Source organism: Papaver somniferum, chromosome 8 (assembly GCF_003573695.1).
Source record: "Papaver somniferum cultivar HN1 chromosome 8, ASM357369v1, whole genome shotgun sequence".
Classification (NCBI taxonomy): Eukaryota; Viridiplantae; Streptophyta; class Magnoliopsida; order Ranunculales; family Papaveraceae; genus Papaver; species Papaver somniferum.
This window is the reverse complement of record NC_039365.1, coordinates 98,140,385-98,212,473: the sequence shown is the minus strand read 5'-3', so window position 1 is coordinate 98,212,473 and position 72,089 is coordinate 98,140,385. Positions and strand designations below refer to the sequence as shown.

At 36.4% G+C, this 72,089-nt stretch overlaps 4 protein-coding genes across 12 annotated transcripts; 1 reads left to right on the top strand and 3 right to left on the bottom strand.

Moving 5' to 3' along the window:
• Positions 1–14,851: 14,851 nt before the first annotated feature.
• LOC113302226 (50S ribosomal protein L21, mitochondrial-like) lies at positions 14,852–18,584 on the bottom strand. The gene is made up of 6 exons (XM_026551107.1): positions 18,460–18,584; positions 16,907–17,458; positions 16,736–16,816; positions 15,967–16,068; positions 15,324–15,398; positions 14,852–15,233 (listed from the first exon to the last, which is right to left on the bottom strand). Exons 2-6 carry the CDS (start codon positions 17,396–17,398, stop codon positions 15,162–15,164), a joined length of 822 nt encoding a protein of 273 aa, XP_026406892.1. The 5' UTR covers positions 17,399–17,458; positions 18,460–18,584; the 3' UTR covers positions 14,852–15,161.
• Positions 18,585–33,520: 14,936 nt separating this feature from the next.
• Positions 33,521–34,069, bottom strand: LOC113305827. Its single transcript, XM_026554824.1, has one exon. The coding sequence runs from the start codon at positions 34,067–34,069 to the stop codon at positions 33,521–33,523; it is 549 nt and encodes a 182-aa protein (XP_026410609.1).
• Positions 34,070–36,676: 2,607 nt separating this feature from the next.
• On the bottom strand, positions 36,677–52,297 carry LOC113302225 (serine/threonine-protein kinase EDR1-like). Of its 9 annotated transcripts, none has more exons than XM_026551097.1 (19): positions 52,139–52,296; positions 51,668–51,702; positions 50,906–50,967; positions 50,270–50,660; positions 49,768–49,965; positions 47,969–48,160; positions 47,615–47,874; positions 45,509–45,634; positions 45,266–45,355; positions 42,830–42,928; positions 41,687–41,773; positions 40,882–40,999; positions 39,765–40,062; positions 38,680–38,803; positions 38,574–38,593; positions 38,157–38,313; positions 37,356–37,644; positions 37,050–37,122; positions 36,677–36,958 (listed from the first exon to the last, which is right to left on the bottom strand). In XM_026551097.1, the coding sequence occupies exons 4-19, from the start codon at positions 50,510–50,512 to the stop codon at positions 36,876–36,878; spliced, it is 2,457 nt and encodes an 818-aa protein (XP_026406882.1). In that variant the 5' UTR covers positions 50,513–50,660; positions 50,906–50,967; positions 51,668–51,702; positions 52,139–52,296; the 3' UTR covers positions 36,677–36,875. The 9 variants fall into 9 exon arrangements, with proteins under 9 accessions (XP_026406882.1, XP_026406888.1, XP_026406886.1 ...); XM_026551103.1 differs by having other exon boundaries at positions 36,679–36,958; positions 45,509–45,631; XM_026551101.1 differs by having other exon boundaries at positions 36,679–36,958; positions 51,675–51,702.
• Positions 52,298–64,329: 12,032 nt separating this feature from the next.
• LOC113305826 (neurofilament medium polypeptide-like) lies at positions 64,330–65,147 on the top strand. Its single transcript, XM_026554823.1, has 3 exons — positions 64,330–64,344; positions 64,441–64,533; positions 64,632–65,147. Exons 1-3 carry the CDS (start codon positions 64,330–64,332, stop codon positions 65,145–65,147), a joined length of 624 nt encoding a protein of 207 aa, XP_026410608.1.
• The last annotated feature ends 6,942 nt before the right edge of the window (positions 65,148–72,089 follow it).

Genomic DNA, 72,089 nt, shown 5'->3' with positions numbered 1-72,089 from the left:
TGGTTCTTCAACATTACTCGAAATATTCATCACTTCCAAGTACTCCAGTGATTTTGAATGTGTTCAACTCAGCATCATAGTTGTTGAAGATCCGTAGCCATAACAATGAGAAAACAGAAGCTCTCAATCATTGTTATATAGTGTCATAGTATTATTACACAACATCAAAGTCCAATTGTATCACAACTTTGACAACAATACTATGGTGATATGTATCACTCCCCCTTAGTCAATAATTCATCTCATATGAAAACCACTCCCCCTTACATAATGATCCGTAAACCATATGTATTTATAGTGTGAAATACACATTAATTCTCCCCCTTTTTGTCAATAAAAATTGGCAAAGGTACAAAAACTAGTGGGATCCTAATGAAATTTCCATAGAGATACTTCATGACCAAAAGAGAATATATCAACTTTGTTTAGATGCAATCATATAGCCGAAACTAAATGCATTCATTAAGAAGTTAATAAAGATACAAGAGAACTCCTACAATATTCCACAGACGCACTCTCCACAAAGATTTTGTAATTAAGCACAAGTTCAAATAAGAACTCTCCCCCATAAAATGTCATTCCCGAAAGAACAACAAGAACGACCTTACTTTCATAAGAAAAGGGGAACCGATCCTAGTAAGAGTTGTAGTACATCACAAAGGGGAACCGATCCTATTGACATGTGCAACACGTTTTTAGGCTAAGGGGAACCGATCCTATGGACGTGCATCACATTCAAGTTACATACCATAAATATGTGGGAACTAATCCTAGTACCTAGTCAACCGAATTTTGGAAAGCCTGTGTGACTATGCACGGTACTCACATAGAGGTAGAACCGAAACTTGTTTTGGAAACCGAATTTGTGCTTTAATGAATATCTTGAGAATATTTCCGGTTTTGGAAATTCCTTGGTGTTCAAACTTCCTAGTCTATAAATACTTGAAGTTTGCATTTCTAGCAAACTAATCCTTCGTAACAGCAAGCTACCTTTTATTGTGTTATTGGTGAAGCCGCCTATTCGGCGAGGAAAGTAACCTAATTACGCGAAATCTCTTACGGGCGCTCAGTTTAAAGTCTTCTTTGGGATTAAGAAGCTCTATTAGTACCGTTGGTGGGAAACTAGATACTTGCGGTTTATCTTTTGTTTTCATTGATTTGATTGACTAATGGTGGTTTAACTTGGATTGCACCTAGTTTTTTTATGCTTGAGGATCTTCTCTTCTGATATTAGATTCACTCAAACTATTTCAGAGTTTCGATAGGGATCTTTAGACTGTTGTTAGTTCTAAAGACAATCTTGTGATAATCCATTGTTAACATACTCCGTTCTGTGCGTGATTGATCACAAGAGATTCAAGTGATTGTGTGCAGGTGTTTATTGAAGATTTGAAGATGAAAAAGATATTGAAGATTTCTGATTTGCGGATTCATAATCTTTGGTGTGCACAATACTTGTTTTGGTAAAAAGAGGATCCAATTAATAATAGGTTATATCCTTGTGATAGAATTGGATTGATTAATTGAGTAGATCAGCATCAACACAATTCTTTGGATTAAGAGTGTTGATCGCAAAATCTTAACGATTACTTTGGTAATTGAACATAAGATAGATCTAAGGACCCGACGAAGAAGTTTATGTAAAGATAAACAGAAGAGCCTTTGTCCGACTTATATCACTTGGTTGAAGAGAGTTGATACCAAACAGATTTGTTGTTCCTTTACTGTTTGGAATATGAACCGAAGAGATTGTTCCAAGTACGTGACTTATTTATAAGTTAGAGGCGTGGGAATAAAGACGGAACTAGGTGAACTATAGGTTTAGTTGCTTGGTCTCAACTATACGAAGTTAGGTGTAATTTTGTGTAACGGCTGAATCCTGAGAGTATTCAATTCTGGACAAGGTCCCGGGATTTTTTTTGCATTTGTTGTTTTCCTCGTCAACAAAATATTGATGTGTCATTTACTTTTATTTCCGCAATGATAATTGTCTTTATTATAATTTAAAGTAAATTACACAAACGTTAATTCCTATTTACTTGATAAGTGAATCCTATTGTGTTTGGTTAAGTCCGAACCTTTTTATCAAGTAAACATACTTCGTTGTTGTATTGTCTCGATCTCGTATCCATAGACGATCACACAAAGTGTGAACCGATTAGTTGCATTGTCTCGACTCAGTCCATAAACAATCACTTTCAGAGAAATGACTTATATGTAGGAAAAGTTTTAGATTGAGGTATAATTGGGTACCCTTGTCTTTTCAATTGTTATCAGAGCAGGCAAACACGAAAAGATCTAACAATCTGTGTTTGATGCGATCCAACCTATAAGACATGAGTCAAAGTAGAGTTAAGCGAGAGCGAAAACTTAAGAAAGACTCAGTTAAAGTATCGCAAGACGTGAAATTTTTCATTTTAAGAAATGTTTAAAAGGGGCTTCCTCTTCAAGTTCTACTTGCTCTTCCGAGAATAAGTCTGAATGTTATCAAGACGAGATTAAGTTAAGTCATGTATTCGTAATCAATGATTCATACTCCGAAAGAAATCTTCTTGATGACGAGAAAAATATTGATTCATCGAAAATAGAAACATTTCATCGAAACGAATTAAGCGAAAAATTTCTCTCATGTTCAACTGAACTAATTCTTGCATTAGAAAGAGAAAGAAAGCATCTAGACGATATAAATTGTCTGCAAGCTATGATTGATCAACTCGTCATTGGTCTTGACTCCTTAAAGTCTGAATTTGTTTCTCTAAAAAGAGAAGCTTCATTAGAGATTCATTCACTGAAAGAAAAGCGTAACAATTGCCTTGAGGAAGCAAAGAAAACTGATTCTAAATATATACAGAATCTTGAGGAAAAAGCAAGTGCTAGTCTTTCTCGAGCGGAACTTTTAGAGAAAGATCGTGAAGCTACTCTTGAAAAAGTACATTTGTTGGAAGACAAACTTGCTGATTATGGTGCAAGGATTAACTCTCAACAAAAGAGTTTTGAAGAAAAAAAAGGTGAATATCTCTCCCGAGAAAAACACCTTGAGGATGATCTAGCTAGTGCTCTTGATAAAATCAAGATGTTGGAAGAAGAAAATTTGGACCTTAAAAAGTTCAATGCTAGATCAACCAATTTAACCTCAATGTTAGAAGCAAGTAGAAATCATCGTGATACACGAGGATTGGTCTATAAGAGAATAGATGCTTCAAATATTAGCAAAGAGGTAAAATTCGCTAAAGCTACAAATTCTTCTAAACCAGAAGCTTCCACCGATGTAAAAGATGCTCGTATTTCTTGTAAAGAAGTAAAACCAGTCAAGCCTAAGAATTTTCTTCAACCGGCAGCAATCAAAGAGAGCACTTCTGATAATGTCAAGAAACCAACAATGTTGAACAAAGAGAAGAAGAAGAAGAATAAGAAGAAGAATCGTCGAGCTCCAATACAAGAGGATCCACAAAAAGGTAACATTAAAATCCAGGTATGTTACTAAGCATTGTTGTTATTGTGGTAATAAAGGGCATGTGGAATGGGGACGCAAGATTTGTAATATAAAAGATACACTTTCTTTGTATCAAACGAATTGGCTAAGATTGCTCCCCAAAGGAACTCAGATCGGTATTGTCCTAAGTTTAGGAACAAAAATTATTATAATGACAGTTCAAATTTTACATATCACTCGACAAAGTCGTTTCATAAAAGACCCAATTATAGAAAGAGAGATGACTTTTTAAATGCAAAAACAAGATCTGATGTTCCAAATTGGAAAAAGGGTGTTTCGCAAATATTCAAAAGGACAATGATCCTAATGGTATAAGGGAGAATGCTGCTCCTGCGAAACCCAACTCTAAATGGGTCCCTAAGTCCTCTATACCCAAGAAGGGACCAAAATTTAGTCACAAGAATGACTCTCAGCTGTTAACTGTTGGTGACAATAATTACAAGAGTTTTCTTGAAAGACTAAAGAAAGACATCATGTCTGAAATCTCTTGTACTAGTGAACGTTGTGATAATGACACTCTTCATCACAAGTCAAAGAAGAAAAACAAGAGATGGATCAAGAGAAAACAAACCAAGCAAGAGGTCAAGAATGATGATTCTTTCTTAGTCACTCGTAACGAAAAAGACAAGGATCAACTCAACACAACCTAGTTGTGTTGAAATGTGCATGCTCACCTTTGTGCTCAATCTTATGAAGGGTGAAGAAGCACGTGAAACAGAGCACATGATCTCTCGGTTATTATATGACTAATTAACATCTTTTGGGAGATTTATTTTCTTCTATACTCATACTTTATTTATCTATATTTGAGGTTTTGATATAAACGGTGATTTTGAGTTTATGATGTTGATATCTACTGATCATATATGTGTATCTCTTGTTTTTACGGTTAGAACGAGCCAAAAATCACCGAATTTGGGCATCGCATGCAAAAGTTATGTCAAAAACAGTTTAGTGTTGTGATCCGTCACAAGTAACTCTTGGGAACCGATCCTAGTGATAGGTGCAATCTAGGGTACCGATCCTAATGATAGGTGCATATGAAGGAGAGTAAAGCTGTTTTTCCCATAACTTCTTCGTCTGAACTCGGAATAATCTCATTCTTTTTGCGTTGATTTCGAAATTCAATTCCCTACAAGTTAGAGGTAATTGCAATACTTGATTCTTTGTTGAAAATTTATGGTGTATTGCATTTGAGTTTATGGGATGTCTGATTTCGCTTTTCTAATCTTGATATTCGATCTCATATGTTATGAACCCTTATGGTTTGGGTGACTTTTTGTTTAGCAGGATTAAGTTCTAGCCCATGTTGGCAGGCTTTACCAAAGAATCATGAGGGGTTCTGGTAGAACCAGTATGTGAAAAAGTCACAATATGTTGAATCGGTTTTGGTTTAGCATAAAAGCATATGTGTTTCAACGGTTTTCAACTTGTGCTTGCAATTGTTAAAACCGATTTTCAACCTTTCTCTGGTAAAGGTTGGTTGTTGTTATTCTTTTGTTTTTCCATAAGGATGACAACATAATAATATTTCGATATCAATTCTCCCTGGACGAAGACGCAAACTTATTGGAGAAGTGGATGCGAAATTTGAGGTAACAATGTTGTTAGTTAATTGTTTTCCTGTTTAAGAAAAGCATGAGTTTATTTCATATATATTTATTGCTTTTACTTAAAAAAAAATCGGTACAATTGATGTTTATTCCATTATGTGTGTGTGTGTGATTCAATTGGTTCCGGTTAAGAAAAACTATTGTTATCTTGCTTTATTGTGTGGTATCAATTGTTTAGGCTTACAAAATTTCAGTGCAATTGTGGTGTTATAATGTCTATGTTGTTTCAATTGCTTCCGGTTGAGGTGAATAATTATGCAAGTTGATTTATTTGGTTTGTAGGAATTGTTTATGGCTTAACGAAATAAAAGGTTTACGGGATGAGTTGTTTAGTCCAATTCGATTCCGGATAAGAGAAACTAAGTTAATTCTGATCTTAGTTAGACTTTTCGAAGTGAGGTTTCGGTTATTTAAGTCTAATTGAATGCCTTAACAAGAAATGCTAGTTAACTAACCTAGTATTTGACTTGTTGAAAATTGAAAGGTCTAAGTTTATGGATAATTAGAACCTGATGAGAAAAATAGAGTTATCTTTATTTTGGTCTTATCGAATAAGCGATTGTTTTTGTACAATCGGTTTAGCAAAGGGACTAAGGTGCTTAGTTGATTTTTGGTTTGCTAAACTAAAATGGAAAAATTATTTTGGACAATTGTTTCCTTGGTAACATATCAAAATAAAACTACGTGTAGTTTCGGTTTTGATATTGGTTATCAGAACATGGTGTGTGGAACCCTCGTGCCTGACTCTACAGGTTGCAAGTCTATTTTGAGATTTGTAAGATTCTTTTCGTGTTCTCCTTTATTTTTTTCGTTTATTTGTCATTTTATGACAAAAAGGGGGAGAAATATATGGAGTAAACAAGTGATATTGGCATTGATTTTATATTGATTGGTATCGCGAAGGAAAAGAACATTGGTGCTTTAACGTTTAATCTAAACAAAAGAGTGAAAGCACAGACTAAGGGGGAGTAACATATCATATTAAGTGGTATAACAAAGACGTGCGAATTGAATATATACCTATCTTCCTTAGGGGGAGTATTAGCTTTGTTATTATAATGTCAACGACGACATTTTTGAGGATTGAATGTATGCAGTTTAATGTGCCGTTGAATTCGGGAATCAAGGTATGTGTAATGAATTCATGTAATTTGTTTATCCATATGATGTAAGAGTTTTGTCAATAAAATTGACAAAGGGGGAGATTGTTAGAGCATAGCTCGGTTGAACCTACCAAGCGTTGGTATGTCAAGTTTGGATGTCATATTTTAGTGAATCAAAACTCATGTTAAGAGTCGCTTAATTATGTATTAGAGTCAACTTCGTATAGGTTAGCTTGAAAGTATTAGGATATGAGACATTACAAGTATTGCGAAGACTTGAAGATGTGAAGAAGCAAGGAGATACAACGACAACAATCATCCTTCCACTTGCGGTTAGTGATATTTGACTTGAACTGTTTCATTCCCTAACGGATCTTTCAAGTCGTGCATATTGAAAACAAAAATGCGAAGCATGCTTGAACTCTAGATAGACATAGTATTAAGGAATACAATACGAGGTTTATTGCTTAACCATTAAACTTTGTATATAAGACATCGCCATAATCATTTGAATGTTATTGTGATTATGTATGGGTATGACGTGAGGATTTCATCCTAGGGAACAATGTTTTCATGTGTTCTAAGGAAGTAAATTCATGAACTTGGTTTGTGAATCGAAAAGGAAATCACCAGGTGTTATTGGTTTTGTTATTCATTGCTCATCTTATGAACAACCAATATGCGTGATTAATAGAACCACTCATGACTTTTTTGTGTTCTTGGTAAAACTATTCACAAAGGCCTGACTTATATATTGGTATGACTTTTATTAGTAAAACCGATCTTAAGTAATCATCTGAGATGGTATGATCGGGTTTGTGATTTTATGTCTAACCAAAACGGGGAAAAGGGGAACCGATCCTAGTAAGAGTTGTAGTACATCACAAAGGGGAACCGATCCTTGTATGAGGTGCAGCGGGTTTATAGCAGAAAGGAGAACCGATCCTATAAACATGTGCAACACGTTTTTAGGCAAAGGGGAACCGATCCTATGGACGTGCATCACATTCAAGTTACATACCATAAATATGTGGGAACTAATCCTAGTACCTAGTCAACCGAATTTTGGAAAGCCAGTGTGACTATGCACAATACTCACATGGAGGTAGAACCGAAACTTGTTTTGGTAGAACCGTTAAACCCATGATTTATGATTGAATGTTATTTGATCAATCGCATAGTTCTTGAAAGTCAGATGAACTAATTCTAAACTTGTTTGGAAGTGTGGAAAATCGGTTTCAAGGTTGTAAGTATGAAAGAGAACTTACAAAGTTAGGATGTCGACATATTTTGAACACGTGTTTTGAATGTTTATTATTTAATTGTTCAAAGTTATTCCTTAATATCTAAGGGAAGAGAATCCCAGGATCGAAACATAAATAAGTTAAGAATCTTTTAATTAAGGTTATTAGTAATTAGGAAAATAAGAATTAGTAATGTGCATTTACTAATTAAAAATTTTCTTAGAGATTTCGATCATTATTTTTGGACAGGGCATTTACAGGAATTATGGAAACCGAATTTGTGATTTAATGAATATCTTGAGAATATTTTCGATTTTGGAAATTCCTTGGTGTCCAAACTTCCTAGTCTATAAATACTTGAAGTTTGAATTTCTAGCAAACTAATCCTTCGTAACAGCAAACTACCTCTTGTTATGCTACTGGTGAAGCCACCTATTCGGAGAGGAGAGTAACCTAATTAGGATAAATCTCTTACGGCCGCTCAGTTTAAAGTCTTCTTTGGGATTGAGAAGATCTATTAGTACCGTTGGTGGGAAACTAGATAATTGTGGTTTATCTTTTTGTTTTCATTGATTTGATTGACTAACGGTGGTTGAACTTTGAATGCACCTGGTTTTTTTATGCTTGAGGATCTTCTCTTCTGATATAAGATTCACTCAAACTAGTTCAGAGTTTCGACAGGGATCTTTAGACTGTTGTTAGTTCTAAAGACGATCTTGTGATAATCCATTGTTAACATACTCCATTCTGTGCGTGATTGATCACAAGAGATTCAAGTGATTGTGTGCAGGTGCTTATTGAATATCTAAGAAGATTTGAAGACGAAGAAGATATTGAATATTTCTGATTTGTGGGTTCATAATCTTTGGTGTGCACAATACTTGTTTTGGTACAAAGAGGATCCAATTAATAATCGTTTTATCCTTGTGATAGAATTGGATTGATTAATTGAGTAGATCGGTATCAACACAATTCTTTGGATTAAGAGTGTTGATCGCAAATCTTAACGATTACTTTGGTAATTGAACATAAGATAGATCTAAGGACCTGACGAAGGAGTTTATGTAAAGATAAACAGAAGATCCTCCGACTCATATCACTTGGTTGAAGAGAGTTGATACCAAACAGATTTGTTGTTCCTTTACTGTTTGGAATACGAACCAAAGGAATTGTTCCAAGTAGTGCCTTATTTATAAGTTGGAGGCGTGGGAATAAAGACGGAACTAGGTGAACTATAAGTTTAGTTGCTTGGTATCAACTATACGAAGTTAGGTGTAATTTTGTGTAGCGGCTTGATCCTGAGAGTATCCAATTTTGGACAAGGTCCCGGGGATTTTCTGCATTTGCGTTTTTCCTCGTCAACAAAATTTTGATGTGTCATTTACTTTTATTTTCCGCAATTATAATTGTCTTTATTATAATTTAAAGTAAATTACACAAACGTTAATTCCTATTTACTTGATAAGTGAAACCTATTGTGTTTGGTTAAGTCCGAAACTTTTTATCAAGTAAACATACTTCGTTGTTGTATTGTCTCGATCTCGTATCCATAGACGATCACACGAAGTGTGAACCGGTTAGTTGCATTGTCTCGACTCAGTCAATAGAGAAAGGACTTATAGATATGAAAATGTTTAGATTGAGGTATATTTGGGTACCCTCGTCTTTTCACACATAGTTCTTGAAGTCAGATGAACCAATTCTAAACTTGTTTGGAAGTGTGGCAAATCGGTTTCAAGGTTGTAAGTATGAAAGAGGACTTACAAAGTAAGGATGTCGACATACTTTGAACATGTGTTGTAATGTTTATCTTTTATTGTTCAAAGTTATTCCTTAATAGCTAAAGGAAGAAAATTCCAGGATCGAAAGATAAATAAGTTAAGAATCTTTTATTTAATGTTTTTAATTTTATTTTAGGAAATTAAGAATTAGTAATGTGCATTTACTAGTTGAAGATTTTCCAAAGAGATTTTCGGTCAATATTTTGGACAGAGCATTTCCAGGAATTATGAAAACCGAATTTTGAATATATTCCATATCTTGAGAATATTTTCGGTTTTGGAAATTCCTTGATGTACACCTACCTTGTCTATAAATACTTAAAGTTTGCATTTCTAGCAAACTAATCCTTCGTGACAACAAATTTCCTCGGTTGTGTTGTTACTGGTGTAGCCGCCTATTCGGAGAGGAGAGTAACCTAATTAGGCGAAATTTCTTACGGCCGCTCAGTTTAAAGTCTTCTTTTGGATTGAGAAGCTCTATTAGTATCGTTGGTAGGAAACTAGATAATTGTGGTTTATCTTGTGTTTTCGATTGATTTGATTGACTCAAACTAGTTTGTTTATGTTTGAGAATATTCTCTTCTGATATAAGATTCACTCAAACTAGATCGAAGTTTCGACAAGGATATTTAGACTGTTTTTAGTTCTAAAGACGATCTTGTGATAATCCATTGTTAACAGACTCCGTTATGTGCGTGATTGATCACAAGAGATTCAAGATGTTGTGTGCAGGTGTTTATTGAAGATCTAAGAAGATTTGAAGACAAAGAAGATATTGAAGATTTCTGATTTGGAGTTCATAATCTTTGGTGTGCACAATACTTGTTTCGGTATAATAGGATCAAACTATAATCGGTTTATCCTTGTGGTAGATTGGATTGGTTAATTGTGTAGATCGGCATCAATACAATTCTTTGCGATTAAAAGTATTCATTGCAAAATCTTAACAATTACCTTTGGTAGTTGAACATAAGATAGATCTAAGTACCTGACGAAGGAGTTTATTTGAGATAAACAGAAGAGCATTTGTCGAACTCACATCACTTGGTTGAAGAGAGTTGATACCAAACAGATTCGTTGTTCCTTTACTGTTTGGAATATGAACCAAAGGAATTGTTCTAAGTACGTGACTTATTCATAAGTTGGAGGCGTGGGAATACAGACGGAACTAGATGAACTATAGGTTTACTTGCTTGGTCTCAACTATACGAAGTTGGTTTAATTTTGTGTAGTGGCTTAATCCCGAGAGTATTCAATTCTGTACAAGGTCCCGGGTTTTTCTGCATTTGCAGTTTCCTCGTTAACAAATCTTGCTATGTCATTTACTTTTATTTTCCGCAATTATAATTGTTTGTTATTATAATTTAAAGTAAATTACACAAATGTTAATTCCTATTTTACTTGATAGTAATCCTATTGTGTTTGGTTAAGTCCGAACCTCTTATCAAGTAAACATACTTCGTTGTTGTATTGTCTCGATCTTGTATCCATAGACAATCACACTAAGTGTGAACCGATTAGTTGTATTGTCTCGACTCATTCCATAGACAATCACTTTCGGAGAAAGGACTTATAGGTAGAAAAAGTTTTAGCTTGAGGTATATTTAGGTACCCTCGCCTTTTCAATTGGTATCAGAGCAGGCAAACACGAAAAGGTCTAACAATATGTGTTTGGTGCGATCCAACCTATAAGAATTGAATCTAATGAATGATTCAGTTAACGTAAAGCAAGACATCAAGAGTTTTGAATTACCACTTGATGATGGCATCTACGATTCAATATCTGAAGAAAATCATCTCTAGAGATTCTACGAGACAAGTTAATCTTGTTAATAATGTAGAAACCAATGACGACTGCAAAATACGTCTGCAAGAAGGTTAGATGAAATTTCCGATGATGATGACTCAGATTTTGAACAAGAACTAGAAGAGGATATCTCAGAATACTCTAAACTGCTGGAACCTTTGAAAAATGGAAATCTGAGAACTTCGGATTTTCTTGGTTTTATGACTCCTCTTTGTCGTGAGAACAAGAAACTGAGGAGGGTTTTTCAAGGATGTTATATGGGTTACCGCATGAGTGATTATCTTCTTAAAGATCGTACCGACGAGCTAAATTCTAAGAAATTAGAATGTTAAAATCTTCGAAGATATCTCTTTTTGTCGAAAAAGAAACTTGCTGAATCTGAAGCAAGGGTTAATTCTCAACCAAAGAGTTTTGAAGAGAAAGAAGGTGTATATCTCTCACGAGAAAAACATCTTAAGGCTGATCTAGCTGGTGCTCTTGATAAAATCAAGACATTGGAAGAAGAAATTTTGGACCTTAAAAAGTTCAATGTCAGCTCAAACAATTTAACCTCAATGTTAGAAGCAAGTAGAAATCATCGTGATACACGAGGATTGGGCTATAAGGGAATAGATGCTTCAAATATTAACAAAGAGGTAAAATTTGTTAAAGCTACTAATTCTTCTTATTTATGGGTGAAAACTGTTTCTGCTGGTTTTGGTAAATTTGGGTGTGTGGATGAGAAACGAGTTTAAACCTAAAACAAATGCACTGCATGGGAGTACTTTAGATTTGAGAGATCAATCTGTACAATCCTGGCCTAAACCAAGAAATGGTCGTTCCAGTCTTGATTCGGTCATAAAGTGAAGGAGAAGGGTTGGTCTTAGGAGGGAAACGAAGAAGGTTTTGAGACCAGAATGGTTAATTCTGAAGGTGTGGTTATTTTATGACTTGTATTAGAATTTGGAACTGGCTTGCGGAATGAAAGCTATCAGTTCTTTGGTATTTTTTGGATATTGTGTTGTTGTTCTCACCAAAACTTGTTGTTTGATGGGAAATAGGTAAAACCTATTTATACAAGCCATAATTGAACGCACCCTGGTCTGGTAGGAAGTGGGAGTGGCTGAGTGATGGAGAAATGGGGTGATAGGTAACTACCGGAACCACGTCTCCACTATGAGGAGGACAGGTTTTTTTACACCCACTACTTCTTGCCGCCACTAACTTCCCTGTTTCCTGACACTTTCTTATGATGGACGTGTTGCACGCCGCACGGCGTAAACCGCCAGACCAATACCATGATGAGTATCCCCCAGTTTGTGACATGTTTGATGTCTCGAATGTTTTCGTGGAAAACATGTAGCAGATTGTTACGTGTGGAAAGTCAAAGTCAAGAGACTTGTCATAAGAGAATAACATGTGGCGCTATTTAGGCTTGTCTTGGTTGGTCGCCTAAGACTTGCCACAGGCCTGTCAATTCTGTGGCGAATTTGGACGGCCGAGATTGTAACTCATGAGAAATGGTGGCCATTGATTACTGCCACATTCCGTTTGGCGCCTGATAATGGCACAATGGCGTACTTAGCGCATGCCGGTGACACGGTGGTGCAAGTACCGCCTGACGTAGCCATGACCGCTAGATTTTGGCATATTAGTGTTAGACCCAAATATGGCTTGGAAACACTAGTTCTAATCACCACGTCAATCTCAATGCTCTGGGTAACATGGTTTGGCTTGGTTGGGGTAGTAACTTCGCCTAAATTAGGGTTTGGCATGCCGAAACCCTAATTAATGCGCGTGGCATGAGGCTGCGGCATGGTAACGCTTTTTGTGCAAATGACGCCATAGTCACGCCTAAGGAACTATGGTCATAGTCACGCCAAAGGAACTATGGTCATAGTCACGCCAAAGGAACTATGGTAAGACCATAGTGTGGAAACGACCACAGGAGCAAGGGTTGCTACGAGTGGCTATGATATGGCGCCATTCTTAGGGTTTCCTGGGTCCGCATGGCTCGTGGCATGTTGTGGGTCCGCAGTGGCATGATTTGTTGCCACGACTGGAAATTAGAGTTTTGACCATCACCACTAAGACAAGTTCGTGTTTTTTTATTAGGTTATCCCAATTGAAGTCCGTCATGGCGTTGGCCACAAACGGAAGGTGGGTTAGCACGTAGGCGCGCTGTTTACGGCACGTTGGCTCATTCAGTATGCTACTGCGGCAAAATGGTACGTTTGGCATGTTTGGCATGTTGCTGCACGTTTGGCATGTCGTCCAGCTCATTGGCGCAACATGGCACGTTTGACATGTTGGCGCGGTTTTTGGAAAGCCAATGGCTTTGTGACCATTTGGCGCGGTTTACCTCATTTGGAAAATTGAATACAATGGGGATTGTTGGAAAATTGAATACAATTTTTGTATACATATGAATGTAAAATCCTTGGTCTAGTACCAGTTTGGATTTGGATGCTGGGTTGTATAAAATAGTTTGGTCTTAATCTTAATTTGGCATGTCAGTTAAGTCAGTTTCAGTTTCCCGTTTGAAACTAAACGAAACCTAAAACCAAATAACGTGAAAGGAATTCAAAAGACGCAACCCTTGGAAAAAATCCTTCTAGCATCATAATTCTTCGTTGAAGAGGTATTTAAAGCATCATGACTCTTTACTGAGAGGTACTAATAATGTCTATAAATGCCTGCATTAGAAAACTAATAATCACCATATTGAATTCACTAGAAATCACTGATTAAGTTTGTGTCAATATGCTAGTGAATTTCTTGGCCATAAGTCGCTGCTGAAATCCTGTTTGGGACCCCCTCCTCTCATTTTTGCTGTTTTATTTGTCAACTGCTTGTGTAAGTTTTCACCTTCTTATTTTGTATTAGCAAAAACGGTGTCACTAGGTTGAAACTTGCTATTTTGGTAGTTAGTACGCAACACACTAGTCATACAGTATATAGAACAAATTTCCTTTGATGACTATCAACTAATTCATGGAAGATACCATCCATGACAAATAAAGTTGGAACAAGCAGTACTTCCTGAATCCACATAGCTATAGCAAAGGTTGAAAGGTGCAGAAAAGTCATCTAAAAAATAAAATCTGGATGAATGGACTGCTTAACGCTAAAGATGCTAAATTCTCTACCAATATGAACTAATCAGGAGATGAAGTTGACTGCCCCTATTTCATTACTGACACTGCTGAAATTCTACCTGGAGAAGAAGCATCCCATATCCGACAACTCGGGGTACTAGCATTCCGCATAGATATGTGATGCAACACAAGGCTCAAATTGTGTAGAGATTCTTGAAGACTTTTAGAATCATTAGAATTCAACATTAAAGGGTTACTAAGAGGATTATTTATAAGCAATAAGTGACGCAGTTCTATAGAATATTAAAGCTTCAGTAAAAGAGATCCAATGGGAACAGCAGCTACTTAAGCTATTAGTTATGGTTATCTTTCTATTTCTGGAATGAACTACAAAAATGATTAAACTAAAATATATACCCATGCCAATTAGTAAACAACATCATAAACTGCACTATGTATTCACAGGAAAATATGGTATTCTCTAAAAGAAGATTATGTTTGGCTCAAGTATGGAACTATCTTCTGGTCAACAGAGCCAGCAAATACAACCGTGAAAACACTGGTTAGGAGGCTCTAATTTTCAAATAATTAGCTTAAAATTATTTGAGATAACAGAGTTGAAACTTGTAACAAGACCCAGTATTCAAACAGTTACACAGGCATAAATAAATTAGCAAGCCGTATCTCCAACATTAGCAGCATTTGCTCTCATAGTATCAGTACAGTGAAAAGCTAAGCTAAGCCATGCCAAGGTAATGTATTTTTTTATCTGAGTTTTTTTTTGTTTGGGTCAAATACAAAATAGAGAAAGAATGATGATTTAGGCTGCATGGTTTTTAAGCGAAAAATAGAATAAAAAAGATAGTGGCAGTCTCCTTTTAAAATTTACTCCATATATTGCTAACTTATTAATGTTCAGTTATCTCGAACAAACCTATGAAGATGGCTTGACATGCAGAGTTGTTCTTGGCACGGAGTTTCACTCATAAATACAAGCGCCCCCAAAATTGACGAATAAGAGGAACATTGATTATCCATGGGTCCTAGGCAGCAACAGCTTCTTTTTCAGGAATCTCTATTCCTTCAATGTTAGTGATTCTCAACCTAGTCAGCTCCTGAAATCAAAATGGTTTAACAATATTTAAATACAGTACCAAACCATCAGTACCATAATAACAGAAAGGGAATGGGAGATTATAATTTACCTGTCGATGCCCATTGGTTCGACGATAATTCTTCCTTCTCTTTTTCTTGAATATTATTACCTTGGCATCTAAAGCCTGAAATTATTTTCGGACAGAAAGATGATGAACCAAGGAAGAGTTAAAGTACCGACAAATAGAAGGGTTCTAGTTCTACTCTCTATTAGATCCCTCGGCAGGGGAAAAACTGAAAGTTTCAGTTCTTTAAGATATAATTATATGGAGGAAAAAAAGGAGAGGAAAGAAGATAAATTAATATAGCTCTGCCATTCTGTGATTGTCACAAGTCATAAAAAAATTCTATATAAATTATAACAGAGGTGAGGATTGTATTATACCACGTAGGTAATCCACATGACCCTATACGATTCTAAACTTTAAGAGTCATTACTGATCATTAACAGAAGATCGGTTACTCAATTTCCAATCACTAATAAGCAGACAATCATGATTTTATGTAAGCATACAATGGCTGCACAGCAAAGTTCACACTAAAATTGATGAGTACCAACGAAGAACAGATAACACATACCCTGTTTAAATATTTTGCCTAACATTGTTAGCAAGACATACCTCCCACGGTATAAAAAGAAAGTAAACCCGGAAGTCAGAAAGGTTGCATATGAAACAGATCAATAACACTCACATGTTCCTCGACAACAGCATGGACAACTGCTTCTGGCAAAATTGGCCTACCAATGATTGTCTGGCTTTTTGATCCAACCATAAGAACTTTGTTCAAAATTAGCTGCAAAATGAGATTCAAGAAAGCATCCATTATGATTACCTTTTGATTGCTTACCAAACAGGTTGCATCAACGATAAAAACTGTGACCATTAAATAGCAAACCATCGTCCATTTTTCTGTAGCTGAATTAAAGATGTGGTACTCCATGAGGCCGGAGTAAGAGCATCAGAACTAACCCACCTCAACAGCAGTGTGTTTACTATACAAATTACAATACATACATCCACCAACACTTCTGCATGTATCCAATTTAATTTAATTCTTAATCTTTTACTTATCAATATTCAGGTCCACTTTTCTGTAGCTGAATTTAAGATGTGGTACTCCATGAGGCCAGAGTAAGAGCATCAGAACTCACCCACCTCAACAGCAGTGTGTTTACTATACAAATTACAATACATACATCCACCAACACTTCTGCATGTATCCAATTTAGTTTAATTCTTAATCTTTTACTTATCATTCAGGTCCATTTCCTTATGACACAAACTCTATCTTGCAGGCAATATACTTATATGACTGATTCAATGGGTGGTCTTATGTATTTGTATACTATACTTTGAGAGATTAATAATAAACAAGAGCTAGTACCTAACACCTATTTCGAAAAATTCCAGAGAGAGATATGAGAACAAATTAGCACGAAACACCCCAAACGACAATGTACCTTATCATTGACCTCGCAAAACTTCAATTTCTCTGTGTAAATAGTATCCTCATTGCTAACCTTGAACTGATGGGAACCAATCTATCAAAACCAACAAAAAGATAAAACAATCAGGTCAACTTTGAAGAAGAAATAAACATCATCATCTCTACAATTGTAAAGTATAAATACCTGGACAACAGCAAAAACAGGCTCTCGAGGTGTAAAAGGTTTTTCCGTAGGATCAAGGGGACCAATTACTTTGTACCCAATAGCAGCCGCTTCTTGCTCCTTATTCTCTAGTGAATATGTTCTCTTGGGAACACGATTTGATATATCATTACCAGTCTCTTCTTCATCGCTATATTCACTCAGTTCTCCTTCTTCACTTTCATCCTCATCATCATATTCTTCTTCATCTTGTTCTTCACCTCGCTTGCCATGGCTTCCCCTTTCAGATGAGAAATGCCGAGCAGATTCGGATTTGAAGAAGCATAGTGATTCAAATTTTCGACGAAATTGGGGTAGATTAGAGGTGTGAGTTTCAAGTGGGAGACGATGATCGTTTGCAGGAAGGGCGAGCGGAGCAGTGTTATTCACGATGCTATGAAGAGATGGTGCATTTGAGGAAAAGAGATATGGGCAGTGGCGGGTTAAGGGGTTAAGGCATCGTCTACTTGCCATTGTTTTATTTTGTAGAATGTGAGACTTTTTGTCTAGAGAATTCAGTGAAGCATGTTTTTCCTAAATAATAGACAAAGGAAAACAATACAAGTTATGATGAATATTTTTCAATAGCGGAACCAAGCATAAAATGGATGGAGATTAATAGGATCACCTGATTATGAAAGTTAACAAACATATAATGAAGGTAACAAACATGTAATAAACCTACTACAGAAACGTGCTTGGGATGCAAGAAAGTTTGCATTATGCCATTTCTGCAGCTACAGATTTTTGCGAAAAGAAACATATTCGACGTACTTTACAAATGTAACTTGTCCAAGATCCTGATGTTATCAGAAAAAATATACATGAAAACAAGTTTTTCATAACCAAATCAATGTCTAACATTCAAACTTAGATTGAAACTAAAGATTTTTTGATTATATCCAGTTAGACTTCATTTCCAATTATCAACTCAATGACAACAAAAACCCAAACTAAGCATCCAGATCCCAGACACGAACTCTTGGAAAAAGTCACAAAAAACCAAATAATGTGCACTAATAAGCTTAATAAGCAGAGATACAGAGAAGGACAAAAACAAAAACCCTACCAAACTGAACTGAATTGCTAGGAATATGATGCATGATTTGTTTACTTTGTTGCTTACTTCAACCAAGTAGTTGAAGAAAAATTCGAAACACCTATAACTACCCCCTAATTTCACTAAAGCATTTTCCCTATAGCAATTGGTAATATTAAGGTTCGGCCAAATTTCAGTAAAGCATTTTCACAAACACATTGTATACTCATTCGCAAAACAGGTACATGAGGAGCAACAAAAAATCGTCGCAACACAAAACTACAGCAAAAATATGTAACCGTAACAGTTACATATCGAAGTTACAAAAACGAGAAAGAAGTAACTATTGAACAAACAAAAAATCAACTAATCAAACATGAAGCTTTAAATCTATTAGAAACGAAAACGTTAACCACATCCAGGAATTCAAAAATACTTTACTAGAATCATAAACAGAAAAATGCGTAGGTAGAAATTGTAGAATACATTTTCTTACCTTGAAAGAGACGATCGGTGATGGCGAGAGGCGAATGAAGGTTCTAGTCTAGTATTCAGAAAAATGACCCAAGAAAGAAGAAACAAAGGAGTTAAGGAGAAATAGGGGTTTTGGATTTGACCATGAAATAATATGATTGACTGGGGTAAACTTGTAATTAGCCAAAAACTCTAGCATCATGACTCCCCAAGTGAAAAGAGGGTCGGGAAGTCTTAACAAAGTGGCGGATAAAACACTACATGATTAGGGAGAAAGTTCTAACCATTCCTCTAAAAAAGTTCTGACCACGCTTTTAACGGCATGAGGGGCTTTTGATGTGTCCTTCGGGTTGCCAACCGCTGGAATTGGAAATGCATACTGTCGTTCCGGACCGAACTTAGGCAAAACAGTTTGCAAACGGGTATGTAAATTTAGTTCCCGAATTTTAACAGTTAAAACCGTTTGGATACGGGTATGCATATTTGGTTCCCGGACCTGAATCATACTACAACAGTTTGCATATCGGTATGCATACTGTGTAATATCCAGAAAATGGTTAATTGTTATAAACTCCCATTTCAATCATTGAAACATCCTTAGAAGACGGCAATAGCTGTCTAACATAAACTATTAGCTTATAAGTAATTTTCAAGTGATCGAATGATCAATACGAAATATTCCGAGTCTACATCAAATAATTGTCTCACACAAATCATGTAAGATGTTACAAGGCGATTTTCACATTATCATCTTTTGACTCGTAATTTAGTTTGCAACAAATAAATTTTTTCCAACTAGACTTTTCAAGAACAATGATGAACGTAGTTAAAGCGAAAAGCTTTCCAACACATATTTCGAGAAAGATATAAGCGAGTTAAACTCAACTCGAAATATCAAATGTGTATAATGTAAAAGTCTATAAAGCTATACGATTTAGTCTCCATAGGAGGTAGAATAGAATAGACTTCTGAGTGATAAATGAGTTTAAGTCTCCACATACCTTTTGTTGATGAAGTTCCTCCAAGATTCCCCTTAGTAGATCTTCTCTTTCAATCGATAAATGTCATGAAGTCTAAATCTAAAATACACATTCTATCCTAATCCGAGACATAGCTATAAGTAGACTAGAAATCAAGACTTATATTTTTGATCACCTAAACTTGACAAACAAGCTTGAGATAGCAACGCTTGCGAGTTCGACCGAGTAGTGCTCTAACACTAGCAACTGAAAAATCTAATCACGACACTTTCATGTGTCCAAGTTGCAAACTAGAGTCGATTCTCCTTTAACCTAGGTTTTTCCAAAACCATATTAGGTTAATGACTTGAAGACTTCATTTGGGATCTGTGAAGCCAAATCCAACTATTTTCTCTGTGTTTGTGTATTCTTATCTTACTTGTTCTATGGTATTGAGTTTTATCTTCTCTAAGATTTACTCGAGATTTATCTCCGATAGGTAAGATATAAAAGTATTCACAACAGTTTTTCGTCTTAGACTCTTGTGATTTCGTAATAACTTTTTATGTTAATCAGTTGAGTTATTGTGAGGTGATTGATATTTCTAGGCTGCTCTTCGGGAGTATAAGACCAGATTATCAATTGGTCCCTGTTCACCTTGATTTATCAAAATACGGAACAAAAACCGAATAAATAATAGACATATATGTGGGAGACAGATTTGTTTATAAGTCTTCGACTTTGGGTCGTAGCAACTCTTAGTTGTGAGTGAGATCATCTAAGGGAATCAAGTGCGTGGAATCCCGCGTGGTTCTAGAGGCGTAAGGAACGCGACTGTACCTTAATCGGTGAGACTTGGTTAGGGCTCAACTACCTTCCAGTCCGAAGTTAACTTGTAGTAGGCTAGTGTCTGTAGCGGCTTAATACAGTGTGGTGTTCAAAGATGGACTAGGTCCCGAGGTTTTTCTGCATTTGTCGTTTCCTCGTTAACAAAATTTATGGTGTCTGTGTTATTTCTTTTCCGCATTATATTTGTTTATACAATTGAGATATCACAGGTTATGGGTAGTTCAATCAGTTGATAAATCCGACCTTGATTGTTGGATGGAACTTGATTGACACTTGGGTATTGGTCTTTGGTACCGTCCAAGTTATATCTCATATTAGACAGGCTCACAGATTTCTATCTTTTCGATTTGCTGATTGTATTGACAAATAGAGATAAATCTCTCTGATATATTTCTTGATTGAATCTCACTTTTAAGTTGATGCTCTCAGAATTATATTGGAGTTTAACCTATACATATTGTTAAACGAATTATTGGGTGTGGTTGTTAAACCCCCCGTTTTTTCACAAATGCCCTTGTCAATATCTCACCATCAATAACAAAGTAAAAGAATGGCAAAATATGGATGCTAATATCTGCATACATAATTTTAATTTTGATACAAATGCAAGACAGTGAATCCATGTCCAACTTCGTCCTTATCTTTTTAGGCGACAGAAATAACGACGACAAAAAGAACACAAAAGAGTTTCTATTTTTCCAACTCAGATCTGGTCCTTCGGGAACGAATTTGAGTTGCTCTTGGTACTGCATATATTATTAGAAGCTTTTTTTTTTTTTTTTTTTTTTTTGGGGGGGGGGGGAGGGGGGGCTGTTTGTTTGGTTTAAATTTTCTGGTGGTGGGTCGCAATCAAAGTGGCGTATTTCTTTTATTTTCATCATCGGCATGTAGGATGGTGGTGGTGATTAATTTTACATGGTGAAGAAAGGTCATGATTCTTCTTCCTTCTCATGAAGATGTGCAGCTAGGGTTTTCTGGTTTTGTTGGATCCGATCTAGTCTAACCGTTTTTCGGGTCGGGTTGCCGGTTAGCTATCTGGATTGGGTTGAGTTGAGTTTTTCTGTGTTGCTTATGCTTGCCTTCTGTTGCTGATGTTTGCAGCTTTGTCTTTGCTTATGTTGGCTTTCTTAGTGTTACTGTCTTTGACGATTGGACCTTGTTAGTGATAACTTTCGAGACTGTTGTTTGATGTATCGTTCGATCTTTTGTATTGAGTTCATGTGTCGATTGAAGTTTCCCTCATAGGTATGCCCTGGGGATTTCTAATTGTTGTTCGCTAAAGATTCATCGGCACGTTGGTCATTAATACGGTGTCATTTGTCCTGTAAGTCTGTTTGAGGTTTGTACTTGCTCTTTAAAGCCTTTTATCAATGAATCCTCACTTTGTTAAAAAAAAAAAGTTCATGTCCAATAGTATGAGTACTTAAGAATAGGTATGTGACAGACCAAAAAAATTTGCCTAGCGCGCCAGGGCACGCATGCCATAACTTTCCCGGGGCGCAATGATGATGTTATAATCCCGGCCTTAAAGCTAGGAAAATACACGTTTGATTGGCCTTGCAAGCATTCTCGTGGAGCATGATTCATCTAACTTAGATTTCCCACCATTCCAACTTACCCTTATTCTGGAAAGGGTTTAAAGCCTTGAATCTTATGGCCGATGCACCTTACATGCATCATTGGCTTCTTAGTCTTGTCTGGTCATAATACATGCCGTGAACTTACGCATAGGCCGTTTCAGGCCTAATATCCCCTATCCACTTAGCTTAGGCATTGCTGAAAGCATGCACTTGTCTCTCTCGTGCCAAGGGTGAATCAATCAGGCTTATGCTGTAATTTTCTTAGGATCATGAAAGCTCCGCTAACCTGCATATCGATGTAGCTTACATTCTAGACCATGCCCAAAGCGTCATTGGCACATGTCCAAGTCGAACTCCTTAATAGGAAGTATGAGCATTCAAGGAGTGGAATGCAACTTGCCCCATCAAGTTTGGCCATAATCATCTCTTGCATCGAACTGCCGATCCAGATGATATGAGAGGCCAGTGTGCCACAATCATCTCTAAATTAGATGATATGAGCAACAAAGTGCTCGACCAGCAATGCTGCAACTCATTGTGGATGCCTACATACCCTTCCCTACTCTAAGGGGATCAAGCATTGACCGTACTTTATCCACGAAGGGACAGAAACTTAAGCCAACTCGTTTGCAAGGCCGTGTCCAAGCAATAATGGTAATGGCCTAGTCTCTATAGGCCATTCCATCAAAATGCATCCAAGTGATGCATATTTGTTCTGCAACATGGAATAGTGATGTGCATGCTTAATATGATCCATTGGAAAGTCTACGCAGCTATAAATGAGGCCTAAACATCATTTATACTCTTTCCGCTAAGCTATGAAGCTTATATACTTGGTGCATGGTCCGCATATGCACCTTAAACCAACTACCCCTCCAAATATATGTTTTAAAGACATTTTTACAACTTATATTTGGGGAGGAAAATGACTTCACCAAGTCCCAAAGGCCGTGATGGATGCACATTACTACCCTGACCAACTGCGAAGTATGCCTGTGATGGTTGTACATTCAGTTCTGACTCACAGACTAGTTCCAATTTCCAGCCATGATGGTTGAACATTTCCTGAGCCAGGTCCAGTGAAGGGCCGTGATGGATGTATTTCCGGCTTTGGCCCATAGGCCACTCCAATGTCCAGCTGTGATGGTTGTACCTTTCCAAGGAAAGCCTGCTCTGGCCTGTTGCGATATTGGCCATAGGTTAATGACTTGCGTAATGCGTCATTGTGGCGCTACTTTGTTTTAGGCCAGCCACCCAACTGGCCTGAAGCACCTTTGGTGCGAGATTGACTCTTGGACAATACATCTTACAACTTGTACCCTCTTGTTGTGATATTGGCCCTTGACCAATATATCTGTGCAATGCACCTTAATTGGCGCCATATTGGCTCTAGGCCAATGTTCCTCTTAACCCGCAACGGAGCTTGAGATGAAGCTTCATCTCATGCGCCATGCTAAAAACATGGAGTGTTATAATATCCACCCCTTTAAAGAATTTCGACCTGAAATTCAAAACAAAAACTATTGTGGACAGGCTCTTCGATTTGGATTCCCGAGCAAAAGTCCCACACCAAATGCTTAAAAATCAAAAGGTTTCTTCAGTTGATCATGGACGACAATTTTGACCTTCTAAGTAAACTTCTCATAATGCATACTCAAGAATCCAAAAAGAATCCACAACGTTACCAAGAATCTCAATTGGTCAGTTGCCAAAAGGATATCTCAACAAGGTATCCTAGATGGAATCACATACCACTACCCCAGGAATCCCTAAGGTTCACAAGGTTGGTGACAAATATTTGGCACTAGTATAACGCAACATGTGACCTCTTTTTGTAGTATTGTGTGGAACATGATCCAGTTGCCCACCGTCCCTGACGGTTATCCAGGTTACCACTCGTAAGTGGGATGCTAGCCGTCTCGACAATGCACATCGTTGGCCAGTTTCCAACGCGTAGGGGTGATCATTTCCAGTGTCTTCCTACGGTTCTGAACAGTCTTCCGGATACCCAATCGTAAATGGGGTACCACTTAGGCCAGGAAAACTCACAGTACTTAAAAATCTCAAATCTATTCACATAGTAATTGTCATAGCAGTTACAAACTCTTTCCGCGCAAAAGTTGGCTTATTACCCAACTTTAAGGTTTTCATTCAATGAAGACACTCGCTAATGATTCGACTCCGCACACTTGGAACTTGCTCTGATACCAACTGTGACAGACCGGAAAATTTCGCCTAGCGCGCCAGGGCGTGCATTCCATAACTTCCCGATACGCCATGATGATGCTATAATCCGGGCCTTAAAGGTAGGCAACTGCAAGTTCATTTTTCCCTTGCAAGCATGATCTTGGAGCATGATGCAACTAACTTAGATTCCACACCATTCCAATTTACCCTAGTTCTGGAAAGGGTTTAAAGCCTTGAATGATACTTCCAATGTACCTTACATGAATTACTTGCTTCCGAGTCTTGTCCAGGCATATTACTGGCCTAATACTCCCTCTTCACTTAGCTTAGGTATTGCTGAAAGTATGCACTTGTCTTTCTCATGCCAAGAGTGCATCAGTCAGGCTCTTTCCGTACTTTCCTTAGGATTATATATGTGAGCTTCGTTAACTTGCATATCGACTTTCGATACCATGCCCAATGCTCCATTGGCACATGCCTAAGTCTAACTTCGCGATAGGAAGTATGAGCATTCAAGGAATGAAATGCAACTTGACTCATCAAGTTTGAACACAATCATCTCTTGTGTTGAACTCCCGATCCAGATGATATGAGAGGACAGTATGCCGCAATTATCTCTAAATTAGATGATATGAGCGAAAAAGTGATGGACCAACAATGCTGCAATTATGTGGATGCCTACGTACGTTTCCATACTCTAAAGGGATCAATCGTTGACCGTAGTTCATCCAAGAAGGGGTAGAAACTTAATCCAACTCGTTTGCAAGGTCGTGGCCAAGAAATAATGGTAATTGCCTAGTCCGTATAGGCCGTTCAATCAAAAATGCATCCAAGTGATGCATATTTGGTCCGAGACATGGCATCGTGATTTCCATGATTAATATGCTCCATTGGCAAGGATACACAGCTATAAATGAAGTCTGAGCATCATTTATACTCTTTCGGTTAAGCTATAAAGATTACTTGGTGCATGGTCCACATATGCACCTTCAACCAACTACCCATCCCTATATATGTTTTAAAGACATTTATACAACTTATATTAGGGAAGGAAAATGACTTCACCAAGTACCAAGGCCGTGATGGCTGCACATTACTACCTTGGCCAACTGTGAGGTACGGCCATGGTGGTTGTATATTCAATTCTGGCTCACATGACAGCTCCAATGTACAACCATGATGGCTGAACAATTTCTAAGCCAGGTCCAGTGAAGAGCCGTGATGGATGTATTTCCGGATTTGTCCCATAAGCCACTCCAATGTCCAGCAATGATGGTTGTACATTTCCAAGGCCAGCCTACTCTGGCCTGTTTCGATATTGACCATAAGCCAATGACCTGTGTAATGCGTCATTGTGGCGCTACTTTGTTCTAGGCCACCCACCCAACTGGACCGGAGCATCTTTGGTACGAGATTGGCTCTTGGCCAGTACAACTTACAACTTGTACCCTTTTGTTGTGATATTCGACCTTGGCCAATATATCTTTGCAATGCGCCTTACTTGGCGCCATATTGACTCTAGGACAATGTTTCTCTTAACACGCGACGGAGCTTGATATGAAGCTTCATCTCATGCCATGACGCATCTTGGCGCATGAGCCATGCTAAAAACATGAGGTGTTACAAGGTATGTAACTTAGCTCATATATAACACCAAACAGTGATGAGTTTTTCCCCGTGATCCTATAAATAAGAACTATTGACCTCTTAAGGGTTATTTCTCTAGCTTGAGTTTATTGTCTGTTAAGATATATTGAGTTGTTGACGGTCTTTATTTAGCAAGCCAAATTAATCCGAATTCGAAAATATCTACAATTATATTTACATGGGCTTTATTGTTGGACGACATTACTCAAAGTGAGAACTACTACTAGACCCATTTTTCCAAAAGTTTTCACCGTGAAACAAACTGTCGGAAAAACACACGTGAATTTCACTTTTTTTATTACCAAGCCCGTTTTTTCTGAAATTACATTTGATCGTGATTTATTTTTTCCTTTAATTGATATTATACCCTTTTGCTCACAAACACAAACAAAGAGAGGAACATGAAGATAAAAATCTTGGATTAACTTCAAAGGAGCAACTGATTAGTATGTTTGTAAGGAAAAATTAACATTTTTTGATCTCTTGTACTAAAAAGAAGACATAAGAAACAAACAGAAATAATACTTGAAAATGCGAGGGTCTAACAACCACACCCAACAATTCTTTTGGCAACCTGAGAGGACTTACTCCAATATACTTTCTAGAGAATCAACTAGATAGTCAGACTCAATCTATAATAAAGTGTATTAAAGAGTTTAATATCTCTAACTCTTAATTCAATCCGCAATCAGCAAATAGAAATCTGCGAGCCCGATTGAATATAAGAGGAAGTACTTGAACTGTACCAAAAACCAATGTTCAAGTGTCAATCAATGTAAGTTAACAACCCAAGGTTGGATATTCTAATTGATTGATCTTAACGCACAACCTGTGATATTTCAATTATATAACAAAATATAAGGCGGAAAAGAAATAACACAAACACCAGAATTTTGTTAACGAGGAAACCGCAAATGCAGAAAACCCCCGGGACCTAGTCCAGATTGAACACCACATTGTATTAAGTCGCTACAGACACTAGACTACTACCAATTAACTTCGGACTGGACTGTAGTTGAACCCTAATCAACCTCACACTGATTCAAGGTACAGTTGCGCTCCCTACGTCTCTGATCCCAGCAGAATTTTACGCACTTGATTCTCTTAACTGACCTCACATACAACCAAGAGTTGATATGACCCAAAGTCGAAGACTTGGTAAACAAATATGTCTCACACAGAAAAGTCTATAGGATTGAATAAATCTGTCTCCCACAGAAATACCCAAGAGTTTTTGTTTCGTCTTTTGATAAATCAAGGTGAACAGGAACCAATTGATAAACCGGACTTATATTCCCTAAGAACAACGAAACAAGTTATTGTGGAATCACAAACGATGAGACGAAGTTGTTTGTGATTACTTTTCAATCTTGTCTATCGGAGATATAAATCGAGTCAATTATTCAAATTGTGCTCAACACGATAGAAACAGCAAGATCAGATCATGCAACTACAAAGAGAATAGTTGGGTCTGGCTTCACAATCCCAATGAAGTCTTCAAGTCGTTAACCTACAGGGTCTCGAGAAGAAACCTAAGGTTAAAGGAGAATCGACTCTAGTTATGCAACTAGTAGCATACAAGAGGTGTGGGATTAGGTTTCCCGGTTTCTAGAGTTCTCCTTTATATAGTTTTCAAATCAGGTTTTGCAATCCAAGTTACCTTGGTAACAGAGCGTTCAATATTCACCGTTTGATGAAAAACCTGATTCAACCAAGCTAATATCTTTCAACCGTTAGATCGAACTTATCTTGTTACACACAAATGAAATGTACTCTCATTTAGGTTTACGTAACCGTACCTAAACGTGTACACCATGTTGGTTCACAAATAATTAACCGAGGTTAGCCATGTGATTATTCTCATATCAACCTTATTCATCTTAACCATAACTAGTTCAAATGACTCGAATGAAACTAGTTAAAGAGTTGTTCAATTGCTATATTCTCATGGATTTATACAAGAACACAATTGAAGAAAAATCGGTTTGATTCACTCGAATCAATCATGAACATTATATCCACGGTTTGCAAAGATTGCATTCCATATGATTTAAATGTTTAAGTTCATGAACAGAACGACTTGATAAATAACCAGCTTAAGTATGCGTACAGGTATGTGTATTTAAGCAACCGGATTTGAGTTTGTTAAGTTTCCAAACTCAGCAGAAATTTTCGGTTCGAAAATTTCCGCCAATATGCGTACGGGTACGCATACTTAAGGTGACTATTTTAGGAGTTTGTAATTCCCAAATTCAGCAGATATTTTCGGTTCGAAAACTTCTGCCAGTATGCGTACGGGTATGCATACTTATCTTGTCTCCTTCACCAATTTGTTATACACACATATGCATACACTTGGTTCCCGATTTATGGATTTATACACTAATGTGTGAACACACTATATATGCTTATATCCAAAGATGGTTACATCATCAACTCTTTATTTCAATCATTGAAACATTCTTCTATAATGTCAATAGCCGTTTTCACATACTATTAGCATCAAAGCAATTTCCAAGATATTGAAATAACCATTATCAAAATATTCCAAGTCTTACACCAAATGATTGTATCACACAAACCATGTAAGATGTTACTCGGCAATTTTCTCATGATATAAGATGAAATTGGTCGAAGCGGAAGCTTACCAACATATATTTCTAGAAATATGTAAGCGAGATATACTCAGCTCGAAATCTCAAATGTGTATAAAGAAAATTATATCGTAACACGACTTATGTCTCAATATAGGAGATAGAGTAGAAATAGACTTTCCAAGTGATAGATGAGTTTATGTCTCCACATACCTTTTGTCGATGAAGTTCCACAAGCTCTCTTTAGTAGTTCTTCGTCTTCAAGTGATAAGCGTCGTGAAGTCTAAGCTCAACTACACAAACTATGTCCTAGTTCGAGACATCTATAAATAGGCTAGAAATCAAGACTTATAGTTTTGATCATTAACATTGACAAACATGCTTGAGATAGCAACGCATGCGAGTTCGACCGAGCAGTGCTCTAACAAGACTGGCCAGAAAGGATCCTATAATAACAGTACACGAGAAGAGATCTTGCTAGCAGAAACCATATTATTGATTTCATAGTTTAATGAGCGAATGACAAATGTGCCTTGGGATTGAATATGAGATAATTTGTTTTCACTTTGATGTTTCTAAATGAGTATGAGGATTGTGTGTTATAGTCTTTATTAAAGAAATTGGTTGTGTTTTCAGTGATCGGTGGGTACTTAGAATGTACCTATGGAGGAGTAATGTCGAAGCAGAAAGCATAGGTTGCACCTTGCTAGAAAGCTATTTGAGGGATTGCAAGGCAATAATGGATTTCTTCTTCTATGACAAAGGAACCCCCTAGCAAAAGAAAAATGGATGCATAATGGAATATGCAGTCATTTTGTCGACTGCATAACACTGAAGTCCACTTAAAAATGACTGCATAATTTGTTATGCATATGCGAAAGTGCTTGCATAACCTGTTATTCTTTCGAAAAATGGTTACATAATGTTATGCAACCATTTTTTTTGTTAACGCTGAAATAGGAAAATGACTGCATAATATGTTATGCAGCAATAACAATGGATGCGTTACTTGTTATGCACCAGAAAAAATAGATGCATAAGCTATTATGCATCAAAAAAAGATTGTTGCATAATTCATTTATACTAGTTAACACTTAAATCAACAAAAGAAAAATAGTTGCATAACCTATTACTATGCAGCTATAAAAATTACTACATAACCTATTACACAATCGAAAAAATGACTGCATAATTTGTTATTTATTTCTTTTTTGTAGAAATGTTAATTTTTAGATTTATACATGTTTTTAGTGGTGCATAATCAAATTAGTGGATGCATGAGCCAAAGTATGGTTGCACAATGTATTATGCATCTTATATTGTGATTGCATGATGTGTCGCCTTTTTTTTTTTGTTAGAATGTTATTTTTTAAGCATATATATATATCATTTTAGTGGTTGCATAACCTAACTAGTGGATGCATAAACCAAAATATGGTTGCGTAATTTGTTATGCATCATTTGTGGTGTTTGCATAATGTGTTATGCATCCTTTATGGTAGTTGCATAATGGTAATGTATCCAGTTATCGAATTTTTCCCTAAAATGATAATCATCTCCGATTTTTTCGTAAAAAATTCAAATTTGATATTGTTGTTTGTACTCGTTTTGTAGATCTCTTCAAAAGCTTTCCAAACGAGATAAAATTTGTAAAATTCCAAGGCACAGTTTCTTAAATGTGTTATATTCAAGTTTGCATACCAACTATATCACTGGAAAAATAGGACGCATAACAAGTTATGCAAACAGTTTATTGAGAAAATAGAAAATCCGAGATTTCTTTGTTTTATAAGTAGAAATATTAAGGATACTTATGTTTCTCTTTTCATGTTTTTGAGTAATTATGGGTGTCAAAGTAGCTCAAAAATATGTTGAGCCAGACAATAAGAAAAGTATTTTTTTTGGGGGGCTTAGTCTAATTTTCCCTTCCTCAAATTCTTAAGGCTAACTCGTCTGGTCATCGAATTTAACTTTGAACTCCCATTCACGGCAGCTTAAATTGGAAAATAGCTGAATATGGTTTTAGTTGAATCAAATAATATTCTCCCAACGATTTGGCTAAAATAGTGAAGCCACTGGATCACCAAAGGACCAATCTATTTGATGGCTCAGATTTCTCTATAGTTGAGTGAAATAGTGAAAGATTTTCTGCGCCAAGTGGCAGGGCGCTCCAAATTTGATCCAGTTTTAAGTTCAAGCATCTGCTTAATCCATAGCTTAGATGGCTATTTTTGATGACGGTTTTCCAACCTGAATCTTAAAGTTGGATTACCATAAAAATGAGGATTGGAATTGGACAGATGTATGCATGAACCCAAAAGAAATAAAGGCGTAATTTCTACGACTTTCGTTTGTGTAACCAAATTCTCATTCCTGATTATGGTGGAGTACAAAATTCATTGAACGTTGAATTCAAAAGTAAAAATCCTACACCCGTCTACGGCTACAGTTAAATTCACAGCTTGATGAGCGGGGATGTCCAATCTAGTTAGAGATAAAAAGTTGTAGCTAGGCACAAGACCTTTATTTTAGATTTATATGGGACCAAATTATTAGTAATTGACTGAATCATTGGATATAATAAAGAAATTAGCAAGCGCCACTTCTTTAGCAATTGGACCAGATTTCTTTGGTTTGCCTAATAATAGTACCACAAAATCCGGGGGATTTGTCTCTTTTCATTGTTCACCACTTGGTTATTAAGTTATCAATGCCTATTATATTTTGGGATTTTTGATAAAATACCCCTACTTTCACGTTATCCTAAAAAAGTGCCCCTGTTTTTTAGAATTTTGTTAAAATATCCCGTTTTATTCAAAAGGCAAATTTCATCCAGTTAAGTGCTAGGTGGCAGTTATCTTTCCAATTAAAAGTCTTATTTACCCTTGAACTACATCTCCTTGGTGGGAGGGTGATTGATCCGACGATCCTGAAAACGGTGTAACGATCCTGAACCGGGCTCGACGAACCTGAAAGCGTTGTCACAATCATGAACCGGGCTCGATGAACCTAAAAAAATGTTGTAGAAGGCCGTTTTCTTCCAACCAAAAACCCCAAAATATTTGAAATGATGAACCCTTTTTGGGAAATGATGTAACGAACCTGAAACGGTGTAACGATCCTGAACCGGACTCAACGAACCTGAAAATTGATGTATAAAATCATTGTGGCAATAATAAAAAGACAAATATGTAAAGTAAATTAGTCTTAACTAACACTAGATGGAAAAACTACCGTGAGGGTACTTTAACAAATTTTAAAAAAACGGGAGCATTTTTTTGGTGGGTATCCAAAAAACGGGTACTTTATCAAAATTCTCTTATACTTTCTTTCAAAAATAAAAAAAAAAGAAAAATGAAAGAAAACATTCCAAAACTAAGACGAAAAGTCATTTCACCATGAGTCCGACTCGACTTGAATCGGATCGTATGAACCCGTTAGTTTTCAAAACAGCCTTAACCATGGCAATCAATAAAAAAATTTTTTTGTTGAGCCACGTGAATAAACAAACACGGTTTTACACTATGGTAAATTATAACAAAGTCAACAAATCTGGTTATTTAGGGTCTCACTACTATTTTTTTTTAATATAAAATCTCAGGTAGGATAGAGTTAAAAGTTAAAATATTGGATTTAGGCAACATAAAATAGGATAAAGTGAGATAAAAAATAGTAAAATGATATTTGGGAACAAGAACTTGAAGTGAGGGGCTTTGATAGAAATGCCAGCGGTTTTGGTAAAAACGCATGCGGATTTTTGGCCCCGCGCGGCCTTCCATTAAACGCTCGTTTGTTCTTTGACCTCATTCAACAAACCAACAAATTTATAGGTTTGTCGGTCCGTTTTTCATATTTGTTGAGTCCATAGTGGGAGTAAAATGAACAAACTTCAAATTTGTTCGTTCCATCGGAACTGGTAGCTCCTTGGCCGGCACCTTCCCTGAATGGCTTATGGCTCAAAGGCTACATACAGTATGTTAAGTCAAATGCAAGAGTATCGAACCAGACTCTTTTAACTTTGCATTGAAGTGTCTTCGTAATTCGGGGGTCATAGTAGTGGACGATATATATAAGTTGCCCAGACCACATTAAACTAGGTAAAGTAATGACTCGAGAGAATCACGGTTACAGAAGCCTGACAATGTCACAGAAACAAGTCCAGATAGATATTTGGTCAGGCAGTCAGCTTTAGTTGTCATGGTCATTTAGCTCCAAACTTACAAGCTACAACAACTATTTCCTTCAATTATTTGCAGATGGGGATGGAGTACTGGAAGATTATGTAATCCAAAAAGCAAAGACTGTGCACCAGAGGATGGAAGTGGTAGTGGGTCTCTTTCGACTTAATGATAAGATAATAGTATTATTTTTCATTTGGAATCACCTTTTCACGCATAATAATCCATGCTGCTGTTGGTATCATCCAATCATCCGCTCAAAATAAACTACTCCCTCCGTCCCACTATTAAGTGACCTAGTTCAAGTTTGCACAATTTTTAAGGCAAGTAAGGAGAAAAGTATTTTTAAACATTTATTTACAATTATATCCTTATGGATAATAAATAGTGAAATTTTGAAATGGTTTATCTCTCAAACTACACCACGGATGTTCGCAAACTTCGTACCATTGAATAGCATTTTAAAACACCTATGTAACGAATATAAACATGACTATCAAATTATGCATATTTCTTATATTTCTTATAATCAATTAAAGGATAATTTTAGAAATATCTCATTGTTTAGTGATAGAGGTCACTTAATGGTGGGATAAAATCTAAAAGTAAATAGGTCACTTATTAGTGGGATGCAGGGAGTACTATGCAGATAACATATATGGATTATATTCCATTTTCATCCAATGGAAGAAGTGGGTTCAAAGTAGCTTTCACTCAGAAGTCAGATCTTCGATCTTAAAGTAGGGATGAGTCCACACTACATCCAACTTCCATCAACTTCAATGCCCTCCCGCTACAATCATTGACATTTAGATAAAAATGCTCTTCTAAATATCCATAAAATAACTACATGTTTTTCATCCTTTCCGTAAATTAACAGGAGACGATCCAAAGAATAATTTTTAACAGTTATCCTTTTGCTGCAGCAAGCTAGATAATCCAAGAACGGAAAAAATATAAACTAAAATAGTAATCCATATATTGAACCACTTCTTGAATTGTACAGTATAATTTCCCAAACAAAAACAGATTGGTTTTTGTTCAAAATTTGAAGTACAATTATTAGAATCAAGCTGAACCATTTTTATCCTAAAGATCATCTGCGGTTTCCGAAATGCTTGCCAAGTTAGGCCTCCATATGCGGCTTCGATCATGTCTACTTCTTCGATGTCTTTGAGTTGAAGAAATGTTCTTCTCTGACAAAATCTCTGTCAAGTACCGATCAGAAGATATAAGAAGCTTTGAATTCATGGAGCAAGCTAAATTCGGGTGTTTTCCGCTACTACTACTACCTTGTTCTTCTCTCTTAACGATATTGATCTTCTTCTTATTATTGTCTGGCGCGGGTCTGGCTCGAGCTTTACGCGGCAATAACGACATGGGTACTAGAAAATAAATCTTACCACGCTTTAGCTCAGCATCCCGCGACATGATTATAATCTTCTGAACACTACTACCTTCTTCAGATGGCAATGCAGATCTTCTCACCAAATGTTTCGGGTTCAACTTCATAAGATCACCTGCTCGAATTATTTCGCTGAATTCTTCGACTTGCCCGTTTGAGTGAATAACCCGAATTACGTCTAGAGATCCACATGGTAGAATGCAAGATATGCAACATCTTATGCTGTTTTTCATGGTTGCTCGCTTCTCTTCAGGTGTCTCTCCTACTTATCTCTCTCTTTACATAGAAGAAGGATAAGAAGACTTGAAATGATGCAGAGATTGATTGCTTATAGTGCGTGTGTGTGCGAGAGATGGCAGAAGTTAGCTAAGCTCTAGATAAATGACTTCATCTATATTTCTCTATAATATATGAGAGAATGGGTATCAAGAAAAGTTTCATGGCTGCTAATCGGGGGTACCATTTTGATTGGGGCTGTACCAATCCCTTTCCAAAGCATGTTTTGTCTTATTTGCAGCTTGGTACGCCCCCAAACAAAATGGTACCCCATTAGCAGAGTTGAAAAGTTTGATAAGCAGTGAATGCTTTAAGTGTGTACTTTATTTAATTACAACTCAAATCTCTCCTCTATTAAGGCCGAGAAATACATGAAGAGCTAGCTAGGTAGCTAGTCTTTGCTTCAATAATTGAAGTGTGTACTTATTATTATTTTCATTTCTCTATTTAGATGTCATTTTTCATCATTTAGAATTAGAGGGATACCCTACATGCTACCACCCTTTACTTTAATAATGTTGGAGGAGTAGAGATGTATGGGTGACACATGCTACTAATCCATGATATAGTTACAATCAAGTATGGCTCCAAATGTTATTTTTCAAATATTGTAAGGGTTTGTTTTACAAAGAGTTGATTAAAAATAGTATGTTGCTCAAACAAAACCATTTCAATCTGTCTCTCCCTTTTATGTTTAGGTTAATTGTTCATGTGTTCTTGTGATCAATGTATCTAAATATCTTAATATTAATTTTAAGTGGATATGTTTTAGTTCTTTTTATCTAATTTTGATTCCGGGATTAGATTCATATATAAATCTTGAACCTAATTTCATGGGCAAGAACTTGACAAGAGTTGTTACTTTTTGTGCACCACTGCTGCAATCATTCGGCCGTCAAGTGCCGCACCATGTAGTCAAACACCCTTTATTAAATCAAAATGACCAATAAAGAGACGTTTGGATGCGTATTTATGTGGCCGTCATAGTGTATTTATTTCTTATCATCTTTTTCGCTATATTGCTCGGAGAAATTGTGGGATAGAAACGGTCAACTACTTGATTTTTTGAAATGATTTTGAATTCAAGTTAATAGTATCATCACACTATAACTTTATCATTATACTACACTATATTACCCGGAAGGGAATGTTAACTTTATCATTATACTACACTATATTACCGGGAAGGGAATGTTAACTTCATGGAATTTAGTAACCTTGATTGTTTTGTCCGTATCGGCGTTATCAACTTTTTTAGAATTACTTGGGTGTTAGTTATACCTTTTGTTTATCTGAAGACTGAAAAAGCCATGTGGCTCTCTAAAATATCAGCCTTGGCAGCCACCGCGTGTGGAAGTATACTTGATCTAAAAGATCAGCCTTGGCCCCCTTGGGTGCCACAGCGTGTGGAAGTCTACTTGATCACATGTTGTACTTGACGACTGGATTGAGTTATTGCATTAGCTGGTGACATTTGTGTATCCATAATTAGAAGTTGCGGACAAAAGTAGTTGATGAATGTACATGAGTTTAGGGGTACACATTGTTTCCCATGGCTGATAGGTGTGGGGGAGGAGTAATATTTGTTTATTGGGATACAAGATAAGTTAGTTGTATGATGGCTAGAGCAGAAGAGTTGCTCAAATGGTATCCACAATTTCGAAGGGCTCCTCAACTGTGTGATTAATTATAACACTCCCTTTGGGGCTATCAGCTCTACATGGATTCCATACCTGAGAGACTCCATGGTAGATTCGATTCCTTTTTTTGAACCTGAAACATCATAACTTTACCACTCGTCTTGAGTTGGGTCTCGTGGGATATGAGAAAAACCTCTGCTTCACAAATCCCACAACTAACTTTCAAATCCGTGGAGAACCATAAGAAACACTCTTCACTGAATGTAGCTAGGACACTATCCACTGTTTAATTCTTCTTCATTCGACGGCTTGGTCTTCCTAAACCAAAAGGTGTTCTTTAAGAGAAACAACCTCGCATGCAGGGTAAAACGAGACGTACTGTGACATTTTGCAAAAATCAAGATTTTACATCTCGTGTTGTTTTACATCCCTGGAAATCTAACCATAACCCCTAAGAAGTAAAAACGTACGCAGAATATGCAATTGAAGACTCGTACATGTCAATGATAATAACTTAGATCAGAAGAGTCTACATGGGCCCTCTATCATACATAGGTGGGTGCACTATCACAAACTTACAAGACCTAACTAGTGGCTAGAGCATTTTGACGCTAGCTTTAAAGCGTCCTTGTCATTAGTACCCATCTCAAGGAAGAATATTACCGAATGGTAGTCAGATATGACCTTTAAAGGAGTTTGGAGGGTGCGTGACGGCAGCCAGACATGTACACTGATGCTGACTGTGGTTGGTGGACCGTGAACGTAACCAACACTTCAAAAGACCATTATCATTGGAGTTGGCAAAAAAGTCAATAGCCTTGTGAAAATCTGGTTGAAACCCTAAATTGATCACACTATTTATGATCTGTTACCCTGAAATTCTATGTAGTATCAGTAGAAGTCCGTGAGAACCTAAACTCAACCTAGTCAAAAGAAAACCTCTTATTGCTTTCAACATATACCTCAAAGGTTGGGCCATACATTCTGTGTAGCAAGATACAAAAGAAAACTACTATGGAAAACTGGGCTGATAACGATCTGTTTTCAGAATTACATATCTAATTTACAGTAAAAAAAAAAAAAAAAAAAAAACCTTACAACATCAACAACAAAATGCTGGCAATCAGCACAGTGCGTATTCGCAGTCGAGCAAACGAGTTAGAATCTCCTCACAGCTTGGTCGATCGTCTGGCTCAGCCCAACAATCTGCAATGAGGATCATTAGAAAGTGAGATTTCATGTAATCCCCATCCCATTTGTCATGAGAATTTGGCAGCCAATGAAAAACTGAGATTACCTTGAATTAGTTTCCCTAGTGGACCTTCAGGAATCTCCAGCCTTGAACCCTCATTAGCAACTGCATAAACAACCTATAAAGCAGAAAACCATCAAATTAAAATATTGTTTACTTTGATATCCTTCATTCATTTTCTTGCTACAGTTTAAGCTCGTATACATCCAATATGAATATAGACTTGTAATACTTGCATACTTGATCCTTCTTTAAAATCAGAATTTTCGTCATCTCATATTACACTTTCAGAGAAATGGACAACTGTTCCTGAATACAAAAACACAGCGCAAGAACATAAAGATCACTCACCTGCATAGGGGATACACCTTCCCATGGTCGGTTCAGAGTGCAGAGCTCCCACATTATCACACCAAGGCTGAATACATCACACTTCTCCGTGAAGGGTTCATTGCGTATAAGTTCGGGAGCCATCCATTCTGGAGTTCCTGCTGACGAGGTATCTCTCATGGGAGATTCAGCCATCACTCTTGAGAGACCAAAATCACATATCTTGACCATGTAATGCTTATTCACTAGACAATTTGCACTTTTTACATCACGATGAACGATCTTCATTCGGTGTATGCACATCAATCCCCTTAAATGACATACAACAAAGAAAAATCAGATTAATATACACAGGCTTCTGCACATATATGTACTCTATATCCGCAAAGTAGGTCACTTGGGTTAGTAGGAAGCCTTTATGCATGACCTCAAAAACAAAATGAATTACCCAAGTCCCTACTTGCACTGCTACATTTCATATTGAAACCGTGGGCCATGAGGTGAAATTGAGTGTTCCTTCAGCTCTTTCTTCTTTTGTGCCTTCACATTAGCATGTACTATATGCTACTACATTAAGGTCTTTGTTAATCAGATCCCCAGGGAACTCAATGCTCATGGAGGTCTTGGATATTCAATCATTTTAATCTGGGTCATTCCTTAAAGACAACTTATCTTAAACAAAAGAATGTGATTGTCAGTTGGATTTAAGGTGAGCATGAGAACTTTAGAAACGCAAAATGACCCCAAGAAGAAAATTAAAGTAACAAGTAGTTACCAACTGAAAAGTCAAAAAACTAAGGATATCGAAATCTAAGAACACACCTGCAAATATCACGGAGCATTTTTAATCTCCTGCGCAAACTGAGTTTCTTTTTCTGCCCACTCATATGTATTAAATAATACAAGGATCCCATCTCCATGTATTCCGTAACCATTGATAAATGAGGAGGCCTTGTACAGGCTCCAAGGAACAGGATAACTGCAGAAATAGGAAGACACAGTAGCTACACAAGTAAGACCTTGTAATAAGTATTTATCCTTGCAGCATAAAATAGAAAAAAGAAACATGAAACATGATCAAGGAATTGGTTAAATTATTCATAAGAAGTGCTACGTATTTAAAGATAACCATACATTTGAATCATACATAACCCTCGTGAACAGCTTTTACATGTGGTCAAAAGAGATGTATAAAAGGAGAATACGGAAAGAAAGCCACTTTTAAGTGTAGAAAAGTACCATTTGGATGTCTAAGGCGGCTGCGGAAAAGAAGGAAAAGCTATGTCAGAGAAGGAAAAACGGAATACATAATCCCAGATTCATCAAAAGATAAACAAAAAGATACCTTAAGATAGAGATTTCATTGCAGAAGTCTTCCATATTCTCGGCAGTCAAATCTTGCTCTAAAAAAACCTTTATTGCAACATCTGTCCCATTCCAGATTCCGCGAAAAACTTCTCCAAAGAAACCTAAAATCAGATAGGAAAAGTTAGATAGGATTACTAGGAAATATGGTCCTTCAACAAAAACACATGAAGAAAAAATAAGTTATAACCCTTGCACTCCTGAGACATTGCAAATCAGGTACTTAAGCACAGGAGAACATTGAACAGTCATCAGAAATGCGGTGATAGCCCAAGGTCATAATATATGAATCTCGAACTTCCCTACATTATATGTAAGTATTCCCATAGGGATATATTTGTGTACCAAGGAAACTTTGTTTACTAGATTTTGCCATCTCAAACATATGAACACTGGGCCCACCGTTGAGGGGGGGCTTTTGGGTATTTGTACATATTGACAATAGATGCTGAGTGTTTCTCTTATGTGCACTAGTACGTACTTGTCTTCATTCAAACTATATATTTACATTTGAAATGTCTAGCATGCAATTGCAGCATTTTCAAATCTAATGGAACATAAAATAATACTGAAAAGTCGGTCAAATAAAAACAGAACAAGTTAATTATATGTGTGCAAGTCAAGTTCGCATTTGTGGCTTGTTCTATTTTACCGGCTTAGCGTGTGCGACACACGTATCATCCGTATCATTATTGCATATGGATATGACGAGATACAGTATGTGATCTAGAAACTAGTTAGGGCATTATGGCATTGGAATTAAAATAAACATGGTATTTCAGCTCGAAACAATGATTCTCTGAGTTGGAGCTGACAACGGAAAAGAACAGAAGAGAAGGGGCTTTCCTGGAGCTTCTCTTGTTCTGTTTTCAAATCAATACCATTATCTAGATGACAACTAATATACAAGAAAGGGACTCGAGACCAAGATGTCCACTAGAATTAGTTCAATCTTACCGCCTCTAATTGAACTAGTAAAGATCATCCTTTCAGAACAAACATACATGCGAAACGGTATGCAGATTCTAACTGAGTTAGTAATACCCTTCGAAGAACAATGCTTACCTATCCCAACACGAGTTCCAACAGTTAACTCCGAGTAGTCAATATTCCATTCTTGAAAAGGTAACAGAGGCTTGTTAAGAAATGTCGAAGATTCTAGGACTTTGTTCCATGTTGAGATAAACTCATCTCCAACAAAATGCGGACGCGCACTTCTCTCAGAATCATGGCCTCTAAACGCACGAGGAGATGAAGGTAGTGATACTGCCGTTTGTGAACTTGGTTGCTTTCCAGGATGACTATATCTACCAGATATTTCACTTGATATTTTATCACGCTCGTCCAGACTAAAATTTGGTAACTGATACACAAAATAATTTAAGCACCATATGAAGCTGCTCATCATATTAAACTTTAATCAAAATATTTCCTGTTATTAAGAGTTATGCAAAAGATACATAATCCACATCCAATCATATCTCGACTCTAAACTGAGGCAACAAATAAGAAAATTTCTATTTTCAACGTGAAATGTCCAATTGAGTGTATTAAAAGATGTATTTAACAGGAAAGTTTCAGTACAACATCAAGGTATCAACAAGGAAATTCCACCATTCATGGTTTAATCCCTATATTTTTACCATTTTTACCTAGACTTCTGTAGGTGGGATATCAGCGTCATCAGTGAATTTTTACCAGAAAGTTTTCAGGATGTCTTATCTTGATTATAATTGTCCAGGGAGGGAGAGAGAGAGAGAGAGAGAGAGAGAGAGAGAGAGAGAGTTAGTGCATTCTATAGCCTAATATACCAAACGATGAGGTCAAGCTCCAGTATTTAATGTTTCAATCCTACTGTAATCTTAACCTGGGATACAAGGATTTTTCGGTTTTTACATAACAAGGTATGTGTGCTGCAAGTTTTATTCTTTAAAGCTGGTTATAACAAATAGGTGGCAACGGTTGAAGAGCTTTGCATTTGAATTTAACTCCATAACCAATTAAGAAAAACAAAGGAAGGTGGGGTTTTGGTTGATGTCAATTCGTAATATCTTGAAAGAAATAAACCAAAATACAGACATGGAAAAAAAAATCATGCCAATAGAAAGGAAGATCTGATGCTAAAGAGAAGCAAGGGTATGTTTGTAATGCAACCACTGACAACCAGAGTAGATATACGTACATTCTTGTGGAGATCTGGACTATCGAGTTTAGTTGGGGAGTTAGAAACTGATCCGTCATGACCTTGTTGCTTTAACAGTCGGTTTTGCTTCAAGGTTTCATTCATAGCTCGCACAGCCCTGTGTTCATTGGACATGTGATGCGAGCATTAGAAACGATAACAGACGATAATCATCATAGAAAACTAAAAAAGATAACAGACAGTCATCATGAACAAGATATAGATATCCCGTTTCACAGAAAACTGCAGCTAAAAAACAGATCCTAGGAATGTCCGGTATATAATTTCAGTCGTTAGTTATACTTTGACTTTCTCATTGTATAGATAACTTGAAGACGTAATCTATTTAACAACAAGAATGACCACCACCAAATCTGGCAACAATCTGCAACCAGGATAACTTGCATACTAAACTTGAAGAAAATTCCTTTTGACTTTGCCATTACCATAATACAGAATCTAATGATTGTTATCCACTGATCAGCAGTCAAACGGAATTTTTTGATGGTTGTATTAAAATGAGCCTAAATCGGTATGGTAAGTTCTGGCAATTAACTCATTGACCCAGAAAAGCTCCAAAAATACTGAAGCATTTTACCGATTTCTGTGTCAAAAATGATAAACCCTGATAGTGACACATAACCTAGACTGCTTCAAAGGCGGCGTCTTTCTACATTGTTATTGATGGCTTTTTTGGATCCATATACATGCATTCCAGCAGATTTTGTAAAGAGCTTTTTAGTAAAGTAAGTGTTTCACTCTAGCAAAAACTTGGGTAAAAGGTAGCAGACAGATAGAAAGCAACCTTACGATATCATCGCCAATCTCTGGAGTTATGCTGATGCTTCTCCTTCTAATTCTACGAGTCTCTGACGTTGAGGTACCATCTGACCTGCGAAAATTCATAGCACTTTAATTCATACTAAAAAGATAATGTAGATCCATAGGCGTAGAGAAGAGTCTCGCCAAGTTAGAAGTATAATCACGATAAAGAATGTTAACCCTTCCGAAAAATGAAACTAATGCAAAATCTTAAAAAGAGATGGCTGAGGGAAAATACAAGCAGTAACATCACAGATTTCTAATGCAACTGGATGTCATCAAAAAACCAAATACAGATACACATGAGTTTGGAATGTTATCGAGAACTCAGAATATATCCTATACCAGACATCCTTAAAAACTACTGCACTAAATTGGAAAGATTAGTAATTATCCTTTCTTTCAACTCAAAGTCCTGCTAATCTGACATGATGTTTCCATCAGCAATGTAAAAGTGTGGAATAGTAATTAGCAAGAATCTGGTGGGGAAAAGTCTGGCAATATGGTAGGGACGACCATAGGCATGTTGGCAGGTGGAAGTTATCAACCCCAAGTATAAGTAACTCACTAAGAGAGAGCTTTTGCCAAGTCTGAATTACAGTAATGAGCCTAAAACTGACATAACAATAAAAAGTTAAAAATTATATACGACAAAAAATTATATGAAGGATCTGCTGAACTACTTGAGAATCTGGTGAATGTCCATAAATAAAGCAATAACTATATAAAAAGGATGTGGCAAAGAAAGAGGAGACACCACAGTGCCACACAACTTTCATTAACAATCCACACAAGCGGAAAATAAATCTCAATTTCGTAAGGATGGGTTGAACTACTTGATTCTGGTGAAATATCTACATAACAAAAGCAATAACCTTTCACTTGGGAACACAATCGCGTAAGGCTTATCCATGCATTCAAGGCATCAAAAAACTGAACCACAACAGCAAAATGGCTCATTGTATCGTAGAGCTATGTTTTGGAAAAGCTCAGAGAAATTGTTTGGTGAAGTATGAGAAGATCTACATAAAAGGGAAGCACAGAGAATTTTAAAGCAGCAAAAAACCAGAAAACTGTTACACAAACATGACTATATATGAAATGAAATGAGATACTGCAGTAACACCTTGATGGAGTTAAATCATCTGCATATTCTCTAAATGATTGTCTACCACTGCCGCTGAGCATGGAACGTCCACGTCCTCGAAATAAGGGGTGTTCTGGACTGCAAAAGGTGATAGTAATCAGAAAACAAGTACAAGGAAGTTTTACAGTGATTCAATACAAAATACAAATTGAGTAAAAGATGTACATGTTACTGTGGTGCCACTACCTGGGCTAGTGTCTTTACTTTTAACTAATAGTGGGACGGAGAACATTTTTTGACAAAGGTGAGATTGAGTTAATAACTGATAGCGGTCAGATGTGTTTTTAGGTGTACCAATGTTGAATGATAACATAGTATGACCTATTGTACCAAAAACCCCAAACTACATGACATGTCTGCAGAATCAAAAAAAGGCCCAGAAAACATGATTCCTAGTATGAAGCTACATTGTGGAGATTAAATGTTGCCAAATACTGTTATAGCTCGAAGCTTGATTACACCTGAAGTCATCTGTAAGTGAGGGGAGGAATGCAGCTGATTATTTTCACATGATAGAAACCAATGCTAAACTTTGCATTAGATTGTGTTGCTGAAGTTCTAATCCAAGAGGTACGAGCATTGAAACTTATAAAAGAAAAGAGGAGCACAGGGCTATAAAAGGGATAATTTACCATGACTGTCTCATGATAAAGTTGCGGTCCCATAAAGAGCAGAATTGATGACTTGGGAAGAATAAGCTATCTACGAATTTGGAAGACTACATAAAGGCTACAGCAACAAAAAATAAACAATCTACAACTCACTCACATGACCAGAGATGTACAAAATAGCCAACAAAAACATAGGAGCATAGAACTTATACGACATTTCATCTGAGGAAGTAATAAAGCAACACTGAACAAAGAGATATCAGCAAACACTCAAGGAGCACCATAGTAGTATCAGTCAAGGTATTTCGAATTGTTTGTTGACACGGACAAAGTCAGGGAAAACCTCTGAAATGATTTCAATAATTGGGACAACTGATTGGGAAGGCTTGATTTGGAAACTAAGGATGCTAACAAAATGTAAGTAAAACCCGAATGACCAAAGAATGTATAAAGTTGGGCCAACAGTAGTAGGATCAGACTTGAGTGGAGTACGTTTTCCAACAACACAGTAACGTGATGAAGCGAAAATTTGAAACGGAATTAAGGATTGTAAAGACTCGTTTTTTTAAGCGCTCTATCTTCCTCCTAGAAATAATAAAACGTTCACGTGGTACAGGGATTAAGAAAAAGTTAAAGCACTAAAACTAATAGGTACAACGCCCATACTCAAGACATTAGAATGGCATCACCTGTAACAGATCAAATAGATAATTAAGGACCAGAGATGTAAAGACTCGTTTTTAAGGATTGTAAAGACTCGTTTTTTTAAGCGCTCTATCTTCCTCCTAGAAATAATAAAACGTTAACGTGGTACAGGGATAAAGAAAAAGTTAAAGCACTAAAACTAATAGGTACAACGCTCATACTCAAGACATTAGAATGGCATCAACTGTAACAGATCAAATAGATAAGCTAAAGCCTATGATTCAAACCAATATGAGAAATGACAAAGCATTTGCCAAAAAAAAAGAGGCACTTTTCAACGAGGTTGAAATCTCATAATAATATGAATTAAGGACCTCGCATGGTCTGTATCAGGCAAGAGACACAGCTTTTCCTACCTTTGGACCCCTCCTAAGAAGAATGATATCTTCTGGGGAAACCCAAATCATATTGCGGCTACTGGTTAAGTGGGACAGTATCAGGGTGTTATTGGAAGAATCTGATAATTGGTGGAATGCACCAACTAAATGATTAATGCAGCTTAACATATAAAAAAACCAAACCTAACCCACTACAAGAAAAAAAACATAGTTTGATGTACATCCAGTTAACTTCACTCATACGATCACTCTGAGCTTGATATTACTATTTAAGTTATGTAAATTTCTAATGGGGTGTTATCTCTGTGTCAGTATGAGTACCTCAAAGCCCAAATAACTTTGAAGATCTGTTTACAGAACACATTAACACACCTAATGAGAAAGGAACTTATTAATTTTGGTCAAGTTCGGTTTATACTGCTCGTGCGTGCATGATTTAATGCACTACTTCCTAGGGACCACATGGAAATGGTAAGTCCCTTGCAGTGTGAACATTAACATCCCCACCAACATGGCGTTTCCTTAAGAGACTAACCAACATGGCATTTCCTTAAGATACTGAGGAATGTACAGATAATCCAAACAAGCACTGCCCCTACTACTCTGTAACTGCACCTATAAAGTCTAGCAAACCTCTTATCATATAGATATCCAACAGCGCATAGCGCAATACTTAAACTAGTAAGCAAGTTTCAAGGAGATTAGTACAATTTCTATCCCGAATAACATGCCAAGGCAAGTAGACGACGAAAGAGTAAAACCTTGAACTAGCTGTCCGTTGTTCCGCGATTACTTTTCTTCGACTACGACGCCAAATATTGTTTGCGATGTTGGGATCACTATGTGATAAACTGGTGAAATAAAAAAATCAAAAATAATTACATCACAACAACTAAACAGTGTTAGAATTGACAGCGATGCAGGTACTAAGCTGGAAACTCTAATAGCATAATATGCATTGGATACTACTTCTAATAAATTCATTAGAAAATATTTAAACCTACCTTAGCTTTCCCTCACTGGAGGTCGTTCTTCGCAACATTATATTACGTGCTGGAGAACCTGATGCACTAGATGCTTCGAATTTTCGTTGGTATAAGCAATGAAGGGTATCATCTTGCTCGGGACTACTATAAAGGAATAAAGCGATAATCAGAGACGGCAAAAAGATCTAGATGATCAAAATAATTTCCATATAAGTAAGGAAGGCAGAAATTATCCAACATAAAACCAGTATAGCTCTTTCGTTACAGTAAAAATTCCAATTCTCATTTATTTCAAGATTAATGTAGCATAAGATTAATCGGATTCTTTACTATCATATTATGTCGATGCTTTTCTGCCATACAACCATATTTTTATGGCGTCATAATCGAGAAGATACTATAGCAAAAAACTACTCAATATTAGGAAAATTCGCTTTATCTTGGATTTTTTTACCAGTGAAGAAAATCTAAAATTCTCCCAGAGCAGCCTTGATATGGTTACCCTCAAATTGTTATTTCTTCCAGTTGTCCTTGCATCCGACTGTCTTGTATTAAAGAAGCAACATCAACGGTTCTAGTTCTTAGATGTGCTAAAATAAATATTGTTATATCAGTAAGTTGAACCTAACAGCTAAGGACACGAAAACAACGATAGTATAGGGGCTCTAAGACTGATAGCTAAATTAAGGATTTAGTTCTCCATGCGTAAAAACCAATGAGAAAGGAATTACATTTAATCCATGGAGATTCAACATAGAGATAACTAAAACAATCAACAGATTTTGAGAGAGATACTAAGAAAGTAAATAAAAAGGACCAGTTCAGTGCATATTCTCAAGAAACTCCCTATTACTCCCCTTCGCCTAACTATAGCTTCACCACAGTCCTGACTCTAGATCAGAGAAAAGGCCCTATCTTATGAAAGTACTATTCAAAGGAGCAGTTCAGTGCATATTCCAGTTCAGTCCTGACTGTATAGAGAGAGAGACTAAGAAAGGAAATAAAACGGACCAGTTCAGTGCATATTCCCGAGAAACTCCCTACAACTCCCCCTTCCTCTACCTATAGCCTTCACCGCAGTCCTGGCTCGAGATCAGAGAAAACGCCCTATCTTATGAAAGTATTGTTCAACTCAATCTACAGAAATACAACTAAGAAGAGATTCAGCAAAGACGCTAGAGAGTAACAAGATTGTGTCCTTGACACAATTACCATGGCTTGGGATAGATCAGAACTAAAGGATCCTAAAACTGATCTTGAAACCACAATAAATTGGATGAGAAGGGGTGTACTTGAGCTTGACATGTGAAACAACCATAATTTAGTGCTCATTTAGACCTAAGGATTTCATCCAACGGGAGAATCTTCAAAATCAACACGGAAAAGAGGAATTGCAAGCCCTAAATACATACAGTATAATTATCATTTCGGGTTAAAGGTATCGTACTCACCATAAATGACACCAGTCACACAATCTGCTTTAAGGAAATAAAATACCCCTCCACCTTACAACCCGTGCTATTCCAGATTTTCAAAAAAAAAAAAGAATCCTTTTTCTTGTCCAGATGATAAACGATCAACTACTTACAAGCTGGTTTTCCTCTTCAACATGAGCTAATATAGACCAATATTATTTTTACCCATGTCGACAATATCAAAGGTCAAAACCCGGAGAAGTTCTAATAAAAATGCTTTACACGAGTCACTAGAATATACAGTAGAGATTTATATGTTATACACCACCCCTAGAAAGGTGAGAATTACGTTCCTCTAACTTTATGATCATTTTAATACTCTGCAGAATCCCAATTTTAGAGCATTTTTTATTATCCAATCCATCATAAGACATACACCTTCCAACTTATTTCCATGTAACAAAAAGTTGAAAGTAACAGAAAATCACGGCCAAAATACAGCACAAGATGCACAAGGTTACTCAAAAAAGTCAAGAATATGTGAACTCAGATTTTGGAAAAAGCCTTCCAAACATATGTTACCATTACTATATACACCAAGATGCACAAGGTTAGCTAGTTATAAAAGAAAAAACAGTACTTCTGCAACTTAAGGACAGTTAAAAAAGAAACAAGGCTCAAATGTGAAGACGAGCAATTATCAACTTACCCTTCAACATCCGCTCTATCTGAAAATCCATAGAGAGGACTGTTTGGTTCAAGAGGTGAATCACAGGAATCGTTCTCGGCGGAGTCGCTCTCTCCTGCAGCAGATATATGAGACATGAAGACCGCCCTACTCGAATATGGAATTAGTTGACCTGGAAAACGCATAAGATCAACCAGTAGCTCCACAGAATTCAGCACCACAATCACAGACATATGTTTATATGAATCTGTGTGTTCAATTGCACCATCAGTAGGTAAACCCTGAGAAATAGAGAAATGCAAAATCACTGAGAGTAAGAAATATACGAATAACATAAGTTGTTTACCATGGGGAAACAAAAAAGATAAAGCTTACCACCACCAGCCTGCTTTCAAGCCCTACAGTATCTGCAAGAACTTTGAATAGGATAGCTCGTGGTCGGCATAAGCCATTCTTTATCTGTCCTAAAAGCTGCACACCTCGACTCTCCGAAAAATGAGAGTTGTCTTCAAGTGCAGCTTTTGCAGGACTTAGTTCAGAAGCTGGTCGCTTATAGAAGTCAGAAACCTGAACAAGGTAGTTGAGTTATGTAAAAGTGCAGATATGTAAAACAAAGTAAAACTGTAATAGAAGGTACGACTCATTCACTTAACGACAATTTCCGATTAGTTTTCTAAGATATGGAGTCATAGACTTAACAACAACAAGGCGTAAGTTCTCTACATTGAAGGTGGATTACCTGAAAACTATTTCGTTTTTTTTTTTTTTGGTCAACCAGCAAAATTCATGTTTAAAAGATAATACTCCGCTGCTATCAGCGGTGAGCGTAAAACAAGAGATACACAAGAGAGTGACTTACCATACACTTAGAAATCTCATGTAATTACTACAAAAGTCAATGTGCCTATAGATTATGGGGAATTTTATTTAAGAAAAGAAATAAAACATCAACAAACTTAGGTCCTCATTAGATCTTTAAATGGCTAACGAACATTGATAAGAAATATCATTAATGTATATTGAATGATTGATGTTGAGTAAGTCATAGAACTAATTACTGATATACAAGCTCTAGGAAGTTCACTAGTTAATAAAGGTATCTTGAACGTATTGCAATCGAAACTTCCTACAAGATTAATTATTCAATCTAATGGCAAACATCTTGAGGAAAATATGAGACACTGAGAGCAACCCCATCTTATTTGTATCTTTAACAATAAAAGGCTGCTAAGACTTTTTACAGATCTTAAGAAATAATTAAGTTGGTATGCAAAAAAAAACTGCTATTAGGGAAACTTATCCCTGTTATAGTATAGATGACTTCTGTGAAATAATACAATTCAGTGAAAGCAATACGAACCTAATGGAACGTTGCACTAATCCAGAAAGGATCTGAAAAGGCTGACCTATCATCTTAAATCTCTGAGCCAAAATGGGGCAAACCCAGTATTGACAGTTATATTTGTGGTGCCAGTTTAGACATTATTACTAATATAGTAATATATCATTACCTTTTACTTTCCCCCCTTAAGCCAAGTTACGGTATGTATTAGGAGGATAGCAAGTATAAGCTGCCTATAATAGACCTTACATTTAATTACTAGTGGGGCCCATTATTAATCAAGTAATGTTTAATCAAATATTTCATATATATAATATAGTATATGTTCATCTAAGCGCTAAATGGCAAGTGGACACGCCAAAGAAATTGAACTTTTGTGTATATGTAAGGTAGAAATAACATAAACTTAAGTTTAACATCGCTTAAGATTTACAGATTATGCTCCTGCTGTTAGCATTGCCAAAAATGTTGCTTCCAAATTCCAATTATATATCTGAAACCAGTGTATATTATTTACTTTTTTATGTTACTATCAATGTAAACTGGAATGATGTTTATGTCAATGACACCAAAAGAACAATAAAGCATTTATCCTATGCAGCTATTTTCCACATAACTTTTGACCTTTGCTAAAAGAGTTTATACTCAGCCCCCCGACTAGAATTACACAGATCTCTTTTAAGTTAAACTAAACTATACGCAATCAACAACGTATGACAATTACTTCAATGGTAACGTATATTAATACTGAAAGATTAATTTACGTCTCACTATATATGAATGTGAATGACAAAATAGAGCTGCATAACTAAAAAGGTCATAAATAACTCACCAGTCCAGCAATCTTCTTGATCATTGCAGCTGGGTTAGAACCTCGCACGGAGGCCACCATTAGGTTTTTTAGCAGAGATAGTTTCTTATCTTTCTCACCATCAACCAGGATAATATCGGCCCGGAAACCTTCTAAACCCAGAGCATGAATTTCCTCTGGAGAAGGAATGTGGTCGAAATGTTCCTTGAGTTTTTTCTCCTGAGGGTATAGCAATTCTATCAGAAACCAAGCATGTTTCTCAGACAATGAATTCAAATCCTTGACAACCAACCAAACAAACAAAATCATAGATTCATGCTTCAGAAGAAATAAAAAACTAGTTTATGGAGAAAGTAATCACTGATTATTAAGAATAACTAAGGGTATCTAAGATCTTGCAACCCTGAGAAAAATTATTTTCCATAATAGCTTATAGCAAAATGCATTACTAAAAAAACAATTCTTCTTGTCTTTAAGTAGAAACTATCAATTTTGGAAAGCAACATAAGCCCCTACTACTAACCGGAATGACAGAGTAAAAACCATTAGGAATTGCTCCAGAAAGCGTCCCTGTGGTCCAGAGAATTTGTGACGCCGTTTGCAATGACAGGTCATCTCGGTCAGGATTGTACGTTTCTTTACCATTCAAACTCTCTTCTTGAGCCAGAGAAACAGATCGCAATTTGTCCATAAGTCCTGACGGCCACCAGTTAGCATTAGAAGACCCTGGTTCCGATGACCCGGCATCTTCTCTTGTCTCTTCCATCTTATTAGAGCTTTAAAGTACAAAACCATTTCGCCTCACTTCTCATCCCATAAAGGACATTGAAATTCTGGAAGAAATTCTTATACGACCATGAATAGGTGAGTGAAAGTCTTTTAGTATAACTTTGTTAAGCTGGATACCATATAACCTGCAATAAACGACAAGTACACAAACTATATGAGAGTTAAATGGCGTGAAATCTCCATTATGTAAAGTACGAGCAACATATTATCAGGACCCAGATTATCTTCAAAGAATCAAAATAACTATTTAAAACCTTAATAGCAGGTCAGAAACACCAGAATAGGGAAGAGTAATAATATGCAAAAATAACCACATGATAAACCAGAAAACTGAACTGTCTGACGAAGAAACAAGATCTGGTAAACCAACCTGAAATATAGGTAAATGTTTCTGTTGAGAACAGTTGCCAGTTCCAAGAGAATAAAGCTAGCCTAAGATTGAAGACAGATAAAATCAAGTGATTATAAAACTTGGCCAATGACATATGAATTGATGAATAAATTCTTTAATGGTAAACTCATGCTGACTAAAATATGTGATGTTACAGAATCAGTAAGCTTATATAGGATTATGTATTCTGGTATTGCATCATGAATTGACCATATTGCCTGCTTTGTGCATGTGTAAAGTGAGTTTTTGTGTACAATGCTTGAACGTAGACCAGTATTATATTATTTTCACTCGGCACAGCAATATGCATACTGTTAAATTATCCACAATAAACCCAACATATGGGAAATAAAAAAAGACACAAGGAACGACAAGCGGGCAAAAAAATTCCACCAACTTAATATAGAGTGGTTCCATCCGTCAGTAACATAATCTTAACTCCATTCTCCAAGTATAACATGGACACTTTCATTTCCAAAACTAGCTCTCAAAATCCCACAACCAAAAAATAATGTTATAGAAAACTCAGTCAATAGCCTATTCAAGTTTGTTAACTGAAAACAAAACAATAGGTATCGCGTAATGCTACAAAAAGAAAAGAACAAGTAAAATTAAGCATTCAATAACTTAAACAGAATTCCGAATGATAGTAAAGTACTTGATACTGAGACCGAGAGTGATACTGAAGAAACACAATATAGAAGTACAATTAAGTAATAAACTGCCATAAAATGTACTTACTGCTTACACGAATAAACGCTGCTTTCAAGTTCAATCTGCAAAAAGGCAATTATAAGAGAAATTAAGCCCCAAGACATGTGCTAAAAATGGATCAAAAGAAACACCCCATTTGAAAACTGTACAGATTTGGGAATTTAATACCAGATTTCATTCAAATCAAAACCAGATTATTGTTTCCAAATTACAAGAAAAATAAATGAAGTAATACCTAAGTAGTATTAATCTAAGGATTTATTCAAACTTGGAACCATGATCTGCATGTAAGACTTTAATCTTTTTTCTCCACAGTGAATCAAATTCTAAGTAAATGAATCGTCCGATCCAGATCAAATGGATCGAACGATCCAACACTACAGCTAAAGCTAATCAAATTGAAAGTGCCCTATAACAGAGATTTAGAGAAATTGAAGAACAATCCTTTAATCGAATGGATAAAGATAGAAATAAAAATAAAATCAAGATTTTTCTTACGACTGGATATTTTGATGATGGAAATCCGAAAAATTAGGGTTTCAATTTGATCTTTGTATTTTTGTTTCCTTAGTTCTCGGTCTCTTCTCCTCTTGCTTAGCACACGCGCACACACTCTCTCTCTCTCTCGGTCGCTCTGTCTACCTGTGTTTGGGCGATGAAGAAGATGATGAGAGAAAAAAGAGGGATCAAATTTTTCTCAGCCGTAGGAGTAAACGGGCACGTGCAATATTCACGTGTATTTACACTCTGTATGTGTACGCTGTCTGTACTGTTGAGCTTACACCAGTGCTAGGTACGGTATGGTCAATAAAAAGTCAAAACAAGATTTCTGCTATAAATAAAGTAACTATTTGGTGTTTAATGTGTTGATATTTGTACTGGTAGGGTTGCATACATGGAGGAAGGAAAGCGAGATTTTTTGTTTTCACGAAGTTGACAGGATGTATACTGCAAGTGCAGCTTAGCCAACTTGGCTGTAGCCTGGCTGTAAAGAGTGTTTACCGGTTTATGGGAAGAATACCAAATCCCATAAATGACAAATAAGAAAATGTTTTATCCTGTGTGAAATTGTATACTCTTTCCGGTGAGCTGGTACCCCTATTACAATGTTGAGAATTAAAACTATCTAATATATATTAAAGTAACACCTTGTAGTAATATAATATTTGATTATTTATTATAAGTTTGCTTCTAATACGATATACGAAGCAACAAGTTCGCGGTCTAATTTACAAAGATAAATTTTTACTTACTTTCTTCGAACATCGGCTATTTTGTTTCTAACTTTGAAGTGAAAATAAAACCCAAAAAATTAGTATATTATGCTGACGCCAGCCTATTACGTTTTGGCACCACTGCCCGGAGCAGTTGGTACCTATTAATTGTTATTTATTTTTGTTTTATGTTTGTTTTTAGGTATTGTATAGTTAACTTTTTATATAATTTTCTAGGTTTTTGATTTCGTATGTTTAATCTTCGACACTTGGTTATCGCATTGGTAATCAGCGGTGTGGTATTACTACTTGAAGAAGAAGAAATCTACAAGGTCCACCCTTAGAAGAGATGGGTATTCATCCTCCTTCAAAAACCAAGCTACGAAAGCTAACATCCCGATGCTTAGAGATGTTGGGTGCAATAATCAAAAATAAGGAAAAATCAAATAAGCAAAAGTTATTGATACTTAGCTCATTTATGATGGAAGTGATCGATTTGACGAAATGAACGATCTCCCCAGATCTCCGCAACAGCAACAAGACAAAACTTTGAAAAACAGAGTGAGTCACGTGTTCAACACGCTGTCCTTAAGACATTGGCGTCCGACTACATTCAAGAGTGATGCTGTAGCCCTCACAGGACGAATATCTCCAGGATAAGACACCTTATTACACCTACTACTAGCATATGTAGTAGATGCTCAACTTGAGCTTGGCAACTCCGAAAAAAAAACCTTAAGGAAAATCGCGAACTTTAAAGAAATCACTATAAAATATTTTCCCTCGGGGGTCTCTCTAAAAGTTAGAGAAGCCCCTTTCCCATAGATTGTACAAAAATAGTGAATTTATTTATATAATGGAATAATACAACTTAAAAATATGAATTTCCCGATGTGGGACTAAAAAGCTTATATAGTCTCTTAAAACAACTAAAAAGTGGAAACTCCAAGGTGTGGGACTAATAAGTTTTTCATTCACAAAAGAAAATAATAAATTAAAAAATTTATTAAAACTTTAAAAATCATATTTTATTAATCGTTTTCCAACAATCCCCCCACATGAATGAAAACTCAATAAAACACGAAAACACAGATAGATCTTGGAAAATCAACAACTCAATCTCACGACCCGAACTGGCTGAACAGATAGACATATCGTGCATGTTGAAGTTATACTAGCCGTTCCAATGTCATCTCCCTCACACAACAATGTGTTGACCCCTGGGTCATACTATGGATTGCAAAAATCATATAGTATAGAGAGCTTTCATCTTTAGTTTCTCACAAGTGAGACTAAAGGTTCCTTTCACCAAAGTGAAAATGATGAACTAGTGAACCCTAAGTGACCCTTAGGTCCTAAGTTCCAGTAATACCAAAACCATCAAAACGAAAATCACATAAAAAGCGTAGGAAATACCATTTTAAGCAGAGGTGTCCATGAGGCCTTGAACCTTTGGTTAGTGAGATATTACCGGAATTACTTGTTAGAGACAGTGAACTATGTCTTGAACTGCTAGCATTTGATGTAATTTGCGATAATGACCACGAATAACATCTCCAAGGTTGTTGTCAAGCTCGTGACGTTTTGTCCAATTTGGCCCTGGACATATCTTGTTTCTCATAATGCTATAGAGAATCAAAGCTCATATTCTCATAGAAATCGGCCCCACTTCCTTATTCAGATAGGTGAGTTTCCATAAAGAGTGTTACTGCTACACCCCACTTCAATCTTAAATAGAAACAATATAACTCATTAAGACTTCTTAAAAGTCATCCTTCACATGCAGTCACACTATCACGTCTACACCATAGGGAAAGGACAGAGAATGAAATTCTCTGATTGTGTTTACCTTTACCCACCACAAATTAGTTGTCTCATTCGAAACCTTGATCTTGGGATCTCCAATCAACAAGGTTGGGTATCCTTCATGCCAAGTTTAATTTATGAGCTTAAGCCTCATCCCCCTTGATGCATTTCTAACTATCTCTTTGGACAAACCTTTCGTCAAAGGTTGCGCGATATTCTCATTGTATTTTATCCAATCAATGGAAATAACGCCGATCGAGATTATTATTTTTATCTTTAGCTATTATAGCTTGGATACCACAATGTTTAGATATAGATGGCACAGGCCTATGCCAGAGAGGAATGTCTTCTAAAAATCATCTTAGGCACTCGACCCTCTCTCGTACTTTATCTGACGCAATACTCTCAGATTCCATAATGAATTGAGCAATATATGTCTGTTTGGAAATCATCCAAAAAACAAACCCTCCTTCTAGAGTGAAAAGATATTCACTCGCAGACTTAGACTCCTCTGAGTCAAATATCCAGTTCGTATCATAAAGTCCCTCAAGGACAGCAAGATACCTTTCATAAATCAAACAAAAGGTCATGGAGTATTTTAGGTACCATAATTCTCTACTCAGTGCACCTGGATGTTCTTGCTCTGGACTACAATTATATATACTTAACTTACTCAAAATATAGGAAATGACTGGACTCTTACAGTTCATTAAATTCATCAGACATCCTATAACCTTTGAGTATTCAAGTTAAGATACTTCATTACCCTTATTTTTCTTGAGTCTACAAGAAGAATCATACGGAGTAAAAGCAGGCTTACAATCAGACTGATTGTGTCTCTTAAGCACAAAGTCAACATAGTGAGAACGACTAAAACTATAAAGGTTAGATTATCTTCTAATCCTCATCCCTAAGATTACATCAACAGGGCCTAAGTTTCTGAAGTCAACGTTCTCATTCAGCGCATGTTTTTAGTGGAATTAATCACATCTATGTTTGTATCAAGTATAAGCATATCATCAACACACAAGCATACAATCACACGGGCATCCTTAACAAGTTACTTGTAAATATAATTGTCAGATTCATTAACTTAAACCCACTACTCATTATCACATGATCAAATTTTCCATGTCATTGTTTACGTGCTTATGTGACCCTTACAAAGATTTGTTCAAGTTACAAACTTTTTCTTCACAACCTTTCACCACAAAGTCCTCAGGTTGGTCTTTGTAAATTTATTTATCTGATTCACGGTTTTAGAAAAGTTGTCTTAACATCCAATAGCAATTAGCATCTCAACGGAAGTAATTCTCGTCACAGGTGAATAAGAATCAAGGAAATCTACACCTTCTTTTAGTTTATAGCATTTAGCTACTAACTTAGCCTAATATTTTTCCAAAGTTCCATCTACCTAACGTTTCCTCTTAAAGACTCATTTACATCCCATGGTCTTACTCCCTGGAGGTAAACTAGCAAGCTCCCAAGTCTGGTTCCGAAGGACTGAGTCCATTTCACTAAATGAGGCTTCTTACCAGAATGAGGTTTCAGTAGATGTCAAGGCTTCTTTACATGTATGGGGCTCAAACTAAGCTAGGCATGTTATGAAGTCAGCTTCATGAGAAGTCTCAAGTCTAATTTGGTTACTTCTCCCAGGCTCAACCTCAACTCCATCTTCCTTTAAGATAAGTTCTGACTATTTGAAAATAAATCTAGGGGATCAACAACACATCTCTAATGAGATACAGGTATAATAATAAACATGTTCCAAGAACTCAACATCGCTAGATTTCTTAATAATATTCACACCAAAGTCAAAAAATTCACACCAAAGTCTGGAAAAACAGAACACACAACCAAAAATATATATGTAGAAGTATACTCAGCATACCTTATATGAAGACACAATCAACATTTTTGGTTTCTATCTAGTTCTTTTAGGAAGAGGGATGACAATCCTAGTCAAACACCCCCACACTTTGACGCATTCATAAGAAGGCCATCTACCTTTCTATAAACATATGGAGTTTTATCTGATCCTTTAAAGGTTACTCTATTCAGGATATAACAAAATTAGAGGACGACCTCCCCCACAAGTTGGCGGTTAATCCTTAATCAAACATGGCATAAATCATCTCATAAATGGTTATGTTCTTACGTTCAACTATACCATTAGACTATGGTGAATAAGGAAGAGCGATCTCATGAATAATTCCATTTAACAAGTAAAGTTCTCCTATACTTGCCATCACGTTCAGACCTAACCCTTTTAGTGGTAACATATACTTCGCTTTCAATTTCAAGTTTATACTCTTAAGGCTTCTAAGGCATCATCCTTACCCCTAAGTAAGTATACAAGATAGTACCTCGTACAATCATCTATGAAAGTTATAAACCACCTTTTACCACCTTAGTTTGGGTTGATTTCATGTCAACTACGTCTAACTGAATTAATTCTAAGGGATTAGAATTACTCTGAACAATTTTGCTAAAAGGTTTTATAGCATATTTTGATAATACGAAGATTGAATTTTTGTGTTTTCAATATCCAAACTAAATTTGGATATGCAGCCTACGCTGGCATTTTAAGCATTGACTTATAAGTTTACGGTTCCAAGTCTACCACGCAAAACATTCAATCATACAAAAAAAGCACAAGAATCAACTATGTTCACTTCATCAGTTTCTCCGTTAAGCTTATATAGACCCAAAGTCATATAACTCTTGCTTAAAAAAATCACTACCTATTTACAACAAGTTTTCCAGATTCAATTAAAATCTTAAATTTTTTACCATCTACAACAGAACAAGATACAAGATTCTTGCATATGCTCGGAACATGAAAACTTCATTCAATGTGAGAATATCAAAAATATGAGCTTTTGCTCGACCATTTCCTTTTACGCAACCTCTATCGCAGATGAGTTACTCATAAAGAGTTTCTCGACATCCCCTATCCTCTAATAGGAGGTGAACAGGACTCTGTTTCAACAATCATTATTGGTGGCTCCAGAGTCCACCTACTGGTCTCTCACATTGGTTATTAAAATAACTTCCGACATCGTGCCACTGAACTCGTTCTAGTTTGTTTCAACTAAATTAACATTAACTTTCTACATATTAAGGTTTTTATGTTGTCAACAATTTACTGCCATGTGGCCAGGAATTTTACAAACATAATAATCACCCTTAATTAAAGTAATGCCGGATTTAGTTTTACGAAACATACCTTTCTTATGAAGACTATTCTTAGAGTTATTTGATGTTCTCGCCTTTGTCAGCTTTGGAAGACTTGTGTTCATCCACATGCGTCTGTTAGCCATATCCCTTTCCATTTTCATGTCACAATCTTCGTTTATATTCTGACTAGGCCAATCACCTAATACACCACATCTCACAAACCTTAGTTCCGAATCGGAATTTAAAATATGAGTTTTGAAGATAACATCTAGAACTACAAACTTCGTTTGAATCACCATTTCAAAAAAAAAACTCATGTTACCCCTTTAAAACTAATTTAGTCAACAACAAATTTCTGCTCGTCAGAATTTTCCAAGAACGTTTCTCTGTTTTGTAAAATATCAAAAAAGTATTTTTACAACTCCAAAAATTCTGAAATTTTCTGTGGGTAAATATCAAGATTTCTACTACATTATGTCAAAAGGGTCCACCGAAATTCCTTCTAGGTTAATAGAAATATTCGAAACTCTACAGCTGGCCAAAAATTCGTTTTTTGTTTTTCACTCCACAATTAACATTCATGATTATTACAAATTATAATGTCTTAAGATTGTTGGGTGCAATAATCAAAAACAAGGAAAAATCAAATAAGCAAAAGTTATTGATACTTATCCCTTTTATGATGGAAGTGATCGATTTGACGAAACGAACGATCTCCCCAAATCTCCGCAACAACAACAAGGAAAAACTTTGAAAAACAGAGTGAATCACGTGTTCAACACGCTGTCCTTAAGACATTAGCGTTCGGCTACACTAAAGAGTGATGATATAGCCCTTACAGGATGGATATCTCCAGGATAAAACACCCTATTACACCTACTACTAGCATATGTAGTAGATGCTCAACTTGAGGTCTCTCTATAAAATAGAGAATCCCTTTTCCCATAGATTGTACAAAAGTAGTGAATTTATTTATATAATGGAATAATACAACTTAAAAAGATGAACTCCCCGATGTGGGACTAAAAAGCTTATATAGTCTCTTAAAACAACTAAAAAGTGAAAACTCCACGGTGTGGGACTAATAAGTTTTTCATTCACAAAAGAAAACAGTAAATTAAACTTTTAAAAATCATATTTTATTAATCATTTTCCAACAAGAGATTCACAACCATTGTGCATTACTTTGAATAATCGAGTGGAGTTAAAGTCGAATACGATTTATCATAAGTTCAAGAGATATGCGTGTGAAAATCCAAATCGATACCTTCTGTTAGAGCAATGCTCGAATGAACCCACAAGTTTTTATATCTCAAACTTGTTGTCAAATTAGATGATGAAAAACTATTTCTTGATTTCTAGTTTACTGAGTCAAGTCTCAGACTAGGTTAAAATTTGGTAGTTGAGTATCAAAATCACCCTCGAAAACTGAAGATCGACGAAGATTTAGAGAACTTCTTTTATCATGTATGTGAAGACTGAACCATTTTATTTTACTCACTATCTTATCATGATATATGTTGAGACTATATCATATGACTTCTAGTAGATTTACAAAGAAGAAATTTCGAGTCAATCTTGTCTTGTTAAAAATCTCAAAATATGATTCAAGCATAGGTGTACAAAGGTCCTTAACGATATTAGTTCGAAACAATTTATTTTTCGAGGATTAATTTGTGGATCAATTGAAAATCACCCATATACGTGATTTAAGCTCAGTTGGGAACAGTTCACGAACCCAGTTCACACATCGTGTTGAACTGTATTTTTGGTGTTGGTATAAAAGGATTGAGCTTGGTGAACCCAGTTGGTGAACTGTGTCCATCTAAGTTCATAAACCAAGTACAGTTAGCGAACCCATTTCGCAAACAGTGTACATCCGAGCTCTCGAGCTGAGTAGGATTGGCGAACCAGGTTCACGAACCGTAGCTCCCTAACTCGTAAAATTTATCCTTATGTTTCACGAACCGTTTCACCAACGATCTTAGTATAATTTAGCAGATGCTCAAAGACTTATTTTTTTTAAAAATAATTAGCATTGCTATGACTCTCTTAAACACTTTTAAGACTTCATTGATCAATAAAACACTTATGTGTGTGCATCATGATTAAACTCTTGAGTGTTTAAATGAACATCAACTTGCTATAGCATATTTTCCAAAGCGAACAGTCACTATACATGGTTTCTTAACCTGACCATTTTGTATATTCTTTCATTGTATTTTTAAGATTAATTCTCACTTGTTTTAATAACTACCCTAATTAGAGTTTCATTTAAACAAAGAAAGTATTTGCTTGATTCTCAAGTTATCTTAGCTTGAATTCTAAGCAACCCTCGGTCTTGAAAATCTATAAATAGAGATGCTCTTTCAACTGAGAAATTCAATCCCTGACACTTTGTATCCTAGTTGATAGCTAGAGTCGTCCTCTATGAACCTACACTACGGGAAAAATAGTAATCTACAACTATAGATTGACAACTCGTAATTTTAAAGTCGTAAAAGATAGCATGTTTTACAACTTTTTCCAATGAAAGAGTTGTCAAAGTAAAAATCGTCCAACTCTTAGGACCAAAGAGGTCCAAAAAGTAGTGACGAGAATTAAAAACCACAACTTTTTGTGTGAAAAGGGTTGCAGAGAGAAGTGACTACCACAACTTTACAACTCATATCTTAAAGGTAGTGAATAACTGTATAACAACACGCATAAGGGTTGTTGAAGATAAAAAAAGTTTGATTTTTAATTTTAAAGTCGTAAAAGATAGCATGTTTGACAACTTTTTCCAATGAAAGAGTTGTCAAAGTAAAAACCGTCCAACTCTTAGGACCAAAGAGGTCCAAAAAGTAGTGACGAGAATTAAAAACCACAACTTTTTGTGTGAAAAGGGTTGCAGGGAGAAGTGACTACCACAAATTTACAACTCATATCTTAAAGGTAGTGAATAACTGTATAACAACACGCATAAGGGTTGTTGAAGATAAAAAAAAGTTTTATTTTTAAAAATGTTCTTTGAGAGATTCGAACCCAAGCCTACTGTGTGTTAGTACAAGTCATCAACCATCATTTCGGCTTCACAATATTGGTAGATTTGTGTTTTTTTTCTAATCAATATTCACAACCTTTACAAAGGTTGTAAAATGGAAAATTGACTTTGAAAAAAAAATGAGGCCAAGGTGAATCGAACCTGAACCTCCTCTTCTTAAGACTAGGATACCAACCACCCTTCCACATTTACATGTTTGCTTATATTTTACATGTATATCTATATTGATAAAAAAATTCAACTGAGTCTTAAAAAAAAGGACAGCAAATGCGCCATTCTGCCTGAAACATACAACACATTCTCTGAATTATACAAGGCTTGCAATCACACTTTAATCAACACCCACAGTAGAAGACTCTATATCTCAAAATACAAATGAATGAAACAAGTGGAGGTGTAAATCTATGCAAGTTTTGGTGAATCAAGTACCAGTCATGAAGAAGCTGCAAATGCTCAAAGTTTCAGAGTTTATAGGAATATGTTACCTGTTTTTCTCGCCAAATGTAGAATTAGGACCAACTCAATAAATCCCCTTTTCTCTCCTCCTTTATCCGGGCTTGAGACCGGCAATGAAATAAGATATCATTTCAATGGCGGAGTTAAAAAGGGGGGGTACATCTCAAGAGAAACAAATAGCATATCATGTATACCAACAATATTATAAGTCATACAAAGGAAATCTGAGACAAATAAAATGAAATCAGGTCGTACACATAAAATGAAATCTTATTACATATGAAGACATTTCCCTAGATTTGTAACTAAATCAGCCATTTGATTCGTAAAAACTCTAACTTTTTCTTTTGCAGCAATGAAGATAGCATCTGAAGCCCATGTAAAATCTCCACATTGTTCACATACAAGGCAAGCTATGTGTTTATTATGTTGATTTTTGCATATTTTTAGGTTGAGTTTGTAATTGCGGGTTGAAGAGAAGCACAACTGATTGTGCAGTGGACAATTTTTATAAGAGTGATTATCTTCTCCACAAGCATCACAGCTTTTCTCCGATGGCAGCAACAACAACTTGGATTTGCAAGGGTCACAAGCATCATCAAACCATTCAAAGTAGGTGCAGGTGGTGCACTTGAAAAACATTTTTCCATAGGTTTCAGTTGTTTTAGATTGTAGAAATGATCTCACACCATTACAAGAAACATGCTTGCACCTAGAATAGAGCCAAGGACACACTTTTGTCTCGTGATTCCTTTGTTCACACATAGCACACTCAATTAGGATTTTTTTCATTCTTATCTTACTGTTGTTGTTGTTGATGCTGCTACTACTGCTGCTTGGAAAGTTTTTCACACCTCCACCCATGACTAATTCAGAGTTTTTAAAGCCTAATTGAAGAAAATTTCTGAAATCCACACTAATTCACTTAAAAGCCTAATTCAGTGTTGGCTAATTTACACAGAATGGGAAATCAAAAAAATAGATTTATTGATGTTTAATCTTGTTAGCAAGGACTAGAACTGTATCATCATTCTCAGTATACTAGCAATTAAACAGAATGGGAAATCAAACAAATAATAAAACCCTAAAATGGGTTATAGAATCAGACCTGTGTAAGTGAATAAATTAACCTTTTTTTCCTTAATAGATCGAGAAGATGTTGGTGGTGAAGAAATCTTAAGCTCGATCTATTGATGGGTTTTTAAACTTTCGTGGTTCAGGAGATGAAGGAGGAGGTTCTGCGGGAAAAAATGAAGGAAAGGAAGATAAGTGGAGGAGAATAATTGATGGGGAGATTGAATAGATAAGAAGAAGAGGATAAATAGACCTTCTGCAACTTTTATAAGAGTTGTAAAATAAAAAATAACTTTGAAAAAAAATGAAGCTCAGGTGAGAGTCGAACTTGAACCTCCCATGTCTAAGTCTAAGACTCAAACCATTCTTTCACATTTAAATGTGTGATTATATTTTACATTTACTTCTATATGTATAAAAAATTTCAACTGAGCCTTACCAAAAAAAAAAGCAGCAAATGTATCACTTTGCTGAAACATACAAGGCATTCTCTGAATTATACAAGGCCTGCAATCACATTTCAATCAACACTCACAGTACCAGATTCATACAAGTTTTGGTGAAGCAAACACCTGAAGAAGCTGCAAATGCTTAAAGTATTGAAGTATATTGACTGCAAAAAATTTAGTAGTAGGAAACACCAGTCCTTAAGAATGACTTGTTTTTAACATGATAGTTTTAGCACATGTATGAGAAATTTAGTATCCATGTAAGTAAAGTTGATGTTGTTTAAATAATATTACACCAAATAAACTGATATTAATTTGTCTCTTAAGTTATTTGTTTTTTGATTCTTGTTTGAACCTTATTTGTTGTCATAATGGTATGTGGATTGACATGTTAACATGATAGGTTATTTTTAACATGTTAGCTATATGTAGCCATGTCTGTTAAGCTTTCAATAACAAGTAACACAGTTTATCTTAATACATTATGCTCTGTAGAATGATTTTTGCAATATTATTAGCCGTCAAGTGAATCTGTAATTGCCGCTGGTGGGAGTACCGAACTCCTGGATCATTCTCAACTGAAAACTGCGCAGGGCTTCGGTATTCCAACCAACGGTTGTCAGTTGCTTGGTGGTATTTTGAGTTTGATTTGTAACATGATGGTTTGTTTTCTTAAGTTTGATTCATATGTGGATTGCTTTAGGGTTAATATTCTTAACATGATAGTTTGATTCATACGTGTAATGCTTTAGGGTTAATATTCTTAACATCATAACTATCAAGTGAATCTGTAAGACCTGCTTGGGGGGTGGGGGGGGGGGGGGGGTGGGTGGGTGGAGGGTACTGAAATCTTGGCTCATTCTCAACTGAGGATTGCGCAGGGCTTCCGTATTCCAACCAAAAGGTGTCAGTTGCTTGGTGGTTGCTTTCTATTTATAAGTTGTATACTATTATCAATATTGTTTGTAAGATGATAGCTATCTTAGGTTGATGGTTTCTTAATAACATGCTAGGTTGATGCAATATGTATATTGATTTTGCTAAAGTCTTATATATTTTTGCAAGGTTTGATGAGAGCTAGAACACTCTCTATCTTATGAGCGAAGCAATTTCTTAATTTGTTCTTAAGCAATGGACTTACTCATATGATAGTGAGTGCACCAGCTCATTTAGAAATCCTTCTAATTTGGTATCAGTACAATATTTTCTTGATGTTTGAATGCAATATGTGGTCAAATTTTGCTTATTGGTTGCTTGATTTTGTTTTGTTTAGTTTTGAAAATTGCTAGTGTAAGTAGAATTGTCGCGTGGCTTCAGTGACTCACATGTGTTGTTTTGTCTTGTGCAATGTTCGTGTCGTGGTGATTTCTTATCTGATGAGATATGGTAGAATATTCGTAGTTTTGAATTTTTGGTTCTGTTTTTATAGTAGATGTGTGGAAGGAGGTGTAGACCAATTTGTCTGCAATGGTAAACAAAAATGTAAAGACTTATATATATTATGGTTCAGTTTATGTATTTAGTGTAAATGATGTTCTTTATCTCCTTTTGATTAACTTAATTTACTTTATGTTACAGGTTATCAATGAAGCAAAGAGCAACAAGTCGGTCCCAATTCCCAAAAAGGTAGTAAACAAGCAAGCCAAAAGCGTCTGTTTGTCTCCTTTCAAGGTAGTAACAAATCTCGTATGATTCAGTTTCTTTTTACTTGTATCAATTATTTTATTTACCATCTCATTTTGATTAACCTAGTTTAGTTTATTTTGCAGATCATCTTAAAAGACAAGAGTAAAAAGTCTCATGCCAAACAAACTCCTAAGAAGAAGAAGAAGAGTTCAGAGCATCCTGATAACGGAAAGAGTCCAAGACGATCATCCCCTAGGTTTAAGAACACTCCAGAGGAACCTCATAATGCTGAAAAGACTACTCAGAACAATTTAGAGGAACCACATGATGCTGAAAAGACTACTCCAACACGATCTTCATCTCGTAAAACTAAAAGCGCAGTTGAACCAGCCGCTGAAAAGACAACTCCAACACGATCATCACCTAGGAAAAGTAAAAGTTCATCTGAACCAGAACCAGAACAATCTCAATCATTACAGTCCACATCAGGAGCATCTCAAGATGCACCCTGTAGTGAAGCTGTTAACAAGCAGAAAAGTGCAAAACAGAAATTGTACTCAGGGCCATGTCCGAATGTGCAACTCAGGAATGTGAATGATACTTTCTCAGATCTTCAAGATGAGGAAGAAGATGAAGATGATGAACAAGAAGAGAAGTAAAATGAAGAGGTGGAGAATAAATACAAGGAAAATGAGAACGATGGCGACCATGACGTGGGAAATGAAAATGAAACAAAAGATGAGGTATGACTGTCTGTCCAAGATTTTCATTTGTATCTTTATGTTAGTTTTTCCATCATTAACTCTTTTGCTTATTAACTACAACAACACTTGGGTTTTGCAGGCAAAACCCAAAATAAAGTACGTTCCACGTGGCCCAACAAGGATGATTGCACTAGGGATAACAGCTGATAACAATGGTAAGGAAGCTGTTAGCTTTAACAGTAATGATCAACCCATTGGTGATCCTTCGGTGCAGCTTGCAAGTGTGTTGGGAGTTTTAGTTAGGCGAAACATCCTATTAAAACACAAGGACTGGAGACTTGTCCCTAAAGAAGCCAAAGATAACATATGGGCGATTGTCATGGTAATTTCTTAACTATTCAAATTTTGAACTCTTTTACTTTTATAATGTATCAAGAAGATTTATACATATCTCTATAACTCTTTTAACTCTTTTGCTTGTATTTGCAGCAAAGGTTTGTTATCGATGAGTTTTACAAAGACTATTATCTTGGGAAGATGGGATGTTATCTTAAAGATGCTAGGTCAAGGAAAGCCGGTAAGATACTCGCCTTAGATGAGCTAGAGGGAGAAGAAAGAGAGAAGAGGCTGGCAGCACTGAAACCAGAGAATGACACTGTCAATGAGTGGGAAGAGTTCGTAAAACATGTTTGCTCATGGGAATTCAGAGTATGTGTTTATATCACAATAAATTATTTTTTTGGCGTTAAGCCCTTGCACGTTCACTATTCTTGGTGATGTCTTGTTATTTAACGATGTTCCTTACTTTATCAGACAAAAAAAAAAAGATTGCGGATGCAACAAATCATAAAGAAACACACCACTCCACAGACTATCAGTAGACTAGGTTATGCGAGACTCAAGGCTAAAATGGTATGTTCTGTATTTTTATTCCTATGTTCATTATAGGTTCACTATATTCAAATTTTTCATATGTTAACTAGATGGATTAACATATTGTTTACAACAAAAGGAACGGAAAACACAAGAAGAGATTGATAGAGTCTAAATTTGGACAACGGGTCATAAACTGAAGGAAGGAAAGGAACCTAATCCTGGTGTTGTGGAGTCTTTGGTGAGAACTCAACTCTTCTTTATCTTCTTTCTTTCTCTGGTTTATATATGTTTGAATGATGCAAAATGTGACTAGTCGGGTTACATATACACAAATACAGGAAAAGATTCAAAGAGCGGCAGAATAGCACGGTGCTGATGTTGGATCATCTGTGATAGATGATATTCTTGACAAAGCTCTTGGTGATGACAAACCAGGGAAACTGAGAGGAATTGGGTATGGAGCGACAAAGACAAAGATGGCTGTCAAGACACATTATAAGAAGATCATAAAAGAGTGTCAGGACAGTATGAAGGAAGTGAACGAGAGACTTGCACAGTTAGAGGTGAGAACGTACTCATTCATTAAGTTTTTTTTTAGTTGATGAATTGAAACTTGCCTCTCATACTGCCGGTTTGGTGTTGGTATAGGAAAAGACGTCGAGCTGTGTCTGTCGTGGTGGCTCACACTTGCACAACGTCAGTCCAAAGGTCAGTGTGTTTATATGTTTGTACACTTGCACATCGCCAGTTCAAATTTATTTCTTTGCATTATGCCAATTTTTTATGTTGTTGTTGTATTTATCTTGTAGTCTGGAAATGCTAGCAATGTTCTTGCTAGCACTAGCATGATTGTTCCCCACCATGAAAATGACAGTCCAATCAGCAGACCAAGGGTGGAGGAAGTGCTATGGAAGGGTAAAGCTTGCAGGTTACTCAGTTGGTACAATGAGAACGAGGTTGTTGCTGACGCGATTATTGCTGAAACAGATTCTGTAGATGGGGGAAAACGAGTCGCTGGTTTTTCAGGGAATTGAAGAGACGAGCGTGTTGTCGGGACTCCTCAACCGAGCAAACTGTTCAACCTCACACAGATACACTTCAAAGGGAGTGCTTAGATTCGAGAGATCAATTTGTAGGACTCCGGCCTAAACCAAGTCAATGGTCGTTCCAGAGTCAATTCGTTCGCAAAGAGGGAAATGGGTTGATCTGTAGGAGGGAAGCTGAGAATGTTGTGGGATCACTGATAATCAAGGATTGTGGATGTGTTGAAGGTTTCTGCAATAATGATGAACTGTTGAGTTCGAATAAGTTCTGGTAGATTGATGAATTCTTGAGAGTAATTACTCAATAAATTATATGTCGACAATTGCTGATAGCTAGTGATCCTTCGTTTTTCTCAATCATGGATTCAAAGACTTATTTATACTGTCATAATAGTAAACACATTGATCCCTGTAAGTGTGACGGTTTCTTGAGTGAAAGAGTGGGAAAGTGGGAGATCGTGGTGAAACCAGTTCCAAGTCGTGCGGAAACATGGTTAATCATTCACCCACTACTTTGATAACTCCTTCAACCGTTTGCACGACTTACTCAAACTTCTCGTCGTGGATGTATCCACGTGTCGTAGGCCGCCAGACCAAAACCCTAAGTGATATTCCCCCATGTGACGTGATTGATGTCTCACGAATCGTGGAGTCTGCATGACAGGCGTGTATTAATTAGTTAGTTATTGACTGATTAGACAGTGAGTCTAGATTTTGTTGAATTGAGCACGAGTGACGAGTACCCAGTGATTCATGGATAGAACATGCGTAGTTCTTTGAATGATGCTGATGCTGCACGTGTTGGAAAAAATTGTGAAATTTGATGATGGATTACTGATAATATTGACAGTCGGATCAATATTTGAGCACTTGAGTAAGTATTGCTCAATTCGACGAATTACTGATAAATTACTAAATATTGATAGCTGGATCAATATTTGAGCAACTGAGCAAGTATTGCTCAATTCGACGAATTATTTATTGGTAACGTGACCCAATAAAATATTAATTAAAATATTGGTAGAGTACCGAATATTTTATAATTAATCCAGATGCTGATTGGACATAAATTTATTAGTGTTTGAATTTTGCTCAGAATGGTGATTCGTGGAGCGTCTATTCGAAAACTCTAATTTTTGATCAATTGTTCATCACTTGACGAATTGCTGAAAATTGGTCGTGAGTGATGGATGGATGACCACATGGGATGATGGATGTCCACGTGGCACCCGTGTGCTCGAGTGAGAGTGCACCAGGGTCCTTGGTTGGCCGGTTGGTGAAAGAATGATCATTAAATGTCGGTTTCATCATTTATTGAAATAGTGCTCGGTTGAGCATTAAGTGACAAAACCTAATTATGGAAGAGTGAGGGACCGACCAAGAGGGCATGAGACCGGACCTTGGTGGTTGGTGGACCAGCTAGTGGTCGTTTGAGCAAACTCCGGTTTGTTGAAAAGTGTTTGGGCCCAGTATGAGCAATTGAGCAAATTAGGTCAAAATTGTGAAAGTGTGTGGGACCGGATTGTTGCAAGCCTTAGAGCCACCCTTGGTCGTTCAAAGGAGCATGCCCGTGTCACCACAATGACCATGTATCAATTCTGAGAGTTTCCGTATTTTCTAGTGTGCATTTGAGCAATATGTTGGATTTTCAGAAGAGTTTGATCTTGACTGAAATTCTTGATTTTTGCTGGAATGAGCATGTATGCTCAATTGATCAATATTTTTTAAGTATTAAAAATAAGAGTATTTTAACATTTGAAATAGCCGTGAGAGGCTATCCGGTCATGTGACCATGTTGGCTTTTGGATTTTTCATGATTTGAGCAATATTTGAGAAAATATGAAACCATGATTTTTGCTCAAATTGAGGAGTTTCATGAGATGAGGGAAATAATATTTATGAAAGAATAGAAATTGCAAGGTGTGGTACCAGACACGACTAGGGCATGGCCGGCCGTCCAAGTTACCCGGTCCCACGACACCTTTTCCTATTTTATAATATTATTTTTCATGAAACCGTGAAACTATGGAGAAACCATGAGTTTTGTTGAAATGGAGGAGTTTCATGAGATTAGGGAAATAATAATTATAGAAGACTAAGGATTGCAAGGTGTGGGACCGACCACGGTTTGGGCATGGCCGGCCAGCTAGGTTTCCCGGTCCCGCAACACCTTTTCCTATTTTATATTATTATTTCTCATGAAACCATGAAAATATGGAGAAACCGTGAGTTTTGCTCAAACAAGGAAAGTTGCTAGAATGAAGGAGTTTTCATGAGTTCATGAAAATAACAAAATAAGGAAAAATAATAGGAGAGGCATGGGATCGGCCACAGCCGGCTAGCCGGTGGGCCCGGCCCATGAGCGCCTCTTATTATTTTATTATTATTGCCTTTCTCCTGTTTTGTGTAGGATTCCTCATCTATCCATATTTTCGAATACTCGTTCATGCATTCGGGCGCTCGTTCATGCATCTTTGTCGAGTACACTTGCACCATTTTATGGGGCTTATTCAGTGATGGTCCTGATGCCCGAATGTTGAGTATTTATTACTAATTTATGAAATTCAGTGGAGAATGATTCATGAAACTGAGTAATAAAAGTGAGTAGTTTTCTATTATCAATCCATTGGATCAGCCGTGGATTCGACCATGATTTCGGAATAATAAAACGAGTATTACCCTTCCATGAGATCGTGGATTCGACCATATAATCGTAGTAGTGAAAGTAGTTATTACCATCCCATGAGATCAGTCGTGGATTCGATCATGAAATCAGAGTAATGAGATTATCTATTACCATTCCATGAGATCAGTCGTGGATTCGATCATGAAATCAGAGTAATGAGATAAAATAATTATTTGTTGCCATTCCATGGAATCAAGCCGTGGATTCGACCATGGAATCGGAGCAACGAGATAAAATAGATCATCTTCTGGCTATTCAGTGGTGAATGTCACGGCAGAATCAATCTATTATAGAAAGGATATTAGCCAGTTAAAGCGTCACATCCATCCTGAAGGGTGCATATTCAGGGATTCATAGGTGTTGCTTACGACCTTAAGGCGTTAATGCTCTCAATATGAGGAGAATCGCCTGAGTCTATACACGGTCTCTCCACATAGTCAGGGAACATTGAGTGTCACCGACGTCCTGAAGGCGTTAAGCTCTCAATCTGAGGAGAACCGCCCAATCGTTCTTCCGTGTGGAGGGGGGTTTCTCTATGTACTCAGGGAACAATGAGTGTCACCGACGTTCTGAAGGCGTTAAGTTCTCAATCTGAGGAGAACCGCCCAATTATGTTATTCTACATAGAGGGCATGATGAAATGCGAGGCATCGAACGCTCAGTTAATGGAGGCTTTTCGAAAAACATGTTCATCATGGCTCGTAAAATATGAATCGTCACATGCCTGAAAGCCATGTCAGGGACATGCAGTATCATGATTTTACGATTTTGACCTTTGTTAAAAATCCACCATCAACAGACCCAAAGATGGTGTGTTATGAATTGCTAATAGGTTTTGCAGCATACTAAGTAACTGTGATTACGTCTCATGTGGATGATGCCATTCTCTACAAGCAATCCGGTGAGTTTAAGCGTGTAATAGATGTTGTAGGAACTTATACCACATGGGCCAAGGATCTGATATTGCCTGCCATCTGACTTGTTATTCTGTTTGGGGAGTGCTTGGTGAAAAACAATTTGGTTCTTTTTTGTTGCCTGCCATCTGACTTGTTATTCTGTTTGGGGAATGCTTGGTGAAAAAACAATTTGGTTCTTTTTTGTTGCTCTTATTAGTGGAAAAATGTATGTGTGTGTGTGTTTTTATGTGGAAACATGTTTCAGGAATCATTCAAGGGTGTGAATGATCTTGCAGGTTTAAGTGCTTCATATTCGAATGAACGGTGGTGGTACATTTTCAGTGAAATTGATAACCAATTTATATATATATATTTTATAAAATGTAAATGAATCACAACACCTAAAAGAGGTTGTAATTGGATATACCTATACTGGAAAAAAGGGTATTACTACACAAAGCATAGGTTGTCAAATAATTGATTACAATCAAAATAGGAGTTGTGACACTGGATTTATACTACACAAACAAGGATTGTGATACATTTTTCTGCTACACAGTGTATTGGTTGTGAAACAATTGATTATAACCAAACTAGGAGTTGTGTAAATACAGTTATACTACACAAACAAGGATTGTGAAATAATTTATTATAACCAAACTAGGGGTTGTGACAATGAAGTTGTACACATAAACAATGGTTGTGACACATACTTCTTCTACATAATAATGGAGTAGTGAAATTAAAATTATACTACACAAAACATTGTTGTGATACCTGTTTCTGCTACACAGGCTTTTGTTGTGAAATAAATAATTACAACTAATATAATAATTGTACAAAGAGGTTATACTACACTAACAAAGGTTGTGATACTTATTTCTGCTACAAAGACTTTTGTTGTGAAAGAAATAATTACAACTAATATTATAATTGTGAAAATAGGTTATATTACACTAGCAAAGGTTATGATGCGAGTTTCTGCTACACATACCTTTGATTGTGAAACAAGAGTTGAGTATGTCATACAACTAAAATAAGGGTTGGGAGAAGAGTGTATACACAACTGTTAGTGGAGTTGCGTTATACATTTCTAAGACATATAACTCAGTTGTGAAACTAATGATGACAACTACTTGAAGAGTTGTGTGAGACATTGCCCATTAATTTTGATTCACTTTCACAACTGAAAAAAGCGTGGTATACAATGGAATGACAACCTTGTTTACGACTAGTATTGACGAGTTGTAAAGAATTGAAGACTTTCTAAAACGCCCCCCCCCCCCCCCCCCCCCCCCCCGTGCAACCCATCAATATCCGTCGTCGTATATCGTATACAACTGTTTTTTGGTGTAGTTGATCGCTGTTTTTCCCGTAGTGCTAGGTTTCCTCCATG

Excerpts from the sequence above, each read along its gene's own strand:
- LOC113302226 (XM_026551107.1), bottom strand. The coding sequence starts at position 17,398 with ATGGCAAGTAGACGATGCCTTAACCCCTTAACCCGCCACTGCCCATAT. Across the intron at positions 16,817-16,906 it reads CTGTTTTTGCTGTTGTCCAG|ATTGGTTCCCATCAGTTCAA; the intron begins GTATTTATACTT and ends TGGTTTTGATAG. Across the intron at positions 15,234-15,323 it reads GAACCAATGGGCATCGACAG|GAGCTGACTAGGTTGAGAAT; the intron begins GTAAATTATAAT and ends TTTTGATTTCAG.
- LOC113305827 (XM_026554824.1), bottom strand. The coding sequence starts at position 34,069 with ATGAAAAACAGCATAAGATGTTGCATATCTTGCATTCTACCATGTGGA.
- LOC113302225 (XM_026551100.1), bottom strand. The coding sequence starts at position 50,512 with ATGGAAGAGACAAGAGAAGATGCCGGGTCATCGGAACCAGGGTCTTCT. Across the intron at positions 40,063-40,881 it reads GTCCAGATCTCCACAAGAAT|TTACCAAATTTTAGTCTGGA; the intron begins GTACGTATATCT and ends TTTGTGTATCAG. Across the intron at positions 37,123-37,355 it reads AAGGTGTATCCCCTATGCAG|GTTGTTTATGCAGTTGCTAA; the intron begins GTGAGTGATCTT and ends TCTGCTTTATAG.
- LOC113305826 (XM_026554823.1), top strand. Across the intron at positions 64,534-64,631 it reads TCTGTTTGTCTCCTTTCAAG|ATCATCTTAAAAGACAAGAG; the intron begins GTAGTAACAAAT and ends TTTATTTTGCAG.